Source organism: Abrus precatorius, unplaced genomic scaffold, assembly GCF_003935025.1.
Source record: "Abrus precatorius isolate BTA unplaced genomic scaffold, Abrus_2018 Scaffold2, whole genome shotgun sequence".
NCBI classification, from domain to species: Eukaryota; Viridiplantae; Streptophyta; class Magnoliopsida; order Fabales; family Fabaceae; genus Abrus; species Abrus precatorius.
Window position 1 is genome coordinate 29,737,095 of NW_020874362.1, and position 72,089 is coordinate 29,809,183.

The 72,089-nt window shown below is 27.7% G+C and overlaps 4 protein-coding genes and 1 non-coding gene across 13 annotated transcripts in view; 4 read left to right on the forward strand and 1 right to left on the reverse strand.

Moving 5' to 3' along the window:
* The first annotated feature begins 10,048 nt into the window (after positions 1–10,048).
* LOC113858879 lies at positions 10,049–16,113 on the forward strand. 4 transcript variants are annotated; one of them, XM_027491668.1, is made up of 11 exons: positions 10,049–10,314; positions 11,272–11,387; positions 11,616–12,151; positions 12,616–12,699; positions 12,829–13,080; positions 13,393–13,528; positions 13,647–13,809; positions 13,955–14,083; positions 14,437–14,631; positions 15,284–15,406; positions 15,660–16,113. In XM_027491668.1, exons 3-11 carry the CDS (start codon positions 11,824–11,826, stop codon positions 15,774–15,776), a joined length of 1,527 nt encoding a protein of 508 aa, XP_027347469.1. In that variant the 5' UTR covers positions 10,049–10,314; positions 11,272–11,387; positions 11,616–11,823; the 3' UTR covers positions 15,777–16,113. The 4 variants fall into 4 exon arrangements, with proteins under 4 accessions (XP_027347469.1, XP_027347467.1, XP_027347470.1 ...); XM_027491666.1 differs by having other exon boundaries at positions 10,063–10,323; positions 15,660–16,046; XM_027491669.1 differs by having other exon boundaries at positions 10,067–10,314; positions 11,497–12,151; positions 12,883–13,080; positions 15,660–16,046.
* A 2,865-nt stretch (positions 16,114–18,978) lies between these two features.
* Positions 18,979–23,839, reverse strand: LOC113857868 (probable WRKY transcription factor 3). 3 transcript variants are annotated; one of them, XM_027490113.1, is made up of 5 exons: positions 23,340–23,839; positions 21,450–21,584; positions 20,938–21,332; positions 20,694–20,852; positions 19,091–19,691 (listed from the first exon to the last, which is right to left on the reverse strand). In XM_027490113.1, exons 1-5 carry the CDS (start codon positions 23,619–23,621, stop codon positions 19,424–19,426), a joined length of 1,239 nt encoding a protein of 412 aa, XP_027345914.1. In that variant the 5' UTR covers positions 23,622–23,839; the 3' UTR covers positions 19,091–19,423. The 3 variants fall into 3 exon arrangements, with proteins under 3 accessions (XP_027345913.1, XP_027345914.1, XP_027345916.1); XM_027490112.1 differs by having other exon boundaries at positions 18,979–19,691; positions 20,938–21,584; positions 23,340–23,813; XM_027490115.1 differs by having other exon boundaries at positions 19,093–19,691; positions 20,938–21,587; positions 23,340–23,469.
* An 8,089-nt stretch (positions 23,840–31,928) lies between these two features.
* Positions 31,929–32,000, forward strand: TRNAW-CCA. Its single transcript has one exon. It is a non-coding gene; the product is annotated as a tRNA-Trp (tRNA).
* Positions 32,001–34,927: 2,927 nt separating this feature from the next.
* On the forward strand, positions 34,928–36,888 carry LOC113860118. Its single transcript, XM_027492773.1, has 5 exons — positions 34,928–35,313; positions 35,830–35,907; positions 35,998–36,100; positions 36,227–36,366; positions 36,488–36,888. Exons 1-5 carry the CDS (start codon positions 34,972–34,974, stop codon positions 36,692–36,694), a joined length of 870 nt encoding a protein of 289 aa, XP_027348574.1. The 5' UTR covers positions 34,928–34,971; the 3' UTR covers positions 36,695–36,888.
* Positions 36,889–65,771: 28,883 nt separating this feature from the next.
* Positions 65,772–72,089, forward strand: part of LOC113857394 — an 8,189-nt gene continuing 1,871 nt past the window's right edge. Inside the window, exons 1-4 of one of the 4 annotated variants that reach the window (XM_027489223.1) lie at positions 65,772–66,138; positions 69,651–69,877; positions 70,038–70,857; positions 71,205–72,089. The exon at positions 71,205–72,089 is cut by the window's right edge and continues 1,871 nt beyond it. In XM_027489223.1, coding sequence (XP_027345024.1) covers positions 69,653–69,877; positions 70,038–70,857; positions 71,205–72,089 — 1,930 coding nt within the window. In that variant the 5' untranslated portion in view covers positions 65,772–66,138; positions 69,651–69,652. Of the gene's footprint in view, positions 66,139–68,046; positions 68,323–69,495; positions 69,878–70,037; positions 70,858–71,204 lie in introns of those variants that run through there. The other 3 variants (XM_027489225.1, XM_027489226.1, XM_027489224.1) reach the window with 3 other exon arrangements.

A 72,089-nucleotide genomic window follows, 5' to 3' on the forward strand; every position in this document is an offset into this window, starting at 1 on the left:
ATTTGAATTTTATGCTTTTATTTAATAATTGAACAATTTATATTTTAGGTTAGTAGGTTAGACCATGTTAGTTATTAAGCTTTTTTAGGATTTTTACATTTTATTATGTTCAATGGCTTAAGTATATTAGTTATTAAGTCTTTTAGGGTTTTACTAACATTATGTTAGTGAGTTTGACCATATTGGTTACTAGGTTTTTTATTTTATTCTATTTTTTATTATAAATATTCATATAAAACTCATTTAGGAGGAATTTTGATTTTGAAGCATACATACCTTTTAAGGTTTTTAGAAAGAATCACTATCTAGATAGATTTTATTAAGAGTTTTTCACTCATTTGTGACAATTCTACAATAAGTTTATTATTCTCCTCTTCTCTTTTTCATTTTTTTTTATTTTCTTGTTTATTTGTATTTAAAATCTTATTTTCGTTCAATTTTATCTTTTGTTCATAAGTACATTTTATGAATCAATTTTTTGGTGAATCTTAAGAAAATGTGTTTTAAAACGTTTATTTTATTTTATTTTGAAATGCCAAAATATAAATTTTGTAAAGTGAGATACACATATGTTATAATGCAATTTTATTTTTTGACCTTTTTGAACTAGCTCAAAAAATATATTATTAATTTATATAATTTGATTAGGGCTAATTTCAGTTTATGTTAATTTAATTCTTATTTTCATTTGTGTTTGGCCAATAATTTTGTATTTTTATTTAAATAGTTGTAGCTCCTTATGTTTTATGATAGTGAGTTGGAGCACATTTGATTAATAAGTCTTTTAAGGTCTTACTTTCCATTATAAATACTCATGTCAAACTTCTTTAAAGTTTTTATTTTTATTTTTATTTTGAATCATAATTAAAGGTTATCTCTTTAAGAGAGTGTGCCTTTTAGGTTTATCATTCTCCATCACACTCTAGTGACAATTTTATATTGACCTTATCATTTTTCATAAAATTGAGAGTGACACTCTCTTCGTTTCTTGTCTTCATCTTTTCTATTTTTTGTGTTTGTTTGTATGTTGAATTCTATTTTTATTGACTTTTTATCTTTTATTCATTACTCACATTTTACGAATCAATTGTTTAATAATTTTAGAGTCTAATTTGTGTTTGAAGTCTTTTTTTTTTTTTTTTCCAATTTTCAAATGTCAAAATTTAAATTTTATAGAGTGATATGAAATACACGTGTTACAATGATAATGAATAAAACATAACAAAAATATTTGTATAAGAACTAAAAGTAAATTTTTTTTAAGTATGCAGACTAATTTATAAATAAGTGTCAACTACAGGAACTAAATGTATAGTTTAATCTTAATTTTAATAAAATATAAAATATGCATTATGTAAGTTACAAAAGGCCCAAAATTGTTGAAAAAAAAATAAATTTTAATGGGAGTATAGACGGTATACGCTAGATGGATGAATTGTGAATTTTAAGAGACTACAAACTCTTATCATCTAAGGTTATACAGACACACACATATATAGAACTACATAGAACTTCTTAATTTGGTGAATAAATATATTAATAAAAAATAATAATAACTATAATTAATATAATACTAAAAGTAATTTACATATGACAAAATCTTTTTATTATAGTTAGCAAAAGCTATATATGCCTAGAAGTTTTTTAATAGGTAAAAGATCTACTTGATAATTGACAGAGAATGCACAATAAGAATATTTAATAGGTAAAAGATCTACTTGATAATTGACAGAGAATGCACAATAAGAATAAATTAATGATGTTTTGAGTTAATACAGTAAGAATTGCTTAATTATATTATGCTAAAAAAGGTTATAAATTGATTCATTTAATAGAAGTTGATCTTCTAGGAATTTGAGTAGTAGTGTAGTTTCACTTTTTAACAATAATAAATATTTTCTTATAGAAGATATTTTTTCTTTTAAAAATTCAATAAAAATTGATATATCATATAAAGATAAATATTATATAGAAATCGAGATAGATATGTATACAAAATTATACTTAGAATACTAACACTGATATTTTATTCATTCCTTCAAAAGTAAGATAATAGTTAAAAATATAAAATAAAGTAAAAATCTTAGTAAAAAATGGAGATCACTACTTGAATATTAAGGGTGAATTAAACACTTAGTACTAGTGATTCATCAATGATTGATGAAAAAGAAATTAATTTATTTTTTTACTTCACTTAGGTCAACCTTATTCTGAAGAAAGTAAGAAAAATCGGGTTGAGGAGACCAAAATGTAATTTTTTTGTGTAATTTTTAAAGGTATATCTGAATAGTTAGTAATTTAATTCATTTATTAACTTTTTTATTAGTTGTAAAATGTTATTTTTCATATAATTTTAAATTAAAAATAAAATAATTTTTTTAAATTTTTTTTATAAAACTTAATTTAGTGATAATTAGAAAATGTATAGTAATGGGATATTAACATTTTTAAAATGTTTAAAAATATATTAAATTTAGTAACATAATACTTTTAGAAAAAATAAATGATGTGGTAATTAAATTTTATATTAGTTGTAAAAGGTTAGTTGACATATTATTTTAAATTAAAATAAAAAATATTGTTGTTCAAAAAAATTGTTTATAAATTTTATTTAAGTTGGTAAACATTTAAAAATGTGTAGTAATATTTTTTATATCATAATGAAATAAATATTAAATAAGTTATTAGGTATATTAAATTGAGTAAATTAATGAATTTAGTAAAAATATGTAATAGAAAATTAGTAAAATTATATTAATGTTGTTTTAGTTTGTAATTATAATATTGAAAAAATAATTTCTTAAAATTTGTATTATATTAATGTATTAATTGAAATTAAATTTATCTTAGCGCAATGATAAAATAATATTATATTAAAATTTATGTTATTACACTAGACTTAATAATAATTGATTATATTTAGAAACTCTATATTTTATATTATATTTAAATATGAATTTTTAGATTAGAATAATATTTAAGTGGTTATTGTAGTTTATAATTATAATATTATCATAAAAATATTATAAAACTTAATAAGCATATTATATTTACTAACATAATAATATTTACAAAAAAAAAATACAATATAAATTAAATTAGTATATTATATTTAGTATGCTAATTAGCAATTTAATATTAATGTTGTAATAGAAATTACTACGATAATATATATATATATATATATATATATATATATATATAGGAATATAAGTATATAACATGTTATATTATGTTTAAATATGAAATTATATACTACCAATTTAAGTAATTATAATAATTTTTAATTATAATATTATAATAAGATATTTTTTAACATATTTAATTTAATTGATTTGTGTTATTTAATCACTCAATTAAAAATTGATATTTTAATATTATGATAACAAGAATAACTTCATCTTTATCATATTTACATAATATTAGATAAGGTCTAAACAATCTAATTTTATTGAAATATGAGAATGTATACTTATTAAATATATCTAGAATGGTGCTAAAGATATGATAGTAAAACTAAGATCAGAATATCATAGACAATAATACGAGAATAGTTTACTATACAAATTATTCTATATTTGTAGTGAACAAATTTTTTAGGCATTGCAAAATTATCATTTTTTAAAGTTGAAGTAGAACATTCTTTAACATTGCTGGAGAGGTAAAGACTTGAGACACACACCTTTCACCTACCTTCAAGAGAGTATAAAATTACATTGCAAAATGATGCTATTTAAACTGCTTTATGTATTGATGGTCGACAAATTATTGAGAATACATCATGTGAAACGTGGTCAAACTCGGTTAAAGAGCAACTGAGAATATCACCTCCTAAAGAAGAATTACAAGGTGAATCATTAAAGATGAGTTAGTTGTTATATTGTTTTAGTAATATAAACAACTATCTTAACTGTGAATGACAATTAGAAAGATGTAAACAAACATATATTTCGAGATTAATTGAAAGTGTCATTTTTACAAATCACTTAAGTAGTAGTGCAATGTTGAGGTATATTAATTTATTACATGATCTAGTTGAATATGGCAAATATAGTTGAGGTTCAGTTGCACTAATCTATATCAAGAGTCATCTATACAAATTATGAGACCAAGAAAATTTGCATTCTGACACAATTAGTTCAACTATGGGTATGAAATAGATTTTCTCACATCGTGCCCACAAAATCTAGGATCTAGCACCCAAGACAAACCATATGGTGCCAAGTATGTTTTTGTAATAATAAGCTTGACATATGTTTAATTAAAATATTGAATTTAAAATAATTATTAATTGAATGTGATCATGTGTTTTAGATGGTTGGAAAGTCATTCCCTTAAAGTTGTGAGGAAAGATCTTGCATTTTATAGGCATGTTTTTGAGACAATGAAGAAAGATAAAGTTTGTATTTATTTATTAGATCATTTATTTAATAGTATAATACTTATTTGAATTTGTTCACAGATTACATGGGAGTTCTACAACTCAAATGTGATTTCTTCCTTACCTCTAATGTGCTTAAATGAAATGGACACTTAGAGAGTAATGGTGCAACTTTTGTGCTTCCAAATTGTTGAATTGACATAAACCTAATCATGTTGTATGGCAATTTGGTATGAGTCAACATTTTCCTAATAAGTCAAGGATGGATGAAAGTATACGTGGCATACACTCAGGAAAAAAACTAATAAAGATTGAAGCAGAATTTATAGATTGTACATTGACATATGGAATTGGAGAGTAGGGTGTGTGGTTATGAACCTTGGATAAATAAGGTTACTAAGTGAAACTTTTGACTGCATAAAGGTATACGAAACACACATGACGTTGGATTTCTCAACATTATGCTGTTAAATGATGCATGATAAATTATTGTTGAAATGACATCTTTAAGAGTTTAATATTTAAATAATACAATTATGTTTCATAATTAACCAACATTTATTTCAATTTGTAGGTGGATAAGATTAAGAGAACACATTTTATAGCTTTTGAAGAAAGGTTGATATCATTAGGGCCAAATGTGAATTTATTTGATATGATTAGGCAAGAAGTGGAAGACATGTTGGTGACACATGAGAAGGGCTGTACAATGGAGGCATAACTCCCAACATAAAACTTCACTTACCCAAAACATTCCTCGTGAAGTAGTAGAGCTAGATATGTCAACCAATCAAGTTGAGTGAGAAGGCCTCCAACATGGTCGACAACATTAAATTAGGGAAGAGTTTAGTATTGCAGTACATGCCATGCAACACTTCCACTGTAGTAGCATGGCATGTATTGCATCCCTTCCCAAAAGATGTCAGAGTTGCCATAACATATGTACATGTATCCCTCCCAAATGCCAATGGGAGGTGAAACTACTATGTTTAACACTTAGGGAGAATCTTCATTGCTTTTTTTCCCCCTTACAAGATGCTTTTTTTAGTTCATCTTATAATTAAACTCCATAGATGTTGCTTTCAATGCACGAGCACAGTTATGTATCATCACCTAGAATTTCTATCACACCCAACTTGTATTATGATTCCATGAACACACATTCCACTCTTGCTTCATCGATGCAAAATGTTGATGATACTTCTATGTGGTTACTAAGATTTGGTATTCATATCATTGATTTAAATGTTGATTTTAGTAATGTTTTTTAGAATGAAGGTAACGAAGAAGCACAAGGTGGTGCAAAAAATGTAGCCATGAAAGAGGAATTCATACGAAATTACGAGGACACTAGGAGTGGCAAAACAAGTCAGTTCGTCTCAGCTCGCTAGAAGCTCGCCTAAAAATGAGCTAGCCTGAGCTCGTCCCATTTAGAAAATGGCCTAGATTTTCTAGCTCGACTAGTTTAAGAGTAGGTTGATGAGCTAATAGGCTAGCCCAGCAAAAACTAAAAAATTGAAAAAAAAAATAGTTGGTGGGTCATTAGATTCTTGGGCTAGCCCACCAAAAATTAACAAAAAATTACAATAATTATTTTTATATTAATAAAAGTTAATATTTAATTAATACATAATTATTATTTAAAAAAATAGGTTCGACAAGATAGCCTGCCCCAACTCACCATTGGCTCTTATTTTAACGGGTTGAAACGAGGCAGGGGTGGGACAGTGGATTCAAAACATTCACCTTGACTTATCAATGTTGGTGGGTTAAATGGGTTGTCCCATCGAGTTAAGCTCAATTTGACAACTCTAGAGGACATACACACAAATATACTAACTCCTGATGTCCACCATGGCAATTAGCCCGTATCTTTTCTTATCAGTTGTGAAGTTAATGTAATATTTATTATGTATTGTTGTATTTTGATTTATTTACAAATTGTTATTTGATATGTCAAACTTTTATTTTTCATGACATTTACCGTTGTTTTATTCCATTAATGTAACCTTGTTGCGTATGCTTTAGTTAGAATTTTAAATTAAGGATGCAAGAAATTTATCTTATCATATAAAATTATTACTTTCACACATAAATACAAATTAAAAAAATAATTAAATTAGTAAATTTAACCATGAATTTGAATATGTTGAGATTGGTCAATAATTAAATTAATAAATTTAACCATGAATTTGAATATGTTGAGATTGGTCTTAAAGTCAACAAGGACAATGTGGTTATGGTCTCCTTCTTTACAAATGTGACATGTTTGTCATGATTGTAATTTAAGTGAGTCCATTTCATTTCTTATTTGAGTTGACTCTGGTAAACCTCTCTCACGTAATTTATCTTTGTTTTGAAAATGTTTCTACCCTACTATTTTTGCAATTTGAGACTCATTGCTGATAGGCTATATAGTACTGATTATGTATTAATAATATTATCCAATGAATAGATATAGTCAACAAATTGATAAAAGTCAATGCTAACAACAATACATGTACTAATCACACGAGAGTAAAGGTATTTGAAAATATAGTTGAAATTTGCAACATTCACAATATCAATTAGACAAAATCACAACCAATTTCTAACCTTCACTTTGTGTCATTAAACGTTTCCTCCACTTCAAATATTGTTGACTGTGTGAAATCAATACTAACATTCACAATATCTATGAACTTGATGTGAAGTCACAATCTCTTAATTTTTTTTTATAATATAATACATTAACTTTGAACAATACATGTGCCCTTCACTCATTTGAACTTTTGCTTAATTTCCTTTGACAATTTAGTAGTCATTTGTGTTATACTCCACTTATTTTTTGAAATGCTATTAATCTATGTAATAAAATAATTATAATCATACAAATTATTTAAGGAGATAACTTCAATATTTGTTATCCTCACATCCTAAAATTTTCAAATTCATCATTACAACTATTGAAAATAAGATTAGTTGATATGAGTTTTAGAATGCATTGTTTAAATAAGCTATAAAAGATATAGGGAAAAGTAGTTAAGGAGAAGTGCAAAGCCCCCTTTTGTTTCTTCCTTTTCTTATCGGTGTAATAGCCCTTTTCCCTTTGTTTCATTTTTTTTTCTTTGGTGTGACACCCTTCTTGGCAATTCTCCCAACATCTCTCTCCCATTTTCTTATTTTTTTAACGCAAGTATTTATTTTATTGGTTCTATTTATCTTTTTAAAATTTTGAAAATATTCTTAGTAACTTGATTATTTCTTTGACATAAATAACTTTAGGTGAATTTTTGGAGTAAATGATGATGCTCTAAAGTGAAAAGACAACCTATTACAAGAAAAAAATTTATTTAAATTTCTAAAATATGCTTACAACTCAAATACATAAGAAATTAATTCTTGGTAAGTTCTCATTTTCAGGGAATGTCTATTTTAAAGCTCTATGTATAATCAACATTTTATTATTGACTTAATTTTGAACCCATGTTAAATATTATTGTTGGTATTCAAAGTTGTTGGCTAATACTTTTCTCATAATTATGTAGTAGTCTTGAGAAAGAGCTAATTAGTTCTTCTTATTTCATGTATTATTGTCTAAAAAAATATTTTCTTAAAAAAATAAGTTTTAAATTATTTTTTGATCATATGAAATCTTATTGAAATATGTATGTTGTTAAATTATGAGTTTATTTGTAAAGTGTGAAGAAGTAATTATTTTAATTCTATTTGATGATATTTAATTATGAAATGTATGTATTGAGAATTTTATGATTGAAAATAAATTTGATTTGTGTACAAGAACAATTTATATAATGTAAATATTTTTGAGAAAAGTTATACTCTAAGAGGAGGGTGCTATTCGCTAGATGAAGCTATTAATGCATGGAGAAGACTATCAACTAGAAGTTTAATTATGAATGATGTATGCAAAGAGAGAGTTACATGTAAGATGAAGCTACCTCTAAATGAAAGATTGCCCTTAAGAGGAGAGAGTTATCAACGAGGTAGAATTGTTTTAGACTTTGATTCTTTTATGAGTATCCTTATAGTATTACTTATACATTTGCTTTTATGATGTTTTAGAAAATTATTATTATTTAATTTTATGTAGATATGTATTTTGTTATAATAATTGAAATTAAAATTATAATTTTATTAAATGAGGTAAATTGGTAAAATTTTGATTCATAACTAAACTTTTAAAAAAATAATTAGAATAAGTTCATTTTCATAAACGACATGTTATAATTAAGTTTTATGATTATGATCTACTTATGTATTATTTAATTTTTTTTATTCATTGTAGTTATTATATATTTATTGAATTTATGTGACTGAGCCTTATTTATTAATTATTTTCATATTATTAGATAGAAATTGCAGACTATTAGAAACATCAATTCATCTTAGTAAAAGTCTCTTTTAATTTAGTGGCCTTATTTTTTTCTATTTTTTTTAATATTTTAGACTTTTTAAGACTGTTAAGAAATAAAATTTTAAAAATAGTTATAGAATAGATATTTTAATAGTTATTTTATAAAAATATTAAATTTTATTAGTTATGATTGAATTATAAATTAATTTTGCTAAGATAGATGATATAAACACTAGACAAATTATGTCAAATTTTTGAAAAAAATTATATTCTTATTTAAAAATTATTATTTAATATATTTATTTCTAAATAATTTTATGAGATTAAAAGATGTATTTAATTATTCATGTAACGAATTATCTTTATCCGAAAAAAAATGTCAATAAAATGATAAAGACAAAAGAAGTGGTTCAAAGTGCATTATAATGTCGTCACATTGGAGCAACGTGCCACCAATGTGCACGTGGTGGGAAGCAGGTTCTGCAGTCTCTCCCAAAGTGACACGTCAGACGAGAAAAATGCCTTTCTAGATTTCAGCACGACATGCATAGCATATATGATCACATACTCTATATCTGCGGTACTAGCTACCTCAGAATCTCCCTATCAAATCCAAAAACAAAGAAATAGCTTCAGCAGAAATAAAAAAAAAAAAAAAACTAAAATAAACTAGTACATTTAAAAATTATTTTTACACTTTTAAACAACTCAAATTTAAAATTAGAAATTTTTACTTAAAAAGAAATTTCATAATATCAATATATATATATATATATATATATATATTATTTATAGAAGTTAAAATTTAAAGCAGAGATAAAAAAATATAAAATTTAAATTGAAAAAAATGGGAGAAGAGAAGAATTTTAAATTTATTTATAGAAGTTAAAATTTATATCATTTTTATTTTTTATTTAATCAAATAAATCAAATTATCTCATTTTTTTTTCTAGTTTCTTTTCTTTTTATCCAAATGAAACACGTGAGAAATTTATGTTGCGTAAATATAACCTTAAGTAATTAATTAAATAAATACATACTACTTCCTACATAATTAAATTATAGAAGAATAATTTTTTTCATTTTATATTTTTAAAATATTTTATATATCATATTACTTATTTTAAACTATTTTATTATAAAATTTGTGCGGAGATTATGCAATGAAAATATCATTTAATTTAAAAGTTTGAGTACGAGATAATAATGACTGGTATAATATAGATGCGATGCACAATTTTATGTTTTTCTATCACGTAAGATATAATTGATTATTTTAGATAAAAGGGAGAGTTTTAAAAGGAAAAGATAAAGACTAATAACAATGTAGGATCCGAAAACAACGGACCTGGGAGGGTGTGAGCTCTGAAATCCATTTTTTCTCTCTCTCTCTCTCTCCTCTCTCTATTTTGGAAGTGATTTTGTTTTGTTTTGTTTTTTGTTATTGTGTTGTGTTCTTCTTGTTGATTCCTTCTGACTCCGAGGCAGGGGAAGGAACAATAACAGAGGAATCTGAGTTCCTCTTCGGAACCAGGATTCCTCGTTCATGCTTATTCGTGCACTTCTTCCCCTCCCTGTAAGAAAGGTTCTTCTCTCTGTGTGTCTTTTGTCATTTTTTTTCATGAGCATTACCCTTTTCTCTCTTTTGCAATTTTATTCGTTATTTCCTGTTCCATTTTATTTGTGCTGTTCAATTCCTTCGTGCATGAGGTTTATTACATCGCATGCCTTCCCAATGGAATGTTTCTGTTCTTTTTACCCATCCTTCAAAGTCTCTTACAGAATAAGAGTCGAGGCTAAAGATATTTTATGAATATTTAGCTCTCTTAACCTATCGAAACCTCTTTTAAGCACAAAATTGTGAGGTGCACGAGACTTGGGCGGAACAATTTCTGGGTTATGTTAATTCCTTGCATTTTCGCAGAACTAACTCACATTGTTTGTTTTATGTTATCCCTTAAACGGTGCAGAGTGTTGAGTAGGCTTTTGTGTTCTGCAATGAATCAACTTCGCCGTTTTTCTTCCTATAGTTTGAGTACATGTTTGATTCATTTTTTCAAACTTCTGCAAGTCAATACAGAAACAAAGAAGATAGGGATGCTTTGTTTTCTAAATCTGTTTTTTTTTTTAATTGTAAATATATGATATATTTTTTATTTTTCCTTGTTTTAAAAAATATTTATATAGAAGTGATTTTTTATTATTTTTACTGTTTTTTATAAATAATTCAAAATATAAATAAAATAAAAATGATATTTTTATAATAAAAAACTTTTCTAAAATCAAGCTGTCCCTAACTCTTTTATTTTTTTCTTTTTGTTCTTTTGTTTCTTTCCGGATAAACACATTTATATATCTTTTCATCAATAATATTATATACACAATTAGTTTGGTCTAATTGTTGGTTGCTGTTACCTTACTCTGAATTTGTATATTAATTTGTCAAACTCTCATCATTGTTTTCTTTTTCTCTCCCCTTGAAGCACTTAATAGTGGATAATATGTTGTCAATTCTCTCTTTTGCCTTCTTCAGGTTCTATCCAAAGAAGGGGACTATGGAATCGCCTCCATGCGATATCTAATACTGGCACTGTTGAACTAAGGACTCATAATGTTCAGCTGTGGAATGCAATTTTTTTTGAGTTGAAGGTGTGTGCGCTACTGCTGAAGATTAATTAAGTGACTTAAAGTGATGTTCTCATTAAAGTTGATTCTATCTTGTCTCATAATGTATATGCTTATCTGTATCTATCAGCAGGTGGTTGAAAAGCAATTGATTTTGATGAAAAGTTTCTCTTTCACTAAAAGATATAAAATGTAAAAAAGAATCTGAATTGAGGCTAATAATTTTAAGGGTCTTGTTGTCTTGTGTGGCAGGGTGGTTCTTTCTTCTCAAAGAGATTATAGCCGACTCTAGTGTGTTTTAACTTTGGCCAATTTCAACAGATTTTTAAAAGTGAAAACCGGTGAATGTAGCTTATAAATCGATTTTTACGGTTTTGATTATTTTTTTTAACTCTTCGAGAATAAAATTTTATTGAAACCAGTAAGACTTTGGTGAGTGGGCACAATTGTTGAAAATTCAATGTTGGGTGGATTGGTAAAAAAAATAGTTTACGCAATGGGAGGGTGTGCCTCAAAACCAAACGGGAAGAGAAATGTTCGTAAAAGAGAGAACAAAAAATCCAGAAAACGGAAGGGAAAGGGAAGTGTTTCGACTTCAATTCCTGAGATGCATTTGAAAAGGCTTAGCAATGCTGGAAGTCTTGTGGGAGACTTTTCCCTAGGTGACTTCATTCACTTGGAGTTTGAGAAGGGTGCTTCTGCCACGCGCCGAAAATCCGAGGTTTCTAACGTGAAGTTTCATCTCACCCAGCTCCAATACCACAGTCATAGTCAGATTGATGCAAATGGTATCTTTTCTCTCTCCCTCTCTCCTTGGAATTAAAACAATTATTGAGTAACTTGCAGCCACCTTTTTGGTGCTTTTGACGCCATTTGCTTTCAGAAAAAAAAATATTTTTAATTTTTTCTGTCTTTATCTTGAATTATAAAAATGTTATTTTAAAAAATTTATATAGTTGACACTACAGTGAGAATAATAGTTCTATTTGAATACTTGTATAAGAAATAGTAAAAAAATAGTTATTTTATTTATTTCTTGTACAAATCTTTAAAAATAAAAATAAAGTGGTATTTTTTAATTAAAATAAAAATCGAAAAAATTTTCTCTAATCAAACAACCCCCTTATTTGTAATTGTATTGATATTGGCGTTACTGTTGATGAAGGTTTTGATGATGGTTCTCATGGTGTTGGTTTTCATATTGTTGACATAGACACTTGTGATAAACGTGATAGGCAATTATATTTTGCAGGAAAAAGCCATGAGGATGCCTGGTTTGACTCAGCTAGCATTATAGAGTCTGATTCAGATGATGACTTCATTAGTTTACCTGGAGGTAATATGTTTATAACTTGTTCCTACCTTATCACTATTTTAAAATTGTATATTTGTTATGTTCACACAATCTCTCTGTTTCTTCCTTTATGTCTGACATATTGCTTTCCCTTTGTGGGTAATGCTTTAGGAAGTGTCCCAAATAGTCAGTTACTCCAGTATGAAAGTGCATCATGCTTTGTAGATTCAGGGTGTAGATATGAGGGGTTTTATGAAAGCTACATGAAAGTAGATGGAGGTAACTATAAGAGTGGAGAGGTTACTTTTATTGACACGAACCATTCTCCATCGAGTCCTCAACAATCACAAAGAAAGCAACCGGGGGTTTTTATGCTTTCAGTAAAAAGAAAATCAATTGATGGAAACGAGAAGACTGAATTAGGTAAGTGCAAAAATGAATTAATATTTTCCTTTGTTTCTAGTAAACTTTTGGTGGTTGGTTGAAATATTTCACTACATAGATCATTTCCTTGTCCAACTATGATAATGTAATGCGTATTAATATAAGTCTATTTTATTTGCCTGTTGCCTCATTCTTTATATATTTTTCTTGATTTTGAGTTATTTTTCTATGCAATTATTTAAATCGGTCAAAGTGCTAAAACATTAAAAATTCGTGTTATATATATATATATATGCACATAAATATATGTAGACTTTGAGGAATTTGAATACTAAATGAGTGGATGGGCAGGTGCATCTGAAAGGTTTCTTTATCGTCCTAAAGCTGGGCATCAGATTCTAAGTACAACTCAAGAGAAGCCATGCCCTGGTTCTTGGTCTACAGTTTCACCTTCAGTGTTCAACCTCCGTGGAGAGAGTTTCTTCAGGCATGTCAGCAAATTGTTTATGTTAATCCTTGTTATGTTATACAATCCATTATTTATCATCTGATTTCCTTTTATTTTATCTGACAGTTTGATATTATGATAATAATTAATTGTGCAGAGATAAGAAAAAGTGTCCTGCTCCAGATTATAGCCCATATGTACCAATAGGCGTTGATTTATTTGTCTGTCCCCGGAAGGTAAATCACATTGCTCGGCATCTTGAACTTCCACTAGTCAAAGAACATGAGAAATTACCTTCCCTCCTTATTGTAAATATACAGGTTCACTCTCCATCTCAAACTATATATTTGCTCCTTCAGTACTGACAACTTCACCTATACTATAACGAGGTTTATGGATTTTGTATCTCAGTTTGAACAACATAAGAGAATGTAACATGCGTTAATTATGTTACTTTTGTCTCAGTTACCAACTTATCCTGCTAGCATATTCCTTGGTGATGCTGATGGAGAAGGCATGAGTCTTGTATTATATTTTAAATTGTCTGAGAATTTTGACAAAGATATCAGTCCACAATTTCTGCAGAGCATCAAGGTATTTCTTCTCATCAATCACATTATTTGAATCTCAAATCAGTAAGTTTACAATAATTTTCCCCTGCAAGGAACTTGTAAGTAACAAAATGCTTTATAGCTGTTAGCTTTCTCTTTTGCTCACTAAAGGCAATAGAATTTGAATATTTGATTGAATTATGTTACGTCAAATAATCGTTGCCTTCTCAAGCAATTAAGAGGACCATCAGGCCTTGCAGGCTAGCACTCATGAACTAGGTTCTTAATGTGATGCTCATTCATTTTCTTTTGTTGGTAAAGATTTTCCATACTGTCTTGCTGCAGTAGCTCCTACATGGCTATCTTTTTTTTAGTTGAACAGTATTGTTTTCACAGAGATTAGTGGATGATGAAATGGAAAAGGTGCAAGGCTATACAAAGGAAAGCTCGGTTCCCTTTAGAGAAAGGCTAAAAATTTTGGCTGGGTTGGTTAATCCAGAGGACCTTCAGCTAAATTCTGCAGAGAGAAAGCTTATACATTCCTATAATGGCAAGCCAGTACTTTCACGCCCTCAACACAACTTCTTTAAGGTATATACATCTCTTGGTTCAAAATATCTGTCTTCAAATATCAATCCTTAGCTTATTCTTCCTATGGAGTTAGTTCATTATGCATTGATATACAACTTCAGTTATTATTTTGAAATGTTTTGATCTAATGACAGAACGTTTTAGAGTTTGGGTATCTCCATCAACATTATTGGATTATTTCACACCCATCAACAGCGTCTGTTAAATTCTAGTAGTGGTTAGAAACTCTTAAAATTAGTAACGCATACACACATCATACAAACTCCATTATGTCTTTTCTTTCACTTTATAAATGCTCATATAAATATATAATCATATTTCAAGCTCTCAGCAATTAGATTAACTACATTGACTGATTAACTTGCAACTTAATTTTGTTTCTCTCTAATACGGTAAATTATAGTTTTAGTAATACAAGTTTTTAGGCTCTTGACATGATTTTGGGCATTAAGAAAGGGATGTGCATTGTTCTGTTTTCAAATTTTCAAATGAACTTGGAAGTGGCATCATCTATGTTGACAAAGGCATTTTTACTTGGGGAAAAATGATCTTACTGAAGTTCTATTGTTTAGCCATTAAGCTCACCTTACGGTACAAAATAACTCTTCATACCCTTGTATATGTGTTGTTCATTTATGTATTTTCATTTCAGGGACCTAACTATTTTGAGATTGACTTGGATATACATCGCTTTAGCTATATATCGAGGAAGGCACTTGATTCACTAAGAGACCGAACAAATAATGTAATTCTTAATGTGGGCTTAACCATTCAGGTAGAGTATGATCTTGCAACATTAAATTTGAATACTTTAGTTACTCTCTCTTAGTTGAATTCATGCAGATATTGTCACTCCCTTTAATATAAACCACCTAATTCCCTTGCAAAACTAGGGTGTTCTTCAGTCAACATTCTTTATATTCCTCAAGAAGCAGGAGGACTAAAGAATAAAATTTATTGTCGTCTTTATTCAACATTATGTTACCCAGCCATATTTTAATACCTTCTTTTATATGCTTTCATTACAGGCACAGAAGCAAGAGGAACTGCCAGAGCAAGTCTTGTGCTGCTTACGGTTGAATAAAATTGATTTTGTTAACCGTGGTCAAATTCCTACCATTGTAGCTCTTGATGATGATAATTGATTCATGTAGGCATCAGGTGTAAAATATATGAGGGGAAAGAGAATACGAGACTGAGGGTTATTTTGTAAGAATTGGTGCCAAATCTTTCAATTTAACAAAGGAGGAAAAAGGAGAGAAGCAATTTTTAAGTAATTAGTGTTTTTTCTTACATGCAAGATCGATTTTTATTTTTAGTGTTGTACTAAAGTCCTGAATGTGTTCTTCGGATTTACCATTCTCTTGCTCCTTTGGTATATGTAGATTCTAAGGTCATGTTTCTGGACATGGTCAAATGGGAACTTGGACTTCAATTTGACGTTAGCCAAGGAGGAGTTGCTGAATAGAATGCTTTAATTTCGGAAAATTTAAAGTTGTTTTCTTTTACTTTCACTCTTTAGCGTGACCACAAGAAAAAGCAGCAAAGCCCGCATGACAAAGGAATTGTAGCTGCCTCATAGTCTTGTTAAGAGAAGAATAAGCTGTTGAACAAAAAAAAAAAAAAGAGGAAAAGAAAAAGATAATGATATGAGGTGCTTTTTTTTTTTTTTTTTTTTTTTTTTTCTAAGAGGAGTAATGCTATTTTGACAACCGGTTTAGGTCTCTCTACACTGTACAAATTAAAAAGCAGTAGTTATGCTATAATTGTATAGGGTGTCTAGTATATTGTGTTAAAATAATATTATTCTTTGGAATAAAATGACTAAAAATACAAATATAAAAAAAATCAACAAAATATGATAAGTTTATATCACAAGTTTATCTTATCAATTTTGTGTGTGTAAGTCTTATACTGTGAAAGATCTAAGTTAAAAATACACAAAAATAAAAATAAAAATGATATAGTGTATTTAGTTTATTATTTTAATTAAATTAAATATAGAATAAGATAACATTCTATTGTACTCTTATTCTATCATGTTCTTATTCAATTATTTTATTCTATCTTGTTCATTTTAAATAAGATATTTATATGATGTATAAATATGATTAGAAATTTGCCTTAATTAAGAATAATTTTTCTGATTATTATTTTAATCATCATTGGCTTAGTTGCTTGAATCTCATTTAAGAAATCAAATATTTTAAAAAAGTTATATAATTTTATTTTTAGAGATAAGTGATTTGGAAGATGACATTATACCTTATTGCAAAAATTTTATTGAATTTAATAGTGTTAATGTTTTTATAGGGATTAAATATATAACATTTAAAAACAGTTAACGACTAAATACGAACAAATTTTTTTAAAGACATATAATAAAGAGTGCTATTTTTTATGAAAATTAAAAATATAATTAAGCTTAATTTTCAATATATCTGGGTAACATATTTTCAAACAGTCTATTTATTTTTTTAATTCACCTAAGGTATTTAATTGCTAGTAAGAACTTAATTGAAGGTTAGAGCTATTATTTGTTCAAAAACAGGTGTATATATAAATTTAGCATTCAGTTAAAAAGAAAGGAAACATTTAAATAGAAAGAATTTATTTTACATCAAAATGAAACTCGTGATTATAATACAAATGTGTGTTTTTTTCTTTAATTAAAAAATAAAATAAAAGAGGAATAGGAAAAACTTTTTTTTTTTTTTTTGGTTATTCAAAGGAGGAATAAGGAAAAGCTTTAGAGCTATTCATGAGATCCTCAATTATTTCGGTATCTAAAACCATATAATGCATGTTGTTATCTATTGATTTACTAAATAGATCTCACTTTTTGAAAATATTATGTATAATTAATTTTATCCCATGTTATAAAATAACATCTTAAATATAAATAACAACTCAATATTAAAAGTTTTTAATTAAAATCACTCTCAGAATACAATAAAAATTACGGTGAGATTGAATTTGTGTTTTTTTTTATTAAATTTTTTATTTTAAATTCTTTAACTAAGTATTTTAAAACATTTATTGGCATGCTTTTAAAAATTAAAACAAGAACAATATATTTCTTAAAACAAGAGAAATACATGCTATTCAATCATATTTTTATTTAACTTTCGTATCAGTTTTGATTACTTTCCTTGTTTAGTTATGTTTGGGTAAAGAAAATATTTAGTTGTGGCAAAGAAAGCTTAAAATAGAATTTATCGAGAAAATTATAATGTTAGTCTCTATCATTTTAAGAAGTCACTAAAATAGTTCTTAAGTTTTTTTTTTTTTAAATAATTACATTAGTCCCTAACATATACAATAGTTAGTCACGTTGCTCTTTGGAACAACCAATTATTAGTTGGACAAAAACCAAAAAACTGAGATGGCATAGTAAGTACTAAGTAAACTTGTACAATTGACTTTGACATTGAATGATGTGGAGGAATTGTTTCTACAGTTCATTAATTTAGTCCTTATAATCTTAAATTCAAAAAAATCTTGTCATTTTAATTTGTATCATTTTTATTTCCTTCCTCAAACCTTTTTCCTCCTTGTTATTAGTTCTCTTCTGGTTACCACTATTGAGGAGTGTAGAAAGGGACGCAAGAGGTTGTTATAAGAAAAATCAAGTGTAACTAGGGTTTTGATTTGGAAGAAGAACATGAGTATGATATTGGAGATGTTTGTGTTAGTGATATTGACATAGAGATAATGAAGGTTGGAGAGTTTAGTCATAGTTGAAGGGATGATGCTAACTAGATTTTGAGGATGTAGGAGATGAAAAAGGAAGTCAAAATATGAATGGTTATCGATTGAGGAGGAATGGGATAAGGTTTGGGAATGGTAAGGTTTGAAAGATTGAAATTGTTAACATAGGTTTTGTTGTCGGTGAATAGATGGGATGATGGAGGAGTCGCGGAAATTGAGAAGGTGCACTTATTCATATATTGTGATGATGACTTCTATGTGTTTTAAGGAATGGTTTTAATAGGAGCTTTGAAGATGGTTGAAAGTGCTTCAAAAGGAGGTATCTTATTGGAAAGAATGAAATAATATTACTCTGTGGAGAAAGAAGGTTGGAGGAAGAGAATGAAAATAATAAAAGATAAAAATAACATGATTTTTGAATTTAGAATTTTAAGTACTAGATTAATAAATTTTATAAGTTGTTTCTCTACATCTCCCAGTATCAAAGCCACATGTACAAATTCACATGGTACTTAACATTTCATATTAATATTTTTGTTAGTCTGATTAATAGACGTTAATTATCATAAAAACTAATTGAATATGTTACATATTAATATGATCATTTTCTTTTTAATTTACTTCTTGAAACAGATTAATATGATGATTTTTTCAAGATTTATTATACGATAAAATATTGTCACATTCTCGATCACAATATCAAAAGTAATAAATCACTTCAAGAAACAACAAACAACATAACTTCCATATTTTCAATGTACACATAATTAAGATGCAATTAGTACACCATCATCCAAAACCGTTGTTCACGCTGCCAAGTTCTTCAAATTATTTTTTTTTCTCCTTATATTTCATCGTGATCGAATTGGGGTGGAAGAGAAGAATTTAGAACTATTCTACTCTTTGTATGTGGGAATTGGACTAATATAGGCCTTGGTAAAAACTTTGGCCTCATACTCGAATGAATGCATTGAACGTTGAAGTAAAGATGACTCGTGAGTTGGGATTTGTGACTCATGCTTTCCAAAGGAGGGCAAATTCTTTAGATTATACTTGTTCTTCCAACCTTAAACTAGGAAAACTATTTTATCTTCTCTTCCTTCAACCTTAAACTTGCGACAGAGTGCTGCTCATTGCCCCCAACACCTCTGCTGTTGAAACCATGCTTCTCGGGTATGGCATTTTGTGCGTCTGGTTGTGAGGCCATAGCGTGGCTATTCGTCTTCGCTGGTGGCACATCATGATTATGTTTTCCTTCATATGTTGTTATCACAGCTTTAGGATCCATTGAGGCCCTCTCAACATGCTTCCGAACATTGCAACCTTGGGTTGTGCATTTGTAATAGCTCCTGCATGTATGATTAAAATATGCATATCAGATTTTCCAAGACATGGCAAAATACTGGGGAAATACAGGAACAGTAGAGTATAATATATATATATATACGGGAAAAAATCTTCTCTTACACTTACCTAATCTGAGACTTTCATTTAACTTAAATCTAATAACCAATGAAGTAATAAATTATAAATCGTTAGATTTAAGTTAAATGAAAAACATATATTAAGTGTAATAATTTTTAAATTTACACCAATACAGAAGATCTTACTCTATATATATAATTTAAGAGACATGAGTTAACAGTTTAAGTACTTGTCGTCTGTTAATAAATAAAATTATATCATATTCACGTTTATAAAAAAAAAAATTGAAGAAACTTCATTTTTTTTAATATTTTACATTAAAATTTAAGCATAATTTTTTAAAAGTTAATAAAAAATAGTTAGATTTTTAATATTATCACGTATGTTCATCTATATTGAAGTGTCAGTTCACGTGTCCAAGCCAATAATAATAATAATTAATTGAACACTTAACAAATAATGTTTGACATGTTGACTAAATATATGATAAGCTATTGTATCAAAAATAAAAAATGTGCTCGACTGATAACACTTCAAACAAGAGAGATATTTGTGCTTCATACATGTGAAGTAGCATGACAGAGTACGATGAATAATAGAGCTTTTTTATGAACCAAATTTATTGAAAGTTTGGAGAATCAAAATGATAATCCATATAACTAAATTAGATGCAATCGAAATGTGCAAGAGATTTAATAAATAATATTTTTATTAAAAATTATAATATTTAATGTTATTAATATGTTAAATTCTATAACTTTTAACAAAATTTATTATATATAAATTATTATTATCCTTGCTTAAATATATATTAAAAAATGGATAAAAATAACACGCTTTAAAAGAGTATACCCATAATCCACTTAGATTAATTTGAGTTGGGTCTAAAAACTAATAAATAAATAAAGGTGCAGGAAGAGCGATACCTTGGGTGTGGGTTGCCTTTGACAACTTTTTGCCCATATTTGCGCCATCTATATCCATCGTCCAAGAGATCCACTTCACTTGTTGTTTGCACAATGATTCTAGGTTCTGTGACAGTTCTATGTACAGAGGCTGTATATGGGACCCTGACTTCTGCATTTCTGCACAATCATAAAACTTCCCACTATCACACAAGGCCAAATGATTATCCCAGCATGAACAGTTTTGCATGAACTAAACCCTTACCTTCTCTTGGGATCAGGTTCATCATTTTTCTCATCTCCTTCAGTTTCATGATCACCTACTTCCTCACTCTCACTTGTTCCTGACGCACGTTCAGCTGTTGCTTGACTAGATTCTATATCAACCTTCGACATTGAATGAGAATTCGTCTCTTCTCTCAACGTATTTGAATTTTCATTTGATGTTAAGGTGTCCTTTGTGAGCTTGTTGGGATGAGGACATTGATGATTGTGTTCTCCTTTATAAATAATTGCAGTTACATGACCCTCAAGAGACCGCTCAACCTTTTTCTTAACAGGACATTTTGGATGTGTGCACTTATAATAACTTCGAGGAAATTCACTACCTTTCACATGTTTTTGCCCATACTTCCTCCAGTTGTAGCCATCATCATTAGGCTTATCAATGTTCACAGAAGATGAGTGCAATTTTTGTTCAGAGTGAGAATAATTAAGGGATTCTTGCATTGAGGGTGGTATATGCTGTTGTGCAGTGCTGGAAGTAGATTTAGGAACCTGTGTGAATGAGGTAGTATGCATTACTGACATAGAGAATGGATGTTCAGCTAGGATTTGCATATTGGAGTGGGCTTCTACAGCCTGAGCTGACACCAGTGATTGTGCCTGCTGCTGTGTCATTCCAAAGTGCCCCTACATTACATGCCTTACATTTCAGATTGTCGGAAGAATAAGGAAATGAATTAATTTAAATTTAAAGCACTAATGTGATCATGACAGAAATCCATGGTGATAGCTGGGTATTCTTTTATCTTATGATTTTTATTCATACTAAACTTCATTAGAAAGTGTATCACATCTATTTTCTTATATAAAGTGTGTTTTGTTTTTTATTATCTAACTTGGTTACATCTTTTCAGTTTATTTCCAACTTAATAAATATTTTATTTAGTCCCTAAATTTTAAAATAATCATCATATTAGTCCTTGTTATTAGCAAACATGAATAATACTTCACAAAATTATTCATGTAACACATCAAATGTCAACTCACAATTAGATGCTATTGGAGGTTAGACAATGGACGTTAATAGAGTTTTATGACAAATAAAGAAAAAGAAGACAATTTTAAGAAGGGAAAGAATCTTTTACACTAGTATAAGTCTAAAAACTCTTACATTTAATTTAAACCTGTTATTTAACTTATATCTAATGATAAGTGAAGTAATAAATTATAAGTCATTAGATATAAGTTCAATAAAAGACTTAAATCGAGTATAAGAATTTTTAAACTTACACTAGTGTAAGAAAATCCTACCTTTTTTAAAAATATAAAAATAAAATAAAAAATTTGAACATAAATTCTAATAATTATCCTTGTATTAGTCATATAATGCCCTTTTAAGTCGCCATGTCACTTAATTTATTGTGTTCAAAATTCTCACGCAAAACAAATAATTTTGTTAGTTTTTGTTAATTTTGGTGTAATGTAGGAAATAGTCTGAAATATATTTGAACAAGTTATGAACTGAAATAGAATTTATTAAGATAGGAAAAAATTGAATTTGTTTTATAAAATTAAGGATTAAAGCAGTTATTTATTCCGAAGTACAATAAAAAATGTAGATCTTTATAATGTGTATCTTAAAAGTCCCGCCTAAAAAATAATAAATATTTTTTTATTAAAAAACTTGTTGATAATATATTAAAAAATGACAACGAAATACATTACTAATATTTTAAATATTATTATAGTAATTTAACTAGTATGCTTACTACATTAACTAGAATTTGTAGAAGTATATAACGGAAGAGGTGCAAGAGTGAGTTAAATAACCAACCATTACTAGTTGTGAACCTTTATCCTAATGAATAAATATCTTTTTTTTTTGTTCTAGTACCAATTAGGTAGGAGGAAGTATTCAGCTCTGCCCTTGGGAAGGAGTCAAGTGAAATGAATTTGAATAACACTGTTCACGTAACACAAACTTCAATTTTAGAACAACTTTTACACACTTTTTTCGCTTTTCAATTCTATGTTACATCATTTACTTTATCTTACTGTAAATATTTCTGCATAAATATAATTTTTCGCTAAATATTGAATGCTCATTCAGCAGCAAATGCAAGGAAATTCAGTCTAATATCAACAGTATATGATCTCCAACCGTGATGAAAATTTCCCCAAAACTGAATGAACGAGGTTTACAGGCACAATTATAACAATTCACAAAGTCATGATTATGAAAACCCACTTCAACATAAAATACAGTACTGAAGTTAGTATATAAATACACATTTAATTATATTTATTGATTTAAAAATAATTTATGAAATATAGAATATATAATTAGGAAAAGTAACATAAAAGAATTGTTATACAAGTCTAATTATTGGGCGTTGTTACTTGTTTGTTAGTACAGAATAGCAAGGTTCATGTTTGTAATACCTGGGGAGGTGAATCGAGGAAACTGGCGGGGCTGAGCCTGGGCATGTGTGAGGGTGTAGTGGGGTCCACCATGGCGCCGGCAAGTAGCTCCGAGAAAGACTTGCACTCATCGTTGTCGCCAAAGAAGCTGGAAAGCAGAGACATGGGACCAGGGCTAAACCCCACGGTGGGCCCACCGTCGAAGATACGTTCGGTGGAAGCGCGTGGCGGGAGAGTGATTCTGGGACGCGCCGCCGTCGAGGGTGGTGCTTGATCTTCCTTTCCATTTCCACCGCTTACCATTCGCTTTGTCTCCAAAGCAAGACCTTTTTGTTATGTGTCTGTTATACTTCCAACGATGATTCTGGTTGGTTAGTTTCGCTTTTGGGTTTCGTGGATCTCAATTCTCAATCTCCCCCAAAAGTCCACGCCCTTATACGGGAAAGAAAGAGCTTCTCTGTCTCCCATTTTCTCTTCTCCTCCACGTATCCACAAAATAATATATATTTTTATTTATTTATTCTTTCTTACATTATTATGATATCATTTTATTTCTTTTCTATAAACTCAACGTGAGAAACATTAATTGGTAATTCAAGTTAAAGTGAAATATAACTCACTCAAATTTTACTTACACGAGATATTTTTCTTAGTGACCACTCTTTTGCAAGTAAACCAAATTTTGTAAGCGATATTAATTTTATAAAAGCTTTTTTTCTATCTTCATCTCCAATTTTGTAGAATAATATAAATATTGTATTTTAACTCTTAAAATTTAGCAATGTGAAATTAAAGTCGAACTTTATTCTTCTATAAGAGACAAAGACAAAAAGCTGTCTAAATTTTGTAGTCATTTTAAAGGTGAAATCATTGTGGATATTTCTTTTAACGAGAAAAATGAGAATAGAATATAAAATAAAAGGGTATAGCGTACCGTAGCAGGGTGATCGAATTGGTGGGTGCTATGACGATATTGACCCCAGAAGAGTTTTGAAATTACGTGGGTTTGGCAGAGGTGCATCAATGGTGTGGGGTGACGTGAGGGATAGTGGGAGGAAGCGAATGGAGCAGTTCCGTTGTGTTGTAATTGTCATGGTGTGGAAAATGAAGACGAAACTCAAGTCAATGAAGTCAGTCACAAAAACCGACAAAACACCTTTTACTCCATGATATTTAGAAGCTTTGCCGCCACATGATCATTTCGGGTTTTGTTTTTTTGTATGGTAAAAAATTAGCATAATTGCTGGAATATGACTTTTTGGATGAATTAGCGGACATGGTTTTTTAATGGCGTTTTTATGTGTTTACAAAGTTATTAAATTTTAAAATTCGCCAAAAATGGTTTTGTGCATCAGAAATTGATTTTTACATTAAAAGATCGCTAGTTGCAAGTTTTATGGGTGAAAATTGTCTTGGATTGGATTTTCAAAAAACCAATCTAAATACATTTAAAATTTAATTATATAGATTGGATTATAAATCAATCTATTTTAATTTTTTTAAAATCGGTTTAAATTTAGTTTTAAAATTTAAATTTAGTTTAAAACCGATTTTAAACCGTTTTTACATATGGTAAAAATATATCATAATTATTTTTTAATTATTATTAAATTATTATATTAAAATATTTAAATAAATAATATAACATTATATATATATATATATATATATATATATTTGTTAAGCATCAACATTTATCAAAGATAAAATATGAATATAAATAGTACTCTAACTCATTACATTAACAATACATGTTAAGAGAGTATTTGTATATATTTTAATTTTTTAATAGTATTTTTTAATTTTATATTTTATTAAAATAATAAATATTTAGATATATTGTACTTTATATTATCTATCTATCACACAAATTAATTATATGAGTTGAATTTTAAACTATTTTATTTTATTTTTTTAATCGATTCAAAAATAGTTTTAAAATTTAAATTTAGTTTAAAATTAGTTTTAAATTTAGTTTTTATTGAAACTAGTTTCAAATTTGGTTTTACGTTGAATTAGTTTTAAATCTAATTTTAAATTTAATTTTTAACGCAAAATTAATTTTTAATATATTTGTGAATTATATTTCTAAGGTAAAACTAATTTATTGTACAAATGTTACATTAAAATAGTTCATTTCAAAAAGATTTTAACAATATTTATTAATATATTATATTTTATAGAAGTATATAAAATATTTATTATTATTTTTAACTTATTTTTAATAAATGGAGTTTATAATAAAAATTTAAATTAAAACCTATAAAAATAAAAATTAATAATATAAATAATAATAAAATTTTTATGTTATAATATTTTAAAAATTAAAAAATAAACATAAATATAAAAATAACAGTAGTAACTAATTTAAAAATATTTGTTATATTTTAATATTTTTAAATATTTTAATTATAAGAATTAAGATTAATAAAAAAATAGTAATAGTAAAATATAGTTACAATAAAATTTTGTAAATTAATATAACGCCAAAATTTAGTAAATAAAAATATAAGGTTGCTTCATACATATGGAAAATGGATTTAGACATTAAACTGGTTATATAAATATAGTTAATAAAAAAACTGGTTTAATATGGATCTAGATTTTTAAAACCAATTTGACATTGGTTATGGATTGGATTTATGAAATTGGATTTTTTTGACCACCCCTACTTTTAATCAATAAAAATTCTCTCTCTTTTTATTTATTTATTAGCTATATAAGTGAGTTGATGGTTATTCTCACCACTAAATAATATGAGTATATTGTAATAGTAATATCTTTATAAATACAATTGAAAGTGTAATATTTAAATGCGAGAGACTAATATATTTATATATTTTATTTAATATGTTATTTTGAGAACTAAAGAGTATGTTTTATTAGTATATTGGAGTTCGTATTCTAAAGATAGTGGAGATAATTATATATACCTAATTTTTGGTAATTCTATGCAATACTATGCAATTTCGATAAGTAAGGACGATAATCTTACACAAATGTTTCAAATTCATCAGCAACAATAATAATCCCTAACTCTTTGAAATTAAGTTATATGTTATTTTTAAAGAAATTAATGTTGCCTTTTATGCGAAAGGTGAGAACAAGGAGTTTGAAACAAAATAGGAATAAAACCATAGTGAAAGTGATGATGTGGATGTTGAAGCAGAATATGAAAGTGCATATGATAATATAGATGATGATGAATTCCATTTTTCAAATCAAGGGGATAGTCAACATATAGTTGGGGCCACCGTTCATGCGTGTTTTAGATCTTAAAGTTATTATGCATGTGACTGAGTTTCTAAAATATGTAAACCTCGGGATATGAAGTTATTTTTGTTGTAAATAACAATGTAGTTGGTTTTCTTTTAATTGTTTTTATTTTCTTGGTTCACGGGTGATTATAGTGCAAATGAAGAGTTATATGTTGAAATGAAATTTAATGATAGAGAAGTTATTATACAGGCAATTTAGAGTTACAATTTATCAAAAGGTGAGGAATATAAAGTGTTTAAGTTAAAACCAAGTACCTTTATTGTAAATGTGTTACCTATGATATAGATTATAGATGGTTTGTTCGAGTTAGTTTGAGAAAGAATAAATTCTATTAAAAAAAATAAGAAAGTAGATGGCTTGCACACTTGCATTAGGACTCAAATTTTGCATGATCATAGAAAGTTAGATACAAACACAATTACATAATATATTAAGTCAATGGTAGAAGTTGACCTTTCTATAAAAATAAAATCAGTGATGTTAAGGTTCAATCTCAATATGGATACATAACAACATATCAAAAAATATGGATGACAAAACAAAATACAATGAAAATGTATTTTGGTAAGTGAGAAGCCTTATTTGAAGTTTTGCCATAGTGATTTAAGGTTCAATCTCAATATGGATACATAACAACATATCAAAAAATATGGATGACAAAATAAAATACAATGAAAATGTATTTTGGTAAGTGAGAAGCCTTATTTGAAGTTTTGCCATAGTAATGTATAACAATGTGTGATGTTATTTGAAGATTAGTTGTTGAATTAGACGCCATAAAGGCCTATTACAATGATGAGTTGGTTCTTAATGTTCAAATATTGTGTTAAGTATTTTGGAGTTTTGGTTTATGCATTAGAATATTTAGACATGACAAATCACTTGTGAAAGTTGATGTGACACATTTATATGAAAAATACAAAGGAGTTCTTTTGGTGACAGTTGCACAGGATGACAATCGAAATATAATGTTGATTGCTTTTGCTATTATTGAGGGTGAGACAACAAATGCTTGACATTTTTTTCCTGATAATTTATGCAAACGTGTCATAACCCAAGATAGTTTTAACATTATTTATAATCGTCACAAGTCAATTAATGTGGTAATAAGGAGATCCGATGGTTAGTGAGAACGTCTTCGAGCATTCTACATGTATTACATCAAGCACCTTGTTGTTTCTATGAGTAATTAACATTTTCTTTATTTTTCTTTTTTAATTTTAGTGTAAATACTATTTTTTTTTAGAAAATAATGCATGAATTGTGTTAAATTTTTATTTCCATGTTATTTGAGAATTGATAATGAATTTAATATTCATTATGCTTGAATATGAGAACGTGGACAAATATATGTAGATTGACTTAATGAAAATCCATGAAAAAAGTGGGTTTAAGCATATGACAATGGATATCAATGGGTCACATGACTACAAATTTAGTTGAGCGCATTAATTTTGTCTTAAAGGGAGCTTGTAATCCCAGTCACGACATTGGTTAGCAACTTACTTTCGATTAGGTGAATTTTGTACAAAAAGGAAAACATGTATATGGATAGAAAAAGGCTTAACACATTTTTCTTTACACGTGTCACGACTTGACTTCAAGCAAACGAGGAGGCTTCTAGAAACATTGTAAGTCAATTTGATAGACAATATGAGGTATTTCATATGCAAGACCTTTCCAACAACTAAGATTATAGAGTTGATATGAGATAAAGGTATTATGATTGTGGTGACATGCAAATCGATAAATATCCGTATCATCATGTCATTGGTGCTTGTTGTAATAAGACAATTGATTAGCATGCTTATGTGAATAATGTCTATAACATCAATGAAATTTGTAAAGTATACAAAAAGGACTTCAGGATAATTGGGAATGAAGCACATTATGGCAATATAGAGGATTGACACTATGCCCTAACCGTGCCTTAAAACACATAATAAAGGCCATCCAAAATCAAGTTGTTTCCATTATGAAATGCATGTGTGATATGAGAAGATCGCCATAGTGTAGTTTTTGCAAAGGTGAGAACCACACATGAATTCAATGTCTAAATATTCTTAAGTCTAGTTTATAGTGTGTTACATTTAGTTGTTTAGTTTTTCTAAATATATGATGTGTTCTATGTTGTTATATATCTGCTACATTTGGTTGTTTAATATTTCTTTATGTATGATGTGTCCTATGTTGTTATGTATTTGCTACATTTGGTTATTATTAAAGCTTTGAATTAATAAATTGTCTCGATTGTAGATATTGTTAAAATATTTAAATAAAAATCAATAATCATTTAACACGTGAGCAAAGATCCATTAGTATACATAAACATAAGGAAATACTACAAATAATATAGATAGTTAAACATAAACAACGAAAAATAATGACTATCCTTTTTTGCTCTATTTTCTGCTTGATTAATGAGGGGTTATATTTATCAGGGACATGAGTAAAGGAACATAACATATATGAAATAAATGCCTTTCGTCTTCATCCTTTACTTCCATTATGCCCACAGCCTGACCCTCTATCGCTTCATCTGTTGCAACTAAATGTCCTCCAAGTTCAAGCACTAACACATGAGTAATGTGGATGTGAGTGTGCTATCCTATTTTGTCATATCTCATGACATGATTGGTAGGAACCATTGATCACTCAATGAGAATATAGACTGAGTAGTAGCCTCATACTTGGGAGTTAGAAGTTTAGGTCGATATACATTCTTCTCATGTTGGGAAGATTGAGCTTTTTCAATGACAAATTCACAAGTGCACAATAATCCATATCTATCCCACTGATACTGCTACAATCAGCAGATCTCCTACTCCATGATTCCTTCCTTCGTAAACCATGACAAATAGTACTTTTATCTACCAACATTTGTGCTAGTTCTTGTTGTATAGGTTTTTTATCCCATTGAAATAGCTCCCACTAATTCCTTTGCAGTAACTAATAAAAATCCTTATTTGGTTGTATGGTGAAATCTCATGCTGTTAGGTAGATAGTGATACATGGGAAACTCTTAATGTTGGGATAGTGATGGGTCTATTGGATTTTGCTCCTGTTGAGGTTATCGTAGCTCAATGGAAAATTGTTGCTGTTGGGGGCTGGTTGCTCCATTTGTAGAGACAACCATAGTTAATTCATTGCATTAGTGTGAACCATACCCAATACTCATTAGAAAGGTAATCATTTTCAATTGACATTTCTTTTAAGATACACTAATATCGATTGTCCTATGTTATTACTTAATCCTCATGTATCAATCTTCATTTCTCTAAATGCTCGTAGGTCTTTATTGTAGAATCCCTCTAGACTTAGAGGTGGGATAGAAATAAAATGAAAGAGAAAAATGAAACTAAAGCCTTAAGAAAGAAAATCATGAATAATATACAAATAATACACGTGACAGTGAAAAGATAAAAAGTATTAACAGGTTAATATTTTTAATCAAAAAAATTTATTTAAAATTTTTTAAAAGTTAAAGGACCAAAATAATCAAAATATAGTTGAAGGACAAAATCAAATTTGACTCTTATAAGTTGAAAAACAAAAATACTAATTTTGCCTTAAACATACTTAGGTTTATTTCTAAACAGAAAAGATAATTTTCTTTACAAATTTTAGAATAAATATTTTTTGTAATTATTTTTATTTAACAACAATCCTTCTTAAAAATTAAAAACATTCTCCTTTTTATAATATTATGGCAAATAACAAAAATTTCTTATCAAAGATAAAACAAACTTTTTTATAAATTTAAAAATCCTCTTTCCAAAATTCAAAACCAATCTTTTTAAAGATTTCAAAATATTTTCTTTCTAATTTGAATTAAATCCTTCTAAATAAATAAATAAAAACTTCATGATTCAAATCCAATTCTTTTCTAAAAAGATTAAAATATTTTTTATCATTTAAAATAAATATTCTCAAAGAAATATTTTTCTTTTTAAAATTCAAAATCAATTCTTTTAAACAAATTAAAATATCTTTTCCTATCATTCAAAAATTTACCTTTTGATGTCTAATTGCATATATTACAAGATTCAATTTTCTTTACTTTACTTTGAAAACGTAGAATCCTTATTTTAAAAATAGTTGTAACAAACAAACAAATAGCAGTGTCAAATCTTAAATTTTAACATAGATTATAATTAATGTACCACAAGGCAACTTTACAAAACACACTAACATGCCGACCTATTTTACAAAATTTAGTATATCATGTTCAATATAAACAAATGAGTCATGACTGTCTATCAACGATAGCCTTTTTCAACTACTTTGTCACTTTTTTTTTATGATAAAAGATGTCAAGAAACAAAATTTATAAAGTAAAAATATAATTAATTTTTCACTTCTAATTAATATTTAACATTGAATTTTAGTAAATTTTGAAATAACTTTCCTAAGATTATTTTTCTAATTACAACAATTAAGAGAAAATGTATATCATCAAATCTCAACAAATATATCATTAATTACATGACAAAAATTAATACACGTCTAATTTTTATTAAGTCATGTATGATTGACATTAAAACCCTTCAAATTCAGTGAATGTGGTAGCAATCAACTAAAAAAATATTCCTTTGTTTCAAAACTTTTCAAATAAAAAACTATGCTTATGGGTGAGAGAAGAAATACATGTGCTCGCGAGAAAATTAATATAAATATAATGCATTCATTAAATTAACAACATTAACAAAAATAAAATAAAAAAAGGAGGAACAATTATTGCTTAATTTGAAAAAAATAAGTAAACTTAAATTATGTTCATTTCTTCAATCATTTGTTCTGGTCATCTATTCTTTATGTTTTTTTTTTTTTTTTGTTAGTCTTTCTAAGTTTTTGACTCGATTCTTATCACTTTTAATCTAGCTTGAGAATAATATATTTAGAAGATATGTTTTTAAAATGTAGAATTTTTTTTCTATTTTTATGAGAATATCTTTTCAATAAGTTGTATCTTATCTCCTTTTATTTTTAAACTCCATTTATTCATTTATCATTTTAAAGATAATTCTACCACTTCAATTTTATTTTTTAATGATTTTTTTCATTAATTTTTATCCAAGAAGTATACCTATCCTATCCACTTATCTAACTTTCTAAAATAAAAAACTACTCACCCCTACTATTTTTTAATTTAATTTTTAGATTCAAATTTTCAATTTTTTTAATATTTTTAATTTTTATCGATTTACTTTCCCTTTTATATTATTTTTTATTTACATTTTTATATTATTATTTTGAAACGATGAAAAAAGTGGTGGTTGAGACTTGTAAAGCTTAATTAAATTGTTTATTTGTCCATATTTGTCAACAAGTGGATCCGTGGCGCAATGGTAGCGCGTCTGACTCCAGATCAGAAGGTTGCGTGTTCGATTCACGTCGGGTTCAAAAGCCCATTTTTATGATCATTATCTTACATTTCCGTATTCTTTTTTTCTATCTTAACGATTAGAAAGCCATATATTTTTTATGATATGTTTTTAACTCTTTAATATATATATATGATCCCAATAGTTTTATATTATATCCCATAGAAATGAAAATAAAATGAGGATAACCAATACTCTCAAAAATATGTTCCAATGATACCATCCCTTGGCCTTCATGGGTAAGCCAGAACTAACCAGATTTCTGCAGGTCTCTTTTCACACTCTCCTCAATTGTAATTTGGTTCAGTGATCATTATTAACATTCAAATTTTGAATATATAGGCGTATAATTACAACACATAAAAGTTAACATTTTTTTTTTAATTACGAACAAATGAAGAAATGACATTTCACAATATGAGTTTCTCAAACGCTTTCTATCAAATCATGGCCATCAACAAATGAAGACTTCTGAATGGCAACATACCATTCATAATAATACCAGTTCATTATTATGAATGGCAACATACCATAATTAAAACAAACAAAAAACAACACATTACACTAAAGACAGGAGCCATCAACAAATGAAGACTTCTGGAAGGGGAAGGTGAAAAGAAGTAGTATATAACTACGTTTCTTAATGCTCAATTTTACATATATATTCTTGCGTCTACCTCTCCCTTTCTTATTCAATATATTCCATTTTCACTTTACAATTTTGCATTTATATATATATATATTGTATTATTCTCAATTTATGTGATTCCCAATTTGTGATCTGTTAGTATATTTTTTTCACTTTTATTTCAGTGAAAAAAATGCACTAACTATGGGGTGCATTTTATAGTAAAACTATTTTAAAAATAAGCAACAATTTTTCTGAAAGAGAAAAAAAAAAAAAAAACTTCTAAACATGCCATCAGTCTAGAAATCGTAATAAGACTTCCTCCCTTTATTTGAACGATTGGTCAAGTACTCAGATCATAGGGGTTCGGTGGAGCAGTACACAACTCCCAACCTGTACATAATAAAATTTTAAATTATAATATTTAATATTATCAATTTATATTGTCATATAATTTTTAATAAAATTTATTATATATTTTTTTTATTGTATGTTGTTAGATATATATTAAGAAAATAAAAAAAAATAGTTATACTCAATAAAAGAGCTTTATTGATCCTCTAACCATGCTCCTCTTATTTTATAAAATAAGTATTAAATAATATAAATAATATATAATTTAAAAAATATAAAATAAAATATAATTTCTACTATGCTTTGTCATATAGACATTTAATAATTATTACTATTAATTTTATAATAATAAATAGAAAGGTTAAAAATTTATTTAAAAAAAATATAAATACACTTAAATCTGTAAGATATGAGAAAAATCACAACTATCAATTTAAAGAAAATATATAATATCGTCTCAAGTTTATGAACACTATAACAACACTTTAATTGAAATAATTTTAAAAATAGAAAAAGAAGAAAAAAAAACTAAACAGAACCATCTTAACATAATGAGGGTAACACATGTGGGTTGCACAAAATGAATGCACTACTATTTTTGGTCGTCCATGAAGAGCATGCGCAGAAATGTACACAAAAATCCAATATAGTTTTCAATGGCTTGGGAAACCCCTAAAAATGACCAAAGTCTTAGATACAGCTTAGTGGCTGCTATGCTCCCACCAAGGAGAAGCACAACACAACAAATGCTCCATGAGAGTTAGAAAAGCACTGGATCTCATGAATTTGTCTTTTCTCAATATATTTAAGAAAATAATAGTAAAAAATAAAACTAAAAAAGCGTATTAGATGATTTTATATATATTTAATATATTGATATGATTTGTCCTCCCATTATTGATATGCTTTTTTTAATTTAAATAAAATTTAAAATGTATAGATTATATATAAGAAATATGAATGATTGATTTAAATAAATAAGTAAAAATAATAATTAAATAACTTAAGTTTATGTAGATAATTGAAAAAGTGAAATTTAAAAAAATCAAAGGACTTAATTTGAGAGTATAAGTAATTAAAATTAGAGGTGATAAATTTAATACAATTATATAAGTAAAAAATAATTAAAGTTGAGATTTGAAGAAAAATAATATAAAATGAATATTTGAAATAATTTATAATTTATAAAAAAAATAAACAACAAATAATAATAAAATCAAAGTCACAACGAGAAAACAGTATTTAAAAAGATATTTTTACATAAAAATTTGATGACTCAATTTCGTAACAGAATAGTTCGTTTGTTACCTTTCTTGAAAATTTTCCTTTCTTCAAAAAGATATTTATACCCTATGTTTGACTTATCTTTTTAAAATGTTAAAAATGATTCGGACAAAATAAATGTAAAGATCAATCAAATTTTAAATAATTCGAATGTTTATAAATATATAATTTTTATTTAATATTTATTTTTGTTTTTGTTTTGTAAATATTAATCAGATATTAAAATAAAGTTAACAAATTAATTTTAAATTTGTATAGTTTTTAATTTAATCTATTTAAAAATTAATAATTCAATTATTAAATTGACAAAATTTAATATTTAAAAATTTATTAAATAAAGTAATTCTTATTGGGATTACTGCTCCTCCTGAAGCAAACCTGGATATCCAAGTACACCTTTTTTGTTTGGTCAAAATGAGAGTACAAATTGAAGTTCCTCAAAGATACCAATGGGACACGTGTTCGTTGGAAATCAAAAGGGAGCCCACACGTTCTGGAAAGAAGAAACGCGAAAATTACATGTGCGAATTCGCTAAGTTTCTGTGTTCATTGGAAAGTTCAGCGTGAGTCCAAACTCACCTAAATATATGCCTCGAATCTTCGGTCTCTTTCGTATGCATGATGCATGCATATCATATATTCAAGCTATATAAATTAAGACACACACCTTTGATTCCACTAAATGCTAAATGAATAGATTGGACCAAATTTAATTCAATTGTGAATGGCAACCACTAGATTGTTGCGTTCCTCTAGGCCAATTCAACTCCCTCCTCCTCCTTCTGCTTCTTCCTTCATGAAATCTGTATGGTACCAAAGCAGAGCCTCTTTGAATGGAGATCACACCATAGCTTCTTCCAAAGGAGAAAGAAAATTACCTGTGGCGGCCCTGAAGGCATCGATGGCTACCACCGACCAAATAACCTCATCACAACCAGTGGTTCCCCAAGGATTGTCAGATTTAGCTGCTTTATTGGCAAGTATTCGCAATGCTATTTTCGTTCTTTTACGGTCTGCTCTCAAAAGCAAGCCTTGGAATTTACACCCGCAAATGCTCATTGAAAAGGTATGTACTTATATAATTTGTTCATATTTGTTCTTTACTAGTACTTCTATTAAGTCACACCATTAATAACTTTATTGATAATAATGTTCAGGAAGAATATGGTATATGAAAAATCTTGAAAATAGCTACTGGGTAGAACTAAGTTTAGCCACAAGAATGATTTGAGATAGGAATGAATTATGTGTACATACATACTCTGTGCATATTAAGCTATTATTGGGGAAATTCTAATTAGGTGCATTTAGTCGATACCTGACGTTATCATAAACCACGGTCCAAACCGATAATAAATTGCGATCTAATTAATATAAGCCAACAAAGAAGATCATTATGATTTATATATGGTCATGGTGTATGTATTTACAGATCAATAGTTAATTTGTGTTAGCACGTACATAAATAGCCATGTGTAAAATACTGTGAGTTCTAGTGCATGTGCGTTCCTCTATGATAAGGTTCAGTGCCGACACGAGATACGTAATTATATGGTAATATCGATATGGTTTTCTGGTGCAGGCAATAATCGATTGCAGATTTTTCACGTTGTTCGCCGTGGCAGGATCTTTACTTGGCTCGGTATTGTACTTCGTTGAGGTATATATTAACGAAGATAGATTTTGTCCACTACTTTTTGAAGACAAGAAAAAAAAAAATTATGAACAACACGTGGCTTCGTAAATGCAGGGATGTCTTCTTGTTATCGAATCATACGCGCATTATTTCCATATAATGTTCTCTCAAAGGTTGGAGCAAGGACATCTGGTGCATCTACTTATCGAAGCCATAGGTCTGCATGGAACTATAATTCGAACTTGTCCATAAAATAATTATGAGTTTACTTTATGTACTTTCTCATTGCATGTTCTGCTCAAACTAATTAATAGACTGAGGGTTCGATCTTCTTTTTGTGCAGACATGTTCCTGGTAGGAAATGCCTTGCTCATTTTTGGAATGGGTTTGTACGTCATGTTTGTGGGATTAAGGACTGCTAGTAAAGAAACACAACCACGATCACTTTGTGGATCAAACTTGCTCGGTCTCTTCTATATGAAGGTAAGCATGCGCGCATCATGACTATAATGTTTAACCTAACTATATATGTAAGATATAAATTAAACAGTATACAATATTGTGTACATTAACGAATTTTTGTGTGATGTAATGAATTTTTCAGTTACCCCCACGGTGGGTAGGGATGCAATCGATTGCGCAGGCTAAGTCAAGGATTGGGCATGCGGTGATGTTGATTCTTCAGGTGGGACTACTAGAGAAGTTCAAGGATATTCCCTTAGTCACAGGCCTTGATCTTGCTTGCTTCGCTGCAGCTGTACTCACATCCTCAGCTTCCATTTTAGTCCTCTCAAGACTTCATCAATGCTAATTTGTGAAGTTAGCTAGGGAAACCATAATTCAACCTTATGCTTTGGCCTTGAATTTTAGAATAAGCTATTTCTTTGGTGACCCAAAAGAAAAAAAATGTTCTACACCATTTGAATGGAAATTAATTCATTGGTTATGTATAACTTTCTCCATGTATAACCTTCCTTCTGAAGAAAGTGTATTTATATATTATATATATAAATATTTTAGGTAAAATTAATGATTTTATCCTCTAACTTTAAAGTTGACTTCAATTTCATTCTTTTACTTTTTTTTATTCACTTTTAGTCCTTTAACTTTTTAAAAATATTTTAAATATATCTTTTATGTTAAAAATATTAATTTTATTAAAAAATTTATCTTTTTTATCACATATCAGACTCAACTTCAAGTTTATGTACTATTCATCATGTTTCTCTCTTTTTGTGTTAGAATAAGCAGTAAGTTAGTATCAAAGAAAGTTATCCAATATTTCAAAGCACAATCTCTGCATGGAAGGAATCAGGACAATGAAGTGGGTGATAGAATGGAAATGTAATGCCTGAACCATCCTCACAAAAACAACCATGAAGGAATATTTGCCTTTTATTTATAAGACAAGCTTCGTAACCTTCTCTCCTTCTCCCTACTCTCTCCGCATTCTTCTTGGAAATTGAATGCACTACCACCGCTTCCTACTACCATTTCCCTCTCTATTAGCAATCATAATCACTGCACTCCCTCAGAAGAAAAGAACAAGCGTAAGGTAGCTTTGAACCATGGCATAAAAGAGAGTAAGGTGTGATGGCATTTTTTTTGTGACCTCATGATCACTTCTCCATTTTTTTCCTTTGTTGATGATGGTAGTGGGAATCAATGGGTATGACACTTTCACATTAAAAGGGTAGGAATTGGGGTTGGACAAATGGAATTACTGCCATCTCCCAATGTGCTATAAACTCGAGAAACTTTTTTATTTCAGGTTTGTAGGTGATAGTGATTTTTATGACAACAATATGAACCATCTCTTAATATATTTTTTAAAGATATAAAATTATAATTCATTTTAGTTATATAATTTAAATTTTATTTTAACATTTTCATTGTTTAGATATTAATAACAAAAAATAAAAATATGTAAAATGTTAAGAAAATAGAAATTATTTTGTGTAAAAAATAAATTTATAATAAAGATAGTTTAATAAACTTGATATAAAAAACAGTTAACTTTAACTCTAATAAATTTAAAAAATACAATAATTTTATAGTTAAAAATAGAAGAAAGGTTACGAATAATTTAGAGCTAAATATAATAACTATTAAAAAAAATTAATTTGACCCATTTATGAAAAATCAAATCCAAGCTTTTAAAAAGTCCGTTATAAAATTTAATAAAATGATAAATTTTAAATAAAAATATAATTAAAATTCTCTATTATGAAATATAATCATAATTCTTAATTTTTAATTTTATTTAAATTTAAAACTATCATATTATGTAAATTTTTATATAAATTAAAGTTTAAAATCAAATTAAAAATACAACCCTAAATCTCTATTTTAATTGTCTCATTCTCATTCATTTGTGCTTTCATTGTTACCTTTGTGTCCATCTTGTTTCAATGTTTGTTAAGAAGAAAAAATAGAGTCATAACTTCATAACTTTCTCTCCTTGTAGACATGAAAGAAAAGTAAATATAAGTCAAATAAACAACAAAACAAGACAAAGATTCAAATAGAATATATTTTGAAATTAAAAAATTGGTTCACCATTCTTTACGCTAATTTTTTTGGTAAGTCAATCTCTTTGTCAAATATACGCAAGATAAGATCAACAACATTTTAGTAATGAGCTAAACCAAATTTTTATGTGAGAGAAAAAATTTATCACGTAGGAAGATATTAAAGATGAGAAGAAAGTTCCTATTTTTTTTACTATTATAATCTATGACCCTACATATCCAAAAAAGGAAAAAGAAAACAAATTGATGTATATTTGCAGTCCATTTGTAGATTATCTCAAAGTTTTATGGACATAAGGTATTATAACATATGATTCTCATTGAAACAAAACTTTGTAATCAAAGTTTGCTTGTTATAGACTTAAAGACTTTCTTGCATACGAGATGTTATTAAGTTAGATGGCGACGAAAAATCTTGCTTGTCCAATTTGTATCAAATCTACAAAATCAATATAGCTTGTCATTATAAAAATATAAAAGTTAGTTAGTAATTATATCAAATAGAAAATTAGTTAGCTATATAAGTCATATTATTACTTGTGTAAATCATCTTTTTATTTACCATTGTAATTAATATATTTTTCGTGTTCTGTTCAAGTTTTTATTTCTTTTTGTCTTACAAATTATGTTTTTTTAACATAGCATTAGAGTGATGACACTCTTCATAAGAACTGTCCACGACAATCTTTTTATTTTTTTTCTTAAAGTTTTTCATTGCATTCACTCTAGTTCAAAATCACAAGTCGCATCCTCTAATCCCTTATCAAAGTCAATTCTCTATCTTGTCTTTGAATACATTCACAAAATTCATCAATTCATAATGCAAAGGTACCAATTCTTGTCTTCTTCTTTTCTCTCTCATTCAAAGTTTATTCTCTCAATTTTACAAGGGTGTTGTTGCTCATTGCCACAGCCATGACATTTTTTACTGCAACCTTAAATCTCAAAATTTTCTTTTGATTTTTTCATAATAGTTATAGCTTCATCTCTTAGATTTCCTACAACACAAAAATCACATTAAAATGAAGTTTAGAGTCCAAGTTATAATTCAAATACTAAACAATGTCAGAATATGCGATATGCTAAAATAATTGAATTAAGGCCTATTCAAGACACAAATAGCAAAAGTGATCTAAATCAATTTAATTATGTACAAAAGTGATCTAATCATGCCTTTATCATTCCTCTCAAGAGCTACACTTACAAGATTGTCATAGTCTAGTATAGAGCCCTTAAAGTTCTCTTGGGAATCTAAGTTTCAACAAAGCATCAACATTTTCAAGATTATGGAGACTCCAACGGAGCCAACGGAGGAGTAATGGCCAGGGGGTACTTCACTGCGTGATTGTCATGTTTGGCCGCATAGAGCATGCACTGTTGAAAAGTTATTGGTTGCATGTTATCATTAAGGAATAGCGAGATTTTTGTCAATACTTGCTTCAACATAGGAAATATAAGTATTCGTGATTGTTGTTTCTCTTCTTGGTATAGATGAGAGAGTCTCATTAAACTTGATTCATGGTCACATTTGTGCTTTATTTATCTTTTTTCACCAAGTATTTATTGATTTGATTTTTTTATTATTTTTTTCTTATTTCTACCAAGTGGTTAAGAAATTATGGTATCTTTAGTTTGAGTGGTTAAGCATTTCTTTGTTGTTGATGATGATGTTTGTTTCTACTAGATGACTACACAACGAGTGAAACTTATGTATAGTGGTTAAGCATTTGTAGCTTCTGCCTTTTACAGTGGTTACACAATGATTTTTTATTTGTTAACTTGGTAATATTTTCAACAATGTTCATTATATGTATCATTTGTATCCCTCAATCCAGGCTTGATATATTAATATTTCAGTTTGCTAAGGGCTGTAAAAAGTATAAAAGTTAGTTAATAGTTATGTTAAATAGATAATTAATTGGCTGTATAAGTCATATTATTACGCTTGTAAGTCATCCTTTTATTTGCTATTGTAATCCATATATTTTTCATATTATGTTCAATCTTTATTTCTTTTTTTCTTGCAAACCATGTTTTCTAACAATCATAATAAGGTGTCATTTTTTTTATTGTCATTGCCAATTCTTACTATTTGATCATCCTTATAGGAGAAATAAAAATGCATTTATAAATAGACACAAAGAGAGATCTTTGCCACCACTAAGGTTGATTAGTGAAAAAATGTGGAAAAAGGTTAAAGATTTATCTAACATGACTAAAATGATAAAACAAAAAGAAGATGATTTTGAAAGGTATAGAAAAACTCATAATTAAACCAAACGAATCATCTTTTTGGAGTTGCCATATTAACAATCAAATATTTTCTCTTGTAATTTAAATGTCAAATATATTGAGAGAAATGTATTTCTCAACATTTTGCACGCAATTATAAATATCAAGAAAAAGACAAAAGATCATTTTAAATCAAGAATGGACTTGGCAAAAATTTGTAGAAGAAAAGATCTAATGTTGCATGATGATAGGCAAGGAAAATTGAAAAAATACAAAGTAAAGTTGTTAAATGGATATGCATCCAACTTGTTTAGGTGTGTTGATATGGGGGAGGTAAAATTGTTTGAAATAAAAAGTCGTGATTGTTATATGTTTATACAATTTTTGCTTCTAATTGCTTTTAAAATCTTACCAAAGCTCATGCAAAACACGCTTATAAAATTGACTTTATGGAGCACCTTCCAATCCTTATACCCTTTTAAACTAGGATTGATAGTCCTGTGGATGTTCTTTTAAAAGGTTGAGTTATTTTTTCTCTTTTTCATTTCAATTTAAATATGATTGCAACATTTGTCATAATGTATTATGTCAATTTTATTAGGTTTATTTATATCTTAAAAGAAAATGTCACAAATAAAGTTATATTTGAAAGTTTCATTTGTGAATCTTATTTAGTGGAAAAGATGTATATATTTGCATTATACTATTATCTGCCTAATATTCCATGTAGGAGAATAAGAGTGTCACGAAATGATGACGATGGTCAAACTTGTTCAACTACACTACCAATAGATATTTTTAATTATGTGAGACATCCTTTTAGAAAAATGTTCATCTTATATTTTAGAAGAAAGAGAAATAAAGTTGCACACTATATGTACTTCTAAATTATCCTAAGGTAGAACTATTTTCAATGTAAGCATATAATTTTTTCTTTATATAACCTCTTTAATTTAAGTAATTGTAAGATATTTTAAATGAAATTTTAATGCAGTTTATACACAAATATGTTGCAAGAACTTGGTGTAAAGTTTTTTGAAGTAGACAAAGAAATTTTCACAACTTTTTCTTTCTTGTTTAAAGAATATGTATGTCAAATATCATCTCCTTAATTTCCTACATGTCCTTCTTTTTCTTTGTTAATTAACTTAATCTTTTTTATATATAAAATATATGTTAAATAACAATATTAAAGATATTCTTTTGTAAAGTTTAGTATGGAGTCTTAAAAAATGCTCATTAAATGAGCAATATATATGATAAGTGGGTACAACTTTTATACAAAAGATCATGGCCAAGGGATGAGTAAAAAAAATAGTGATGTATATGTTCAAGGTGGTGAGATGGAAGAAAATGACTATTATCGAGTTTTAACTTACATTGTTCAAGTGCATTATACATAATGACCTTTAAATATATAGATTCTATTTAAATGTGATTGGTTTGATCTCATCCCAATTAATAGGACAACGATAGATAATTATGGAATTATTGAAGTTAAGACATCTAAGAGATACAAGAATTATGACCCCTTTATATTTTCACAATAAATAACACAAGTATATTATGCACAATACTTTGAAGGACAACATGATTGGTTAGTTGTGATCAAGACAAAGGTAGAAGGTACAATTCAAAGTTTATAAATTGTTATTCTTGAGAAAGACACTTTGTACCAATTGAATGTAATAACTATAGATGATATCATCAAACAAAGTTTTGTTGATATACCTAGTTTAATGGATGAAGTATATGACTTGTTTTTGTAGCTCTGATGGATTATTGAGGTGTTTTGGATATGAATTGATGAAAAATAGTATAAGGATGACCATACTTTAGCAGCTAGCATACTCATGTTTCGAGTATATGCACGACCGTGCATATTGGTGTGCATGGTCATGCTTTTTTTTTCTAGTGCAACCAACTTAAAAATAATGTAGAGACCTCTAAGAAAAGAATTTGAATTTTAAAATTGACAAATGATATCTTTCTCTCTTTGATACATCACATCTTTATTAGAGATAAAACATATCTCTTAGTGACAACAACCATCATCTCTTATTTTTTTTATTTTTTTTTAAGAACGTAAGGGTTATAACTTAGCTATTTTGGTTTTGGCCAGCCACTGACAACTAGTGGAGCTTTCGGAACATGTCTTAGAATTAAGAACTTTCTTCTTCTCTTCTCTATTTGCATTTACTTTTTAAATAACTATGGATTAAATTATTATTATTTTAGTTTTCTATTATATTATGTCTAACTAAATCCATAGTTAGGATTATGGTAGAACCTTTGCATAACTCTATGAGATATTTATGATTAAGAATAATTTTATATTTTCTTTCTTAGTTGGTGTTTATACTATTGCGATATATTTGTATGTTTAAAATTGATAAGTCTTAAACATACCACAATTAATTATATTGTAGGCAATGTTACCACATATAGTTAATTGATTTATAGGATAAATCAAGATAAAGAATTAAGTGGATCAAACTTATTTCTCTTTCAATTGGTATTAAACTAACAACTTGTAGGTTATTCATGTTTTCTCCTCTTTTTACCTTGCATGACCAATGAGAGTGTTAACGTAGAGAAAATACTGTTAACATTAGATGACCATTAGGTGTTAATAGATTTAGTATGAGTGATTATTAATCATAAGAAAACTGAGATTAGAATTAATCTAAAAGTGAACATAGAAAAGCATAAAAGGTGAAATTATATGCCCTATGTTCTTCTCAATTAGTTTATTGTTAGAGGTTGCATTATCTTAATTCTTTACTTTCATATTTGATTCCTTGTTTTATTTAATTTCATACCTTTAAGTTCAAACAATTAAAAAAAAATATTAGTATTTAAAAACAATCATTGTCAGACGATATTTCATAAACTTATTTTAAAACTCTTTAATTACTTTTCGATAAGTACACTAGCTTACAACAAGCAGTCATTAAGATCATGACTTGTAGTTGACTTTTAGTTGTTTGAAGAAGATGAGTACTCGGTAAGATTATCACTTGTAATTAGTTCTATCTAGGGGTTCATGTTTTGAAAATATCCAGCAAAATTCTTGTTGGGTAGTAAGGCTAAAAGAACACCACAATGAAAGAAATAAGATTTACTTTCATATTGTTAAAAAGAAAAGAAAAAGAGAAAGGAGAGAGTAGTTGTGTTATAGTAAATGTTATTGTGCTAAAAGCAAAATTTTAATGAACCTTTGGCATAACTTAATATTTTGTTTTTGCTTTCAAAGATTAACACAAGTGTCAAAACACAGAATCATACAAATAATTGTTAAAAAATACATTAAACATAAAAAGGAAGTAGTTGAAGTAAACTAAAAGAATTTTGAATTTTTTTTCGTGGTTTAGTAGCTTTGTTGCCTTCATTTATATAAGAATGATTCACAATGTTTAAAAATAAAATTGTTGCAACATAAACCTTGTAGTATTTAAAGTTGAATAAAATTTTGTAATAGTTCTAAATGGGTAATAAAAATCATATGTTTGGCATCCTAATAAATGAATACAAAGCTAGTTTAGTAGCTCACATTTTAATGTGTGTATAATAATTACATACATGAAATATATTTAATAATTTTTTGTAGAAGAAAGTTAAGAAACAATCAAAATAAAATAGTCTCCGATATTGAACTTTCCTAGCATTAATCTCAAGAAATTATTCTAAGTTTGTAGAAGGTAAGATTCAATATTTAAAACTACAATACGAAGAAGCTTACAGTTTAACTAAAAAATTTGCACATGTGTTACCTTTATGCAAAGTGTGTCTTATGTGATTTGTCAATCTTTTATATCCCAAATGAGATTAGCATACTTATGAAAAGGTAAAACAAATTTTATAAATAAAAAATATCATAATATATTATAAAGATAAAAAAACATAAAAATAGATATTTTTGTATGATTATAAAACCAATCAATATAATACAATAATAAAGATTATATCAAATATGACAAATGTATCAATAAAATTTAATTTACATATATGTAAATATTAAAAAATACACTTATTATATATAATATTATGATAAATAGAGAAGAGTAAAATTATCTTAATTTTAAAAATAAATTTGTTATACATGATTAACTATGAAAAATAAAAGGTCCATTGAAAATTTTGCTTTACAATAGACTCTCATTTATTATTTACAAGTTGATAAAAAAATTATAATAAATGTTTAATAGTTGATTTCAAATTAGTAATTAAATCGAAGTACATAATAACTTGAAAACAAAATAAACGTGCCTAATATTAAAAAATTAAAAAATTGATTTGTTTTTAAAAACTTTGTCTGATAAGAAAATAAAATTAAATGGCACTTAAATGTCATCATATGATTGTTATTATTATTTTTAAGAGTTTGTCGAGAATTTTTTTTTTAGCATTATTTTAATTAGATTCGTCTTTTCAACTAATTTTTTTAAAAAAATAAGTTAATCCATCTTATCCTTGACATCAAAAGTTAACGAATATTGAAAAAAAAATTTATAAAAATATTAATATAACTTTTCTAAGTTATTTTTTATGTTTAAAACATAACATTCACAAGTAAAAATATAAATATATGAAATGCTTAGCCTTCTTATTTATAACTTATAATAGTATTTGATTTGATATCCTATAACTTGAGTTTAACTCACTCCCAAAAGCTAGTTCATAAGAAGAGGGTGCCCTAACCCTTATAAAGAGTATTCTAACTCTATTCCTACCTAATGTGAGACATCTTAACAATTTTCAAACTAAATAGACTCTGATATCATGTTAAGAAACTTGAACCTAATTCAATCCAAAAAGTTATCTAATAAGAGAAGGACTGTCTTAACCCTTAGAGTATTTTAACTCTATTCCTAACTAATGTTAGACATCTTAACACCAATCAAATGCTTAATTATTTAAACAAACAAAAAGTTACAATTAGTTGAAAGATTTATTAAGAAAGAAAATGAAAAAAGACAAAGACAAAAAAAAAAATATTGGGATTAGCAAAATATAGGTTTAAATATGAAAAATCAAAGGTGTCTAATTACACTTGTATAATTGATAAAGAGTTTTTTTATTTTATTTTAGAATACATGTTATTTTAGTCTCTTAAAAAATTGAGTCAAATAATTTCTTAATTTAGAAACGTGATTCTTCTATCAACTTTTTTACATATAAAATCTCTTAAATATATTCTTATTTTCTACGTAAAAAATTTACAAACAGAATCATTTATCTTGTTTTAAAAAATTTTCTAATCATATATATATAACACTCAAATCTTTACCTTTTCCTTTTTTAATAATTTATAACTTAAATTTTAAAATTATTTCACATCATTAATTAATCATAAACTCTAAAAAAACTGAATTGAAATAAGATTTGAGAATTTCAAATTGAAGAAAAATGATGTAAAGATCAAACTTGCTTCATTTATAAAGAAACTTGAAAAATAAAAGAACACAAGCAAAATTATACAAATCAAATGTACTTCTTCTATTTTGTTTCCCTTTGACTGATTTAATTTTTCTTTAATCTTCATTAATTTGTTAAAGTTTTTAATAATAATAATAAGAATAATTGGAAAGATTTTATTTTTATTTAAGAAATGATACTCCCGTAGAAATAATAAACACCAATAGCTCACAACAATGAGAAGGTATGGTTGAGAATTTTTTGTCTACTCCGTAAAAGTAATTGTTGAATATTATCTATCATTCATGCATAGGAAAAAAAACACTATACATATCATAACTCTTATACTTATTATGTGAGAAAAGGGGCTGTTTGTTAACTCAATGTGCATTTTTCTGGCTCTCATTGGTCCTCTATGAAGATATTTGTGAACAAACCACGTATGCTCATAGAACAACTCAACTTGTTTATTAAAAGTGGAAATGAAAAGTCAATTAATTATACCCCTTTGTGGGGCCATGGCCACCATAAAAATGAGTGGGGCCCTTCACATCTAGTTAGCCAAATCTTCAACTAGTTGGAGGATTTAGAAAGCTTCACTCATTTTCCCTGAAAGTGACAATGGAGAAATCACTATCGGGACCACATTCAACTCCTAATTGGTCACAAAATGATTATACCCCTTTTCTTAAGTCACTGACAAACAAAGCTTAATACAGTAATAACACATTAACTTTTGTTTTTTCTCCCTCTTTTTCAACTATGTTTTCAAAGGAAGAAAAACAGAATCATTATTCATGAATATGACGCTCAATAAAACATGTTCCCACAAGTTTAGAATCCTGTAGCTTTTATCACGCAAACAGAATAAACTAAATTAATATGCTATGTGTTTTGTTTTAATTTTTTAATAAAGTTAAATATACTATTTAATATTATGTTATATTTTGTGTTGTTTATGAAATAAAATAAATATAAAAAAATCATTTTATATTGTTATGGCTATTTTATCATACAATATCTAATATTATATTTAAGTTGCATTCGATGCGTACGAACATGGTAATGGTTAAACCATTATTTGACATGCATTGTATCTTTCCTGACTTTCCACGCATGGGTTAAGATAGCTGTACAATAGAGTTTGGAAAAGCCATTAAATTCAATCAATTATAGTTTCTTTTCCTTTTTATTTATATAATTTAGACAAAATATACAATTTTAGCATTTTATTTTTATTTTTATTTTTTTAAAATTAAAATAAATTTAACTTCGTTATCATTTTTTATTAGAAACCAAACGTTTTTACTTTTAGTTATAATTATTTTAAATTAAATTGGTTAAATTATTTTAAATATTTCTTCTTAAAATTCATCATTTTAAACACAAAATTTCACCTAAAATAATTAATTAAATATTTAAAAAATAAATAAATAATAATCAAAAGTCACTATTCATGATTTTTAACCAAAAGTCGTCAATTGTCGATTTTTAAAAAAATTATATTTCCGTAATTTCGTTTAAAATTTCATATTTTTTTTGAATTTTGAAGAAAAACAGTAAAAAAAGAGTCAAAACTATATGCACTCCACACTAAGAAAATTAAAAATGTAATTCAAGTGCCAATTAATTTCTTATATAAGATTTAGTACTCAATTGTATTTATTTTAAAAAAATGAGAAGAAAATTTGGTTTTCTCAATTTTCGACGCTGCATAAAGCTCTTTTTAATTTATCTGACATTTATGAGTTACTATTTCTTATTGTATACATAAAAGAACGAAACAAAATTTTAAAAATTAAGAGATTAAAGTAAAAAAAAAAAAAAAGAACTAAAGGCATAATTTTATCTAAAATTTCATAATTTTTATAATAATATTGCATGAATGAACAATTAAATTGATAAACTTATTTCAGATAAAAAAAATTAAAAATGTTATTTTAATAAATTTGACAGTAAATATCAAATTTAGTAAAATACCACGATGTCGTTAGTTTAAGATAAATTCTTAGGTTTATGAAGTTAATTTTAGCTTTAATGGTGTATGTATTTAACCAAATAAAAATGCAAAAAATTGTAATTCAGGTAAGAAGATTCTTCTTCATTAAGTGATCTAGATTAATGGACTAGGAAGAAGCCTTTTTCTATATAAAAAAAATATATTAAAATATAGTGTTTTAAGAAAAAATATAAAAATATAAAAAAATTTCAATGACTTTTTTTGGTATTTTAAAAAAAATTTAAAAAATATTTTTTTAAAACTAATTTTGATTTTAAAATTTTATCATTTTTTAAAAAAATTGACATTAACGAATTTTGACCTTTTAAAAAATGGTGTTTATTAATTTATCATTTTTATTATTAATCATAAAAACATCACAAAATTAATCTCATTTATTGTTTTAGAAGTGACACTTTGTGTTCTTGAAGTGTTTTATAAAAATTAATTTTCGAAAGTGACATATCTATAATAAGTTAAAATATTTTAATAGTATGATGTTAGTAAGATATAACAAAAAAAAAATAAAAATCTATTTACACAATTCAACCACGTAAAAAATTAAACTAGCTCTCCACAATCATTGATTTTGAAATATATTTTAACATACTATAATTGCTGTCGATTTAAAATGTTCTAGTCTAAAAACAAGCAAGGTGGAGATTTGGCTGAAGATATTTTATTGAATTGCATCTCAGTTTTCTTTTTTAAGGTATGAATAAAATTTCAATTTCAATAATTTTCATATATTTATGCTTTAACATTTTTATTTTATTATACTAGATAATATATATATATATATATATATGAAAAAATATCTTTTCACACTAGTATAAATTTAAAAATTCTTATACTCGATTTTAGTCTTTTATTTAATTTACATTTAACAAATTTTAATGATTTTAGAAAAAAATTATTTTTATAAATTATTTTGACAAGGCTAAAGTTAAAAATTTTGAAAATGGTATTTTTTTTTATTTTGAATAGTGATTTAAATTAAAAAATCTAATGATTTTTTTTTTGAAATAAAAAATTAGACACATTTAATTCACCTCAAAAATAGAGCTGGATTATATATTAAGTAGCAAGTCTAGCTCATTTTGATGGTGGGGTGAAAGTCTAATGTGTAAAGTAATTTTTTTTTCCAGTAGCCTTTAGATTTGTTATATTTAAAAAAAAGTAACAACGGTAATTAACTCTAAGTATTACATGCATGATGTTATAATTGAGAATATTTAAATGTATTAGTCTTGCAATGAAAAATCTAAATTTTGCATGTTTATAAAAAAGTAAATAGTTAAATTAAGAGTAATTGATTGATTTTATTCTCACATACATAAACTTATCATGAATTTTCTTACAAATATTAAAAATGCAACTTTTAGTTGATTGAATAGATTTTTTTTTTTAAGATATTAATTTGACTTCTTTTTATTTCTTTCACTTTTTCTAAAAGAAAGTCATTCTTTCGTTAACTCACAATTTAGATTAAAAAAAGTTATTTTTACATATAATGCTTTAGAAAACTAAAAAGATATCTTAATCTCAATAGTTAAGTAGAGAATTAGTATCAATTTAATCGATTAGAGTTTTATACTCATATCTTTCAAAACTATGATAAATTAAACATCATGATAGAGATAAAGAACGAAGAAAAAGAAACAAGATTATTGAATATATATCAATTTTATTAAAAATAGAAGAATATGGTTAAGTATATATACAAGTGTGGTAAAAACTGAATGACCTATAATAGAAGGTAATCTTACAGATTTAACTTGTTAACAATTGTAATTAAAAATTAACCTATGTTTGAATTTATAACTAACTATATTAATCCAATACCTTCCCCCCTTCAAGATGGGAGGAAGATGTTCTCAATGCCGAACATGGACAAGATGCTAAGAAAAGCATTGCGAAGTAATTACTTAGTGAAGATGTCAGCCAGCTAATGATGTTTTCTAACATGAATTAACTTCAGTGCTCCTTTTTCCACTTGTTCTCTAGCATAGTGGAGATCAATTTCGAGGCGTTTGATTCATTCATGGTATGTGGGGTTTGTTGCAATGTGTATTGCTGCCTTGTTGTCACAATATACAGTAGCATATGAAATCTTGATATTGAAATCAGTCAATAAATTCTTCAACCAAATAAGCTCAATGAATGCATATACTAAGGATCTGTATTATGCTTCTCTTGAAGATTTGCTGACTGTCTTCTGTCTCTTAGCCTTCCAGGAAATTAGGAAATTTCCTAAGAAGAAACAAAAACTTATTGTTGATCTCCTACTATCAATGCATGAGCCCCAATTAACATCTACATAGGCATGTAATTTAGTGTCAGAGTTTGCTTTGAATAAGATACCTTGACCAGAATTGTAGTTTAGGTATCTTAGAAGCATATGAGCACCATTCATGTGTCTAGAGTGTGAATTTGATACAAACTGACTCAGTTTGTGTACTATGTAGCAAATATCTGGCCTTGAAATGGTTAGGTACAGTAGCCTCCCTATTAGTCTTCTGTAGATTCCTGGATCTGCAAGTTTAGTACCAGATTCTGCATGCAGTTTCAAAATATTTTGCATAAGTACAACTGATAGTTTGTATGCTAGCATGCCATAATCTTCAAGTATAGACATTGTGTAATGTCTTTGACACATGAAAATTCCTACTTGAGATTTTGATAGTTCCAGACCTAGGAAAAATTTTAAATCTCCTAGATTCTTCAACTTGAAATGATGTTGAAGCATGACTTTGACAAAGTTTATTACTGTTTGATTGGGGCTAGTAATCACAATGTCATCAACATAGACCAAGATGGCTATGAATGTCAAATTTGATCTTTTAGTGACAAAGTATAATCATACTTAGACTGTTTGAAACTGTCAAAATATATTTTAGGAAGTTTTAGATCTTATTCTTGCTGTATTGTAATTCTACATCTCATTATTAATACTAGGTTTGTATATTTAGAAACAATCCCACAATCATAGGGATTTGTATCCTAGAATAGGTTGTCTCTATTTCCTAAAATAGACAACAGTTTCATGTATATATAATTCTGATGTATCACATAATCAATATATGAAAAATACTATTTTTTCTAAACTTGAGATGGTATCAGAGCTCCCGATCCTTGGGAGCCTCTGACTGTGTAAACCCTAGAATTCCATTGCAGCCTTCATTGCTGTGTGATCCTAAACACTTATCTCAGCCTCCATTGCTGTATGCTTCTCTACTGTTCCAGACCCTAAATTGATCTACTTCCCTGTGCCTTAATTGCATATACTTATAATGGCTGAAATTGTAAATCCAGTCATACAAAATTCAGACAACAAGTTCTAGAATGCATGTGAACTATAGAATATCTACTGTGCCTATCGATTAAACGAAAAAAAATTATCTCAAATGGTCTCAACTCATTAAGACCATTTTAAAAGAGAAAGGAAAGGCCAACCATCTGACTGATGATGCCCCTGCTGAAGAAGATGCCAAATTCAAGTCATGGGATGAAGAGAACCCCATGATCATGGCATGGCTATGGAACTCAATGGTTCCAGAAATCAGTGATACATACATGTTCCTCGAATCTGCAAAGGCTATATGGATTGTAGTAGAGCAAATCTACTCTAAGGAAAATGATGCTATCCAGATTTATGAGGTGAAGGTAAAAACTGTGGCAGTCAAACAAGGCACACAAACTATCATGGAATATGCTAATCAACTTAAGTCATTATGGATGGAACTGGACCATTACAGGGCCATAAAGGCCAAGTGTTCTAAGGATTCAGCAATTATAAATGAGTACATTGAACAAGACCAAGTGTATGACTTTTTGGTAGGACTAAACCAAGAATAGGATCAAGTTAGGATCCAAATATTGGGAAAGGAGAAGGTTCCTGAACTCAATGACGTAGTGGCAATTATTCGAAGTGAAGAGAGTAGAAAGGGCCTAATGCTAGAGACCCTAGTTGCTAATAGTTTAGCTATGATCGTTGGAGGACCAATAGTCATGGTTGCGAAACAAAAGAAAGTTGGCTTTCTGCCAAATGTGGAGAAGAAAAATGAAGGAGTGTGGTGCACCTATTGCAACAAGCCATGTCACACGAGGGACAAATGTTGGAAGTTGCATGAAAAACCTCAAAGTAAAGATTGGGGACACAAAGGAGGCCTTTCAAGGATCGGAGGGCAAGTTCACGTTACTGTTGATCCTAGTGAAAAAGGTCAAGAAGTACCTATATTCAACTTAACCTGAGAAGTTAGAGAGAGTAAGATCCTTTCTTAGCAAATTGGAGAAACCCATAGGATGTGTTCATTGACATATTCTGATAAGTTTTCACTTTATTTTGGATTTAATGTCTCAAATACACCTTCTACCTATTATTGTATTCTAGACTTTAGAGCCACAGACCATATAACACTACTCCCTAAACACTTTTCCACATATTCCCCATGCTTCAGCAACAAGAAAATTTTCACAGCTGATGAAACCCTTATAACTGCAACTAGACAAGGAGATGTCCAAATAACCCCGACCATAATACTAAAAAATGTTCTCCATGTTCCTAAACTGTCCACAAATCTAATATCTATAAAAAAACTTACAAATGATCTCTTATGTAATGTTGTATTTTATATCAAGTCTTGTATATTATAGGACAAGAAATCGGGGAGGACGATTGTACATGCTAGAGAATGGAATGGCCTTTACTACATGGAAGATTTGAATCTGCCTATCAAGAGTCAATCTTTGATATCCAAGTCCTACATGACCAGCAAAGAAAAGTTCAATTGTTTCATTGCCATTTGGGACATCCTTCATTTTGGGTCATAAAGTTATTGTTCCCTTCCTTGTTTATCAATTTAAATATGGAGTGTCTCCATTTTATCTTGTTCATACCAATGTGTGGGGCCCCTCTAATGTTCCTAATATCTCAGGTGCTAAATAGTTTGTAACATTTATAGATGATTGTACAAGGGTAACCTGACTTTTCCTTCTTAAACACAAATGTGAGGCTAGCTCTATTTTCCTACAGTTTGTTTCAAAGATTAAAAATTAATTTGAAGTTAATATTAAGAAACATAGGTCTGATAATGCCAAAGATTATTTCAATCATACTCTAAATTCCTATTGCCAAAAGGAAAGGATAATCCATGAATCTTCATGTGTACACACACCTCAACAAAATGGGATTGCAGAATGGAAAAATGGACACTTACTAGACCAAACTAGAGCACTCCTTTTTCAAAATAATGTTTCAAAAAAATTTTGGGAGGAAGCCATAGTAACTGCCAATTACTTAATTAATAGATTACTCTTTACTATTTTAGCCTCAAAAAGTCCCATAGAAGTCCTAACTTCATTTTACCCACATATAACTCATACCAATAATCTTCAACCTAGAATCTTTGGCTGCATAGCCTTTGTGCATGTTCATAGTAATGAAAAGGAAAAACTTGATCCAAGGGGAGTAAAGTGTGTTTTCTTGGGATACTCAGCTACACAAAAAGGATATAAGTGCTTTTATCCTCCATCCCAAAAACACTTTGTGTCATGGGATGTTACTTTCAATGAACAAATAAGCTACTTTAACCAGTCTCATCTTTCAGGAGAGAATTCAAGAGAGTAAAATGAGCCCCTCATACTACCAAATTTGTCCTTTGGACCAGAAATTTGAAAAACTATCTAAGAAGCCGAGACTCAAGAGGAACAAATAAAGAAAAATCAGGAACAAATAAAGGAGAATCAAATTTCTATATCAGTAGAACCAGCAACTAGATCACATGATGATACAAAATTTAGAAAAAATCTGGTGTACACAAAAAGAGAAAAGACCTGTAGTTTTCTAAGAAGGAAAATTAGGAAAATTGAAAAATTTCCTAAGAAGACACAAAAACCTATTGTTGATCTCCTACTGTCAATGCATGAGCCCTAATTAGCATCTACATAGGCATGTAGTTTAGTTTCAGAGTTTGCCTTGAATAAGATACCTTGGCCAACAATGTGCTTTAGGTATCTTAGAAGCATATAAGCAACATTCATGTGTCCAAAGTGTGGATTTGATACAAATTGACTCAGTTTGTGCATTGTGTCGCAAATATCTATCGCTTCCATCTTTCACACTCCCAGTGTATCACTGTAACCATTTATAGTTTTCAACATTTCACAATCACCATCACATTCACATTTTTCAGACCATTCTAACACACATTTGTTCACATCACTAATCACATCATCGTATTCATTTTCATCAATTGACACGTCCACACATATCTAATCACATTATAATTAATCATACAATTTTCATCACAATCTCACTACAACCAAGTCATTTTCATCCAAACACACATCTTCCTATATTCTATATCAATTACATTCTAACGCATAGCAAAGCAAATGAATTATAAGCACAATGCGATAGGGTAGAGTTCCCCCTTACCTCGGATTGAAGACCCAACACGAAATCAAAAATGAAAATGCTCTTCACACAAATTTTCATCCTAAACACATGAAAAACTAAGAAAACAAAGAAGAGGGACGAAAATCAAAACCCTAGTTCATAAAACTTACCTTCAAATATTCCAAACGTGATTCCAACCTTCAATCTAACGTACAAACGGCTTTGGAGGTAATTTAATCTGTAAAAATTGGTCTGGGGTTGAGAGAATCAAAGAAGAGATGGGAGAAAGAGTAGGAAATGAATTTTCTGAACCCTAAACCCCTCAAATACCCTAGGATTCATGATATTCTCGCTACAACAAAGCACCTCTCGCTGTATCGATTCGTCTCTCACTACAGTGAGACCCTTTCTCGCTACAACTAAAATATCAAACCAAATTGTAATATGATTTCTGTATAATCTCGCTACAGCAAAATCACGCTCAGAAATCACCCCTTCTCTATCGCCTTCTCACTGCAGAGAGGCTTCTCTCGCTATAACAGGAATGTGACAGTGGCCCCCTCCTTTCCAGCACCTCTCTCGCTATAGTGAGAACTTTTTTGCTACAGCAAGATGCTCAGGAAATTGCCTAGACCTTCTTTTTATAGCAAGAATGTCCATGCAGTCCATCCTTAGCCTATTTTTTAATTGACTCCAAACACATTCAATTCTCAATACACAATCAACATTCACATTCATGCTTATGTGCACATATTTATATACGTATACACACATACGTCCTGTCATCATACATATACACAAATATTTACATCATTATATACATCAAATACACATTCAATGAGAATTTCACAATTATATTAATAATCAAATACTATTACGAAATTTAGGGCGTTACAATACCCAACAAGTTTGTAACACTTATCTTTAGTGTTCCCCAACATGTCATAGTGAGCACACTTTGGCCTCTCTTTCTTGAAGAATTTGTTCTTATTGCTATCATATTGATATTTTTGTGAAGAATTTACAGAAAAAACTATGTTTTCTAAATTAGTAGTAGAAGGAGAATGAGTAACAATGATTTCTTGTTGTGCTTCTTCTTGGAGAACAAGGGAGAAAACATTACCAATTGAGGGTAAAGGATCTAAGAGTGAAATTTGACCTCAGATTTGGTAGAAAGAGTTATTCAAACCCATGAAGAAAGACATTACATATTCAGATTTTGTATGTGTTTGAAGTTGTTGAAGACCTCCACAGGTACATGGGAAGGTTGGTTTGTAACCTAATAATTCTTCCCAAATAGACTTGAGTTTGATATAATACATGCTTATATCATCTGTTCCTTGTTGAAGGGACATCAATTGGCGCCGAAGTTAAAAGATGCGTGGGTCATTCTTTCTTGAAAATCTTATTTTCAAACTTTCCCAAATTTCTTGAGTAGTGGTTCTAAATAAGATGCTCTTAATGATTTCTTTGGAAATTAAATTGTAAAGTCATGATATGACGACGTTATTTGCATGAGTCCATGCGACGAAGGTGGCGTTTGTTGCTGCAGGCTTCGGGGGGGTTTCATCGATGAAGGGTGATTTGTGGAATCTTGGCTTGGATCTGTCAAGCATTGTTGACAAATTCAATCAGAGTTGTAAGGATTTTGCTACGAAAAGATTTGAAAGAGGTGAACAGGATGAAGGAAATCACAGGGTGGATCATTATAAAAGTTGAATGCTCTCTTCTGATACCATATTGAAACTATGATGAATTGAACATCATGATAGAGATGAAGAACAAAGGAAAAGAAACAATATCACTGAATATACATTAATCTTATTTAAAATAGAAGAATATGGTTAAGTATATATAAACGTGTGGTAAAAACTAAATGACTTATAATACAAGTTAATTTTACAGATTTAACCTACTAACAACTATAATTAAAAACTAACCTATGTTTGAATTTATAACTAACTATATTAATCCAATAATTAATAAACTCGAATGTTGTATACTACACGCTATATTTCATAAATTATTTTTTTAAGTCACGTATCTTTGAGTAACAATATTATTTTTATGCAAGTATCAATATTTCATTATTACTAATAAATATCTTATTCATATATTTATTTAAAAGTATTATCTTTTAAATTTATTTTAATTTAATGAAATATTTTTTACTCTCTTTAAATTTTAATCTTGTTTATCATTGTTTAATAAACTAAAATATTATATAATTTTTATTTTTAATCTCGTTGAAATTTAAAAAATATTTATATCATACATAAGAAACTTCCTAACAGTGTATAAAATATTTTATGATATTCTCTAACTGTATTATGTTAACTTTTTTTTTTCCTTCCTCGAATTTACTTTCTTCATTTAAAGTTATTTTGCTTCCTTTTCACTGCGATTAAAGTAGAAAAAATATAATAGATATACTTTTGTATTATTTGTTTTAGATTGTTGTTACTTTCACTCATCATATAGCTTTAAAATCCAATTGTAGGGTTATATACTAAAAAAAATCAGTTGATGCAAATAGGAGAATATTGATAGAATTATTCAAAAGCTGATTGAAAGGATCGTTTCAACTAATTAATGTTATTTGTTAGAAAGGAAGTTGAAAACCAAAGAAAAAATTATCATACTACCTCTCATTCTATTTATATAAAATAATTTATCAAAGATATTAAAAATTAATTAATGTATAAATTTATATTTCATGATATAGGTCTAGTTTGGATAAAATTCTATATAAATATTTGTAAGAGTAAAAAATTAAGTAGTAGTATAAACTAATTTTTTTTCGTAAGTTAAAATTAACTTTTTGTAAACTTTTTATAGGGTACTTTTATTTAATTTCTCTAAAACTTAAGAAGTAATTTATTTTTAATTTATGTTTTTATTTATATTTATATTATTTTATATGTATGAGCCTTCCTCAATGAATCTCTATAATTAAGAAAAAAAGGTCCTTTAGACTATAAATATAAGTTTATTTTATGAGATAAATCCAAATTTTGATTATTTATTTTGTAGGAACATAAAAGAAACAGCGTTTCAAATTTGTCACAAATTTATTACCGACATGTGCAGCTTTTATTTTAACTAATCCATGACTCAAGTATCGTCTTGTACTTTAGCTTTGGACTAATTTATGAGATTCCTAGTTGTCCTGTGAATGGTCCAGAACGGATCACTTAATCTGTGGTTGGATGATATTTTTCTTATTAATATGTGAAAAGGTTCAAATAAATAAATAAATATGTATGCTTCAAATTTTTTTGCAAAATTGGCTTATAATATTTGATTATTTTATGTATATGTATAAAACTTATTTAAGACAAAATTGGGAAAAATATTTTTTTATTATAAGTAAAATACTAAAAAAATATTATTCACTTTTATTTGGAAAATTTTAAAAAGTAGGTTATAATTTTTATTAATTATTTTCAATGTTTATTTAAAATAAATAAAATTTTAAAACTTATGATTAAAAGTTATCTATTTATTTTTAATTAATTAATTTTATTATTATATTCTTACTAATTAATTATTCTAAATACAGAATTAACTGCTGCACGTAATTTTATATTTTTTTGTAATTCAAACATAGAAAAGTGGCTTTTTTTTAAATTCAAATACAATAGATTATTTTAAAATTACTTTATAGATATGATTTATTATAAAATATTTTTTCACTTAATTCAAGCACACCTTTTTTAAGCACTATTCTTTTTAATGTTAATAGTTGTATTAGAAGTTTTTTTTTTAATCACTAGCTTGTGAAGTTTTAAAATATTTTAAGAGAGACTAATCTCAAAATTAAAAAGGTTTACTAATCAATTAAAATAAAATTACAATTCAAAATATATACTTTTGTGCTAACATAATTGTTATTAATTTTAAGTGATACTAGTTTAACTTAATAAAAGGTAAAATATTTTTAAAAAAATTAAAAGACTAATTTAACATTTTTATAGTGACATAAAAGTTTGAGAGTTACACACGATTGTCTACTAATATCATGACTCAACAATTTTAAAAACTAACTATAAATATTTTGTTTCACCTTTTAGCATAGGTACTGCAATTTGATAGCACAGTCATCAAGACTTATAATAGTTTTTCATTCAGAAAAACTGTTTTTATGCCATTTAAAGTTTTGTTTAAGAGTTTAGAAGAAAATAAAATAAAAGATTTTGAAAGATATAAGAAGAGAGGAAAAGGAAAAAGGAAAGAAAGAAGATTAATATAAAATTCTCTAAATTATGGGAAGCTAAGAATATAAGATTAATAAAATTTTGGAGAGTAATCATCATATAAGTTTTATTTTTTCTTTTCTTTCCCTAACTTACAAACAAAACTAAAAAAAACATACATCATGTGACACAGGCATGATAGTACTTTGGTGTTTTAAATTTGCTCTTCAATATGTCCGATCTATGAAACATACTCTCCTTCATCCCTTTAAATTTTTTATTTTTCCTTCCTCTTTCTCTATCCTACATTATTTTTCTTTTTCTCTTTTTTTTTTGTTCCATGTCATTTGCATCACTTTCAAATTGCAACTCACATTTTCACTTTTATCACCTACATTAGGATCATTGACTATAACTCTCTCTTATTAGTATTCTAATCCTTTTTTCTTCTCACCTTGTACTATAACTTCTCAATATTAAAGCTTTATTTGAGAATTTGGAAAGAAAGAGAAGAAAAGTGTTTGAAAAGTAAAAAAGGAGAGGGAAAGAGAGGAAAAAGGAAGGTTAATACAAAACCTTCCAAATTGAAGAACTTAAAAATATATGATTATGTGAGTTTTAGAGGATTTATAAATCCTTCCCTCATCTAAAAACTTCTAAATAAGGATAATAATCACACAAGTCTTTTTATATACTCAAAAATAAACTTCTAAACAAAGTCTAAGATAACTCTTTTTTTTTTAGTAAGTCTAAAACTTTCCAATAATTCGATATGTTAGGATTACAACTTCATTTAGACATATGTAACTTAGAACTAGGAGTGTGTACGATTAAATTTGGTCGATTTCAATTAAAAAGAAAACTTTAAACCAAAGTAAACTAATCATGACATATTAACTTTCATTTTTGTTTGAGATATTTATTGGATTGTGCGAGTCTCGATTAAGATGATGAGAGAGTTTGATGAGTGATTTTATTTGGGTAGTTGAGTAGAGCTTGAAAAAAAGCTGGAGAATGAAGATGGTTCAAAAAAAAAAAAATGAAAATGAAAGATAAAATACAGTGTATTTGGAAATGAAAGATGGGGAATGGAAGAGAGATACTCTTCCTTCTCTCACATGCTTACTATTTGAAAGCAATTATAGAGAGATACCTTTTTTTTCTCTGACCAGCTCATCAATTCAAGTGTCTTTTTTCTAGGCATGTATAGTAGGATAAGTGTTTTTCAACTTCATCAATCCTGTGTTTCCATCGCTATTAGTGCACATGTTAGAATAAATACTGCATTTATTCGGATCAAATAATAAAAAATCTTAAATCTAAAATCAAATATGACTATATGAATTCATTGCAAATTTAACTTTTTAAAATATTGATCTGAAATCCACTCTAATTCACCTATTGCATGATCACTTCAACTTCCTGTCAATAAAATATAAGTTAGTTTTTTCAATCAATACCACTTAAAACAAATGCCTGCCACATTAGCATAAAGGTAACAATGTTAGGACACAAATAACATTTAGTCCAATGTAGTAAAATGCTCAAAGAACTAACTTACTAAAATTTATAGTTAAGAGATAAAGTTGAAAGTAAAAAATAAACTCAAGAATCAAACTATTTAGCCTATTATAATAAACTAAATTTTTTTTAAAAAAAATCATCTCCCATTTTTATTATTTATTTCATAGGCAAAGAAAAATATTATTATTATTATTATTTGCAAGCTCCACTCAATTTCAAAGTTTTTTTCTAGTAGAAACATAATACATCTAAACTAAAGAAAAGTCATTTCACACAAAATCACTCATCTCAATTTCTTTTCTAACAAAATAACACATCGAAACAAACCATTACAGTAAAGTCTCCAACTAGAGTAACTGTAAGTTAAATTTAATGCGTGCCACATAATTGTGTTAAGTAAAATAAAATAATTTCACACTCTAAAACATGATACACAAATGTACCTCTTGAAAGGATACATCACACTTGTTTTTAGTTTGATAACGATTTTTAACTTACAGTCATCTAATTGTCAAATCATAGCCTAAATAACAATAATTTTTGAGTTATTAGATAAATAAAACTTATCTAATTATAATTATAATTTAGGCACAATTTTAAAATTGTTGGTAAGTATAAACAAGCAATGAATAAAGGTCAAACATTTTAAAAAATATGAATAATCTATCTTAAACAATGGTAAAATTCTGTTTTCTATTGTGAATTTTGAGAACGGTTTTTTAATTGCGGATGAAAAATTGTAATTTAGCCTAAATATGTTAAATTAATGACGATTTTGATTACATTATTAAAAACTTGAGAGATGAATCTGATAATTGAACCTATCTGTGTTGTCAGAGAAGATAATTGTGGGTGTTATGCCTTTTGCTTCTCGTTAAATAAACAATGAACCAAGAAGGTACACACTGCTGCTCTAGTACAAATGTCGTTCTGACAGAAGGACTACATGTTACCATTCCTTGGACTCGGGTCTGCATTTATTGAAAGGAAAATTGATTCATGCACACTAAATAAATGAATATCAAAGTTTAATATTAATTTAAAAATATAAATTACAATTATTATAAATTCTCTCTTATTTAAATATTTTTAAATAAAAATAATTCGATTTCTCTTTTCTTCTTTCAAAAATCATTTTTAAATAAACCCTTAATCAGGAAAGGAAAACTTTGCTAGTTTGTCTGACACGTTATCACACACTTCCAAAGGATATTTTAGGGGCGGAGACGACGTAACACACGAGTATTTTTGAAAATTTTAAAAATATCAAATAAATAATAAAAGATAATTTAAATGAAAGTAAACAAATAATAAAAAATTTATAAATAATTATTATTACAATTTAAATATAACAAAAGAGTTTATAAATTCTGTCTAAAAATATATTATTTAAACTTTTTATTTGATATAAAAATTTAAAACTCACGACCCATTCTCTCCCACTAAAGTCACTCCATTTGCCCATGATAAACTTCTCTTTTATCCCAACAATATGGTTAATTTATCATAAAATATAAAAAGATAGATCTATTTTGTTTACTATTTGAGGATATCATAATAAAATAAAACTTAAAAGATGTTGAATATTTATTTATAATAATTTTATAATTATTGAATTATTTCTAATAATATCTTTTATTTTATTTATTACACTATTTACTCTATTTATTTGATTGATAAATAAACAAATGATAACATTTTAAAACGAAAATAAACCCAAAATTGTTATTTCCTAAAACTATATTTATGTGGACAAATGTGTGTACGTAGAGCTTGCTAAAAGCTTAAAGATGTGTAGTTAACCAATTGAGTTAGAGTTAGTTCAACAAAATTTTTAAGCAATTAGCTGAGATATATTTTTTGACAAAAAAAATATAATATTATATTGATATAATATTAAGATTAAATATTACTTATTTATTTATTCTTAAATATTTAATTAAATAACTGCATAATTAATTTTATTTATCATCAATCTATTGATTAATACTTATGTATTATCAACCCATTACTTAAATAATTATTCAGTATTTTTCTTTGTAAAATTATCTTTTGTAAAATTATGTATACAATATGAATATGGGATTGTTAAAATTTTAAATTTTTTATTATTTGAATTAAAAATAGTTAATAGAAATCGTGAATGCATTTAAAAAAAATGTCCAGAAAACCTAAAATGTGAATGAGTTTTATCACATATATTTATAATTTATTTTTTATATGACCTTTATTTTATTTTTATTTTAGATTGAAGAATATTCAATAAAAATAATTTTGTTAGAAAATGAAAAAATATATGTTAAATAAAAGGGAAAATATGAAAAAATGATAAGTTTAGTCAATAAAAAATATAGAACAAACAAAAGTTATACATTATATATTTATACAATATATGATAACATTATAAAAGACTAATTTATATAAAATATTATTAATTCATTATTGGTGCATTTTAATTTGATTTGGTATAATTTTAATAATAAATAATAAATAAAATCAAACTGCAATATAAAATATGTCTTTTTATTTTAAAAAGTTCAATTCAATTTAATAATTTAAAAATACTTTAGTTCAGTTTTCAACATACCTCAAGAAATAATACTCCTTGAGGAAGAAGAATAGATGGATCCTTTCACTCCACCAACCAAAAGCAGTAGTACTTATTTGAAAAAAAAAAGAATATTTTTTATTATGGTATTATTATAATGTACATATTTTAATTCATTTATATTGATTTGGGGTCAAATTGACAGTTTTAATGTTTTATGCATGGAGATTATGTTATGATATTTCCAACAAATAACAATCTCAATATATAAATATATGTACTAATTTTATTTAATTTTAAAATAAACAAAATCAGCTCAAGGAGAATAGTCAAGTCCCATTGTTGTAAATATTAGGTGCCCAAGGGGGCATTGCGGGGTCCCACGTGTTTTCTATTTTGCTGCCATAGCCAATTAAAATAAACACTGCTTTAAATAGCAGTTTTCATTTTTATGGATAATATAAAAAATAGCAGTTTTCTTAAACAAATAATAACATTACTCTGATTAATAAGTCATCAAAGAGTCCTAACAACTAGCCTACTTTTTTTTTTTTTTAATATTTTGTCAAGTTGTTGTGCCTGTTGCTGTTGCAGTAATACAGACTCGTTGAGTATTACTATCATTAACTTTTATACTATTTCAATTGTTATTTATTTAGAAAAAAAATTAACTTAGTTTCATTTATTTATCTGTATAAAAAAATTTAAGACAATGTTAATTTTTTATATTTTCACTAATACTCTTTAATCTAAATAAAAATTTTAACCATGGTAAATAAAATATTTTTACCCTAATTAAATAATTATAATATTAAAAAAATACTTGTTAATAAAAGATATATCTACAAGTTTGTCAAGTTATTATTATAAAATATTACTTTTAAGTAGACCATGTATGTCTTCCATTAGAGATAATATATTGAATTGAGTAAAATTATCATCAACAGCAATATATTATAATTTAAAATCTCAAGTTAATTTATAACGACATCGTACAAGTTAATTTATATATATAAATTGAAACATAGATAATATTTTTACAGTTACCCTTTTTAAATTATTTTATTAATTTTAGTCTTTAAATTAATTTTAAATATCTAAAAAAATAAATTTATTGAAAAAATAATAGTTTAATGTAATAAATATTATTTACTAAAAAATTTTATTTTAGTTACTAAGTTCAACTCTAAGTGTCAAGTTAAAGTTTTTTTTTCTTATATAAATTTTTAGATTTTTCTTCTTATCTTTTATTCTATCCATTTTATTTTGTTTGATTTTTACTCATTTAATTTTATTAAAAAATTATTTTAAACTTGTGATCTTAAGTTTGCTAATAATAATTCTGTTTGACTCAAATAAAATTGTTTCTAAAAAAAAACTTATAGTTCAAACAAAAAAATTACTATTTCAAACCAACATTTATTTTAATATCTTTATATTTATATTTATATATAGATGATAACACTTAATTATTGTGAAAAATGAGAACAATGATATTCGTTAGATTAAATTTAATCATTCATATTAATTTTTAAAACTATTTTTATTCTCTTTCTTGTTTTTCATTATCCATGATGCTTCACTTTCTATTTTTTTTAAGCAACTGCAATGTGTTCTTTCCCATTCTTCACCATTTTCATATGCTGCTTCACCTATCTCTTTTGACATTTCTATGAGAAACATTTTAGTTTTGGAATGCCTTTGCTCAGCTTGGCATTACTTGTAGTCTAGTTCCACTATTTGAAAGACAACAATTATAAGGTCAAAATATGCTAATCCAATAATTATTATAAGTCAAGTATTAGCAAAAGTGAAATAGCAAAGACATAGTGATAGTGTGATAAGTATTATGAGCCTTATTCAACTTACTTTTATTTATATTTTAGCACTCCAATATTTGAAGAAACCATCTTTCTTAGATTATGCAATAAGCCATACAATAGTGTCAGAATACACGGAAGTGTCTAAAGACATAGTTGAGGGAGTGTGAAAAAAAAAAACAGTGAGTCACATGAACTTTTAATTATAAAAAGTAATCTGAATAGTTAAATTTAATCTAACAGATGATATTAATTATTCTCATAAATTCAATATATATATATATATATATATATATATATATATATATATATAATATTCTTAGTTATTGATTAAAATTTATTAAAGTATAAAAAATAATAATTAAAATAAAAATAAAAATAATTAAATTATGAGTAAGATCCATATATTTATTTAATAATTTTTAATATATATTAACTAACAACTAAAAGTATATTAAAAAGAGTATATTATTAGCATTTATTTAATTAATTAAATATGATAAACTTTTATTCTGAAAAGCATTTATTACTTTGAGAATATAAAAATGTAATAAATAATATATTTTTAAATAAAAGAATATTAATTTTGAATGATTAAAGTTAGTTTTAATACTCAAATTAACAAAAATAAAAAAAATATGAATAATTTTTTAAATTTGTGTTTGAAAGTATAAAATAAGAACTTAATTATAATAATTTTAATAAATTATTATTATTTTTAAAAAATTTAATATGAATAAAAAATGATTGATATATTAATTGAGTCTTGATATTAATATCAAACTTAAATATTTAAGTTACTTAATAACTTTTTTATAAAATGTGATATTAACCAATTTAACTGTTGATTTAAAAAATAATGTTGAAGTTAAGTAGATCAATTATATAAAATTTTATAAAATTAAAATTAAATATTTTTTAGTATTATTTTATTCTAACATATATTATATTTTAAAATATAAATAAATAATAAATTTTAAATAATAATTTTTATAAATATTTAAATTATATAAAATTAAATATATATATATAATAATTAAAATAATATAAAATAATTCAGCAATTCAAAGTCTTTGATTTTTTTATAAAGGCATCATTACTCATATTAATTATATTTATTTATTTATAAATAAGAATGGAAAAGAAAGATAGAAAAAAGAGAGAGAAGTGAAGAAAAAGCAGAGAATAAAAAGAGACCGGATGTTGACAAATTTCATGTCACTGTTCTTAGAAGGTCGTTTGTTTGTGAGAAGATTTCTTATCTGGGATCTCTCTCTTGCCATTTCTTATTTTATTTTATTTTTCTCTTTCTCTCTCTAAAAAAAGGAAAAGAAAATAAAGCTCTATTCTTTCTTCCCTCCCTGTGAGTCTGCGAGAGAGAAAGAGGAACAAGAGTGGCCCAGCAGATCGAAATCGATGATCTAAGCTTCTTCAATGTTGTTGCAGCAACACCCACTTCGCTCTTTCTCCTACAATTGTTGGTTTTCCCTACCCTTTTTCTTTTGCTTTCTATTTTAGTTCCGAGTCAAACACTTCATTTTTGTAGCGGATTCTTCAGAGCAGATGATAAGAGGATGTGGGTCTAAGGTAATTTTCCATTACTTTCTCAATTCTATCTATATTGATTATTATATTTTATTTGCTTTTATTATTTTATAACTAGTTTTTTTTTTTTTGTAGTAAGTTGAAAACGAAATTCTGGGTTCTTATTGTTTGGGGGCTAATTTAACTGCTGGACCTTTTTTTTTTTCATTTATTTATTTTACTTTTTATTTGTAGCTGGAATGTTCAGATGTTTTGTGTTAGTATTTTAAATTCAATTATATCCTTTGGTTTGTTAATTGTTGTATAGGATCTGCCTAATTCATACTTGTCATTCATTTAGGTTCTCTCCCTCTTATACTTTTGGGTGTGTTTTTTTAATATCTTTGTCTATAGTATAAAGAGTGAAATCTGTTGTATCCCTCTAATTACATTGGAGGACAACTGACATAGTTTTGTGAGGAGAAAATTAAGATTTTCTGTTATTTTATTTTCTCCTCCATTCCTGACTCAAAATTGGAGTAAAGAACTTGAGTTCCCCACGTATCAAGGAAGAATTTGGGATGCCTAGTTTATAGCAACTCCACTTCTCCATAGATTTTTTCATTCCAATGATAAAGTTATGTGTACTGATCAATGTTGAAACATGATGTGACTAGCTGTATTCAAATTTGTTGTGTTCCATCAAGATACTGACAACTATGCAAAAAAAAAAAAAAAAAACAGAAAAACCTCTTTGTGTTTAGCTTAATTGTCAGTATTTTATTGGGAACTAGAAAATGTGACCAAAGAATTGATTCCTGATAAGTTGCTGGCATACAAGTCTCGCTTGTTCAACTGTCAGAATTGATGACTGATATTCTTGGTCAAAGTTGTCAACCAAAAAAATATTGGAATGCACTGGGGGTATTTTGTCCAATATTTGATGTTATGAAACATTTCCAAGTTGGCATATCATGAGGCTATTTTTATATGTTTTTATTTGTGAATTAAAATTGGTCCATGGGTTTTTACTTTTTACTATATCTCTAGCAGTTTACTAGGGTAACTGGTCCTCACCCAGAAATATTGAAAGCAATGCAATTGTCAGGACTCAGTCTGTCTGTTATTTCAAGAAACCGGAACGCTTTCTTGGAAGCCTAAAACATGCAGACTTATAGTTTGCCATTGATAAATGTGTGCATTTAGTGACTTGAATGTTTCATACGTTTCCAACACTTCGGCAATCCCATTGGTTGGCTACTACAGTGATGTCATTGTCTTTACTTGTTATGGTAGTCTGAAGTAGTAAATGTTATATCTTGGTAAAATTAGACATTGCCATATTTGTTATGCAGCATTCTGCTGATACTTCTGAATACAAGAGTTGTGAATCTAATTGGTAGTTAACATAATTATGCCTTTTGAAAAGTTAACCTATATGGTAACTGCTATGAGCCACATTGTTGTGCGCAAAGCTTTTGAGCAGAAACAGATGTTTTCTACCTGCCATAAGGAGTCTTATGGTTTAAGGTTCTCAAGGTTGCTTGGTGTTGTAGTATGTTCTTTCTTCTTATCCTTGTCTCTATCATATCAAATTTGTTTTACATACTCTTTCTAGCTCAACATATCAGTAAATACTTTCACCCATTTTTTCTGGTTAACCGTTTTCACCTTGGCTGATGTATTAACGTTACATGTTTGTTGTGATATAGTGAACTTTGCTTAATCTAGCAGCAGGTACCCATTTGCATTTGATTTAGAAATCTCACATGGAAATTCTTGTTTGTAATTAAATCCTTTTTTAAATACGAGTTGATTCTTTCCTGCATTTGTTTAGGTAAACCACATTTGTTTTCAGGACAAAAGCTAATTTATAGAGTTGAAAGGAGTAGTCATTAGATTCTTGTTGTACTTCACATAACTTGGGTACTAGGTCTTTATTGTCATGCATTTAATGGCCTTAAAGTGGTATCATACTTGTGAATTGGGTGTTATGACACTGGTCAGCTCAACTTCACATATCTTGAATTAAAAGGAAAAACATTATATTTGCATTTTTACATATGCATTGGATGAGGAACAATAGGAATAAGCGCAGGAGATGGAATCAAGAGGGAAACAAATTATTACCAAAGGACTTCTTATATAAAATCAGTTGAGGAGAGGAAGCTAGAGTTCCAGTTCCAGACCTAGAGAGAAATAAGTGACAGTTAGGAGATGATGAGAACACTGGTTCTTTAGTGATTAGTAAGCATTTTTTATTTTCATTTGAAACTAATAATTTGCAGTTTTACTTAACGGTGAAATGCAAGACTCATAGAAAGTGGCATTATAATGATAGACTTTTCAAATGCCTTTTTCTTTCACTATGTGAAGCTGGCTGGCAAAAGTTGCATGGCTTATGAGGTGCTTGCCTCTTGTTCTTTGGTTCATTATTCAACTATTTTACTTTTTCTGTTCTCTGAATAAGATGCACTACCATAAAGTTAATCTACTCATGGCAAAATACAAATTTACAAATTTTCTTAAATACTCTCTAACCATACTGGAGTTGTGAAGATTCTATATCAAAATTGAAGATTTATTTTCATTCATATACACTGATCAATGTACTTGAGAAGAAGTCAAAATCGTATCCCTTTGATCATTCTAGTAAATTTAATTGATAAATTAAGTAAAAGAACTGAAAATTTATTATGTGCAAGTATCTTTGCTAGCATGGTATATTTTATGTCATTAAATTTTGATTTGAGTCATCCAATTATTTGGTTGCTTGTGTGGATTGTTTTTTGACTATGTGTGGTATTTGATGTCATGCAATATTTGGAAAGTTAAACAAAATGCATACCTTTTTAATAATAATGTGTCCAAAATAAATCAAGATATTGCATGGATTGTGATATTCTTGGGTCAGGTTGAATTTAGAGGAGGAGGAAGAGAGAAATAGAAAGAGGCATGCTTTAAGAGAGAAAGTCTGAATGGAAATATTTATTATTCAGTAGAAATGTGGTACATAGATTATGCAAGACACCCATATATATGCAGGCTCTTAGTAGACTTAGTGGAGACTATTTCCAAGTCTATTATTAATTCAGTGCAACTTCCTAGACACTTATACCCATGAATATTGAATGCATTTTATCATGATATCATCTGGTACATGAACGTACCACTACCACTATTCCTATATACTTCTCCAGAGAGAAAAAAAATTAGATAGACGAAAGAATGCAATTATTTTGTTAGAGTTATTCGGTAAACTTGCTACATACCCTATATTAGTTGGTCTCTCTTGACCATTAGGCTACTTAATTTGTGTAAATGCTTTTTTTATTGTTCTTAGAAATCCTATATGAACAAAAGGTTTAAAAATTAACAATTAAATTGTCTTGAACTTACATGGACAGATAAATAGGAACAAATTTCATCTTCTCTTTTTGAACAGATAAATAGTACGAGGTAGTATTTCCTAAGTGCATTAACTAATACTATTTTCAACAGGTTTAATTGGAAGCTATGTATTTGTTAATTTGTTATAGGACACTCATTTACATATAACTGTGTTCAATTATCAGGGATGGGAACCAAAGTTCAAAATCTGCCAGGATATTACTCAATGAGAGATCTTAATGAGGAATCCAGCAGTTGTGGCTGGCCCCTATTTTATGGAGACAAAACACTGGCAAATGGGCAATATTATCATAATTATCTGTCCAGTGCTGCTGCAGATGTGTGGTCAGCATATGATAAGGATGTTGTAAAGCAGATGATGCTTGAGCATGAGGCCATATTTAAGAATCAGGTATGTGTTTTGGCTGTTTAAAGGATTAAGTCTTATAAATCAGTTGAAAAAGAAATGTGAGAGGTTTTTCTTAAAATCACTGTCTTCAGAGGTTAATTTCATTATGTATCCTATGATTGGTGAACCTATTGATATATTTAAATTATGTATTATCAATCAGGTCTTTGAACTTCACCGCTTATACAAAAAACAAAGGGATTTGATGGATGAAGTTAAAATGAAAGATTTATGCAGAAATCAGATATCTGTTGAGACAACATTTTCCACAGGTCCCTTGGCATCTCAGATAACATCTGAAGATGGTAAAAAATGGCACATTCCTGGCTTTCCACTAGTAGGAAGTTCTACCTGTGTTAGACCATCTATTTCAGGTGTTGAGGGCATTCATTCACCTTTGGGTTCTAATAAAGGAATCAGTAAGTATGCTGGTCTCTTCCGTTCCCCAAATGGGAGTTGCTCAAAAGATGTTGAGATACTGGAGTCCAGACCCTCAAAGGTGAGGAGAAAAATGTTTGACCTTCACCTTCCTGCTGATGAATACATGGATACTGAGGAAAATGAAAAACTTAGTGATGAAAAGATTAGTGGCACAACAACATTTCTTCCTGATAGAAATTGTAAAGATGAAAAGGGAGGTGATGGGAATCTTTTTTGTGGCAATGGTGGGATGACTGTCAACCAGGAAGACACTGCACGACCTGAGCAGTCTTTAAAGAGCAGAAATGGGTTGGCTGACTTAAATGAACCTGTTCACGTGGATGATACAAATGATGTTGGATACGTTCCTCCTCTGAACCATAATCCTAATCAAGGAGAAACTGAATGCTCTGATCAATCTTCCAAACAGAAGTCAAAGTTCTTTGATTTGTACAAGGAAGATTTACAAAACTCGCATCATGGCACTGGCAGTTGGGCTCAAAATAATGGATATTTAGACAATGATAGGAGTGGGCAAGAGTGGATTTCATCAATAGAGTCAGGTTAGATTGCTTATTGAGCCACTTCAAATTTATATTTTGAACCTGCTTTTGCAGTGAAATGCACCTGCCCATCTAATACATTTTGAAGACAAATGTTAGCTAAATTAGCATGTTTTGCAGTGATTTTGTTGACATACTTTGATACACTACTTTTTTTAGTGTTAGTGAATTCTATATTTTTTGCTCCAACTAGAATTTGCAAATTATTTAGAAAAACATTTTATTTCTAGATCTTTTTTCTGTTAGATCAAATCTTCCCCTTTTGATTATTTGGCAGTAAACAAATACTAATGCTGACATGATATCTGATAAATTGTGCCATAAAATCAAGTTTTTAATGATTGCAGGGCAAACTAAAAGCAATCTGAAACCCATGCCTCAAGTTCTCAAACAAGAGACATCGCTTCTATCATCCCACACAATGCAAGATGCACTTGGTAAAGCTCATGAACCTACACCTGATTATCTAACTAATCAAAGCAAGGCTGAGTTATGGAGGGAAAAGACAGCTAGTGGATTAGATATTAGTGAAAGGAATCATGAACACTCTGATAATAAGCCTCTAGAGTGTGTTGTATCATCACATAGGCCTCCCTTTGCAATTGCTCCTTCCTCGGATTTAGGTAAGCCTTGGTCTCACTCACCTTGGGAAATGGCAAGTAGCACCTTAAACCAGAAGTTGATATCTGTACAGACAGCTCCATCTCCATGTCTAAATGCATCTGGTGCCTTGAGTAGGAGTTCCCAGTCGCATCAAAGCAATGATATTTTGGGAGATGGTTGGCCTCTAAATGTCAATTCAAAGCTTAATCAAGGTTTTCAAAGTGAGGCATCTGGGCAGAATGAATTTTACCTCAGGACTACATCCGGGTCCAAGGAACTGCCAGTGAACATCTCTTCTATTAGCTATCCCAACCATAATGATTGTAGGAAATTTCCTGAACACTTCAATGGTTTAGCAAACTACAAGAGTTCAAATTTCAATTCAAATTGCAAAGATATGAAGTCTGAAAAAGATATTGACTTGAATGTGCTACTTTCAAATGGTTCATCTGACAACATAGTTTCCCAGTCTGGTCTTGGAATCATGGATGGAGAAAAGAAGCATGAGGAGCAGCTTGCAGTGTTGCCTTGGCTAAAAGCCAAGACAACATGTAAGAATGAGGCACAAAATGCTGGTGGAAGGTTAAGCACCACAGATTTAAATGTTTTCCAAAGTGCTTCGTTGTATA

Coding starts and splice junctions, on each gene's coding strand:
- LOC113857868 (XM_027490112.1), bottom strand. CDS start 23,621: ATGGTAAGCGGTGGAAATGGAAAGGAAGATCAAGCACCACCCTCGACG. Junction 21,585..23,339: donor TCCTCGATTCACCTCCCCAG/GTATTACAAACA, acceptor CATGTAATGTAG/GGGCACTTTGGAATGACACA. Junction 20,853..20,937: donor GAACCTGATCCCAAGAGAAG/GTAAGGGTTTAG, acceptor ATGATTGTGCAG/AAATGCAGAAGTCAGGGTCC.
- LOC113858879 (XM_027491668.1), top strand. CDS start 11,824: ATGTTGGGTGGATTGGTAAAAAAAATAGTTTACGCAATGGGAGGGTGT. Junction 13,081..13,392: donor AAACGAGAAGACTGAATTAG/GTAAGTGCAAAA, acceptor GTGGATGGGCAG/GTGCATCTGAAAGGTTTCTT. Junction 13,529..13,646: donor CGTGGAGAGAGTTTCTTCAG/GCATGTCAGCAA, acceptor TTAATTGTGCAG/AGATAAGAAAAAGTGTCCTG.
- LOC113860118 (XM_027492773.1), top strand. CDS start 34,972: ATGGCAACCACTAGATTGTTGCGTTCCTCTAGGCCAATTCAACTCCCT. Junction 35,314..35,829: donor CGCAAATGCTCATTGAAAAG/GTATGTACTTAT, acceptor TTTCTGGTGCAG/GCAATAATCGATTGCAGATT. Junction 36,101..36,226: donor TCTACTTATCGAAGCCATAG/GTCTGCATGGAA, acceptor CTTTTTGTGCAG/ACATGTTCCTGGTAGGAAAT.